This window comes from Bos grunniens, chromosome 2 (assembly GCF_055505025.1).
Source record: "Bos grunniens cultivar Pamir isolate PY7600 chromosome 2, Bosgru_T2T1.0, whole genome shotgun sequence".
NCBI classification, from domain to species: domain Eukaryota; kingdom Metazoa; phylum Chordata; class Mammalia; order Artiodactyla; family Bovidae; genus Bos; species Bos grunniens.
In genome coordinates, this window is record NC_141166.1 from 11368829 (window position 1) to 11437860 (window position 69032).

The following is a 69032-nucleotide window of genomic DNA, read 5'->3' on the forward strand; positions in this document are numbered from 1 at the left end:
ACAAAAATCAAGGTCAGTTGCTCAGTCACATGGAATCTCTTCAGTGAGGTCACATGAAACCAGTATGTCTTGGAATAGTCCATAGTAAGGAAGAAGTGTGAGGAATTTATATGTCAGCAATTTTTCATTGTCTAGTCTCATGCTTGCCAACAGGGTCTTAACAGTCTGCACTTTGGAATTGTGTTAACTCCTTCCACTGGCCCATTGCTGGGAAAACCAGAGCCTTCATAAGTCCAGCTGGGTCAGTCGTGAGTGCCAAAGCTTCTGGTGTTCCTACTGTAGCAGGCTCAACTGAGTTCATGCCAAAGGCTAGCGCTTGCCTCCTGATGATGCTGAGGCAGCCCATCAAGTTTGGAGATGAGGCAAGGATACAGACGGCTGGAACACATCTAAACTGAACCTGTGCCGCTACAGGAAAGACTTTGGTGTTTACTTAGAGATGGGGAGCTATTGGAGGGATTTGAGCAGAGAAGAGACACGTCTGAAAAGTTTTAACAGGATCCCTCTGGCTGCCCAGGAGGGCAGGGACAGACACGAGGGGACCAGTTAGGAGTCAGTTGCAATAATCCAGATGTATCCATCAGAGTTCCATCAGAGAAGCAGAACAATTAGGAATGATAAGAAGAAGGCATTTGTTAGAGGTATTTGACCAATTATGCAATTATGGGTGCTGGTTACACAGTTGACATACAGCTGTTGCTTGCGTATCTGATCGTGGGCTAGGAGTTAGCAGGTAAGTCCTAAATGATGGGTGTTCTGAAAAGTGGACATAAAATGGTGCAGGGCAAGGTCAAACTGGCACCATGAAGATGAATGGAATCTGTAGACCCTCCCCCATTTCTCTCTCCTCACCTCTACATCTCCAATTTTGATGATGACCAGCGAGAGAAGCTAGTGCCCTTCATCAACACATCCTGGAGTTGGAGAAGCTGAAGGCAGAGATGGGGGCAGGAAGAGGGTGCTGGAGGAGCTGTGGCCCGGCTGCAGCCTCACACGGATGGGGAGGTGGGCAGTAGATCAGTGAAAACATGCATGAGTTGCACAGCACTTGACTCTGTACTAGCCGTCCAAACATAAGCATGGCCGCAGCTTCATTTCACCTTCTAGAGCCGCCTAAATCTCCCTCTGGGGCTAATTGTCACCCAACACTATACAAGGAAAGGAACTCTGGGAAACATAGTTGCAGCTTAGCTGAGTTGACATAATACAATACAAACCCACCACACCAGAGGAGAAATTGAAATGAATGGGGCCAGAGTCGGTGGGATAGCATCACTGACTCTATAGACATGAGTTAGAGCAAGCTCTGGGAGTTGGTGATGGACAGGGAAGCCTGGTGTGCTGCAGTCCATGGGGTCATAAAGAGTCAGACAGGACTGAGCAACTGAACTGAGTCTAACTAGGCCAGAGTTTTGATAACAGGGGTGTGAGAAGTGCTTGAATTCTGAAAGTATCCTGACTATCCCTCACTGTCTGAATCTATTTGGTTTTTGAGCTTGGATGGTAAGTTCTGATGTGACAGTAGTCATGTCACCTTGAGTCTGATGAAGGAAAAACAAAAAGGTCCACCACCCACTTGTACAGGGCCTGGGACAATGCTGTAAATGGAAGCTCACCTACCTGATGTCTAAATATTTAAAAACTCTAAATCAAGACAAAAGTCTATTATTTAAGACATCTTCTATCTTCATACTTTAACAAACATAGTTTCATAATGACAAAATGAAAAATATGTATGGAAAACTATGGTTTTTATATGACCGATAGCTTATTAAAATGACTAAATTATCATAGTACATATCTGGGTGTGGAAATACTTAGATGAGAAATAAAAAATATATATATACACAATTAATAAGTTATTATGTATTTATTCCAAATGAGAAAGGCTTCCCTGGTAGATCAGCTGGTAAAGAATCTGCCTGCAATGTGGGAGACCTGGGTTCAATCCCTGGGTTAGGAAGATACCCTGGGGGAGGGCATGACAACCCACTCCAGTATTCTTGCCTGGAGAATCCACATGGACAGAGGAGCCTGGTGGGTTAGAGTCCATTTGGTCGCAAAGAGTCAGACACAACTGAGCGACTAAGTGCATAGCACATATAAGAAAGAAAAAAAAAAAGAGGAGGCTGGATTAGCCCTCACAGCTAGGTCATGGTATTGAACATAAGTGACCACACTGAATACCAGTCTCAGACGAAGTTACTCTGAGACCATGATTAAATGAGACAAAACAAGGCCATTTTATATTTTGTCTAAGCATAGCCAACGAAGTCACTGTGCCATCCATAAAATATCAAAGCCCCCTTAGCTACAATGAGTGACTGCTGCTGCTGCTTGGCTGCTTCAGTCGAGTCTGACTCTGTGAGACCCTGTGGACTGTAGCCCACCATACTCCTCTGTCCATGCAAAGAGTTGACTCATTGGAAAAGACTGATGCTGGGAGGGATTGGGGGCAGGAGGAAAAGGGGATGACAGAGGATGAGATGGCTGGATGGCATCACCGACTCGATGGACGTGAGTCTGAGTGAACTCCGGGAGTTGGTGATGGACAGGGAGGCCTGGCGTGCTGCGATTCATGGGGTCGCAAAGAGTCAGATACGACTGAGCCACTGAACTGAACTGAACTGAATCACAGAATTGCCTTTGCTATCTGACATCTAATCTGGAGCAATCCCTCACTTTCTCAGACCTTCCCCCAAGTAATTCAACCCGGGATCCTATAACAGGACCCTAACACTGTCTGAAACGTTCCGTGATTTCCAGTGGTGTGTGTTCTCCCTCACTGCTGGGAGTTATAAATCCAACTTGTTTAACTACAGGTCTGTTTCTGGGGGACTGAAGGGTACCAGTGCACCTAGAATGTGTTTTTCTTGATTTTGTTTCAGCAAAATTACTAACAATTTTTCACAGTCAAAATTTTCACATAGGGCTTCCCTGGTGGTCTAGCGGTTAAGAATCTACCTGCCAGTGCAGAGGACATGGGTTTGATCCCTGGTCCAGGAAGATCCCAAATGTTGAGGAGCAACTAAGCCCATACAGCACAACTACTGAGCCCACCTGAGGCAGCTACTGAAGCTTGCAAGCCTCAAGGCCGTGGTCCAAAGCAGGAGAGGTCACTGCACCACAGTGACGAGCAACCTCCGCTCGCTGTAACTAGAAAAAGCTGGAGCACAGCGATGAAGACCCAGTTCAGCCAAAAAGAACTAAATAAATCTTTCAAACTCTTTTCCACATAATCTGTGTTTTCCTGACAGCATTTGGAAACTATAACCTGCGGGCCAAATCAAACTTGTTGCCTGTTTTTGTAAATGAAGTTTTATCAGATCACAGCCACATTAATTCATTCACATATTGTCTATGGGGGCTTTTCATGCACAGTGCAGAGTAGTTATGACAAAGACTGTAACGGCCAACGAGGCCTAAGATATGTACTCTCTGTCCCTATATAGGAAAGTTTACCAACTTCTGAGCTAAAGAATTAAAGTTAAAATGTAATTGTTTTCACATAAATGCTGGAGAGGGCATGGAGAAAAGGCAACCCTCTTGCACTGTCGGTGGGAATATAAATTGATATAGCTACTATGGAGAAGAGCCACTATCTTCAAATGTAATCGAAAAAGACACAGGTATACCAGTGTTCATTGCAGCACTATTTACAATAGCTAGGACATAGAAGCAACCTAAATGTCCGTTGACAGATGAATAGGTAAAAAAGTTGTGGCATATATATATAATGGAATATTACTCAGCTATAAAAAGGAATCCACTTAAGTCACTTCCACTGAGGTAGATGAAGCTAGAGCCTATTATACAGAGTGAAGTATATCAGAAAGAGAAAAACAAATACTATATATTAATGCATATATATGGAATCTACAAGGATGGTACCGACGAACCTATGTGCAGGGCGGCAGAGGAGACACAGACATAAAGAACAGGCCTGTGGACACAGCCGGGGAAGGAGATGGTGGGACAAATTGAGAATAGCATTGAAACATACACATTACTACATATAAAATGGCCAGTGGGAATTTGCTGTATGGCCCACAGAGCTCAAATCTGATGCTCTGTAACAATCTGGAAGAGTGGGATGAGGTCGGAGGTTTAAGAAAGAGGGGGCATATATGTACCTATGGCTGATCCATATTGATGTATGGCAGAAACCAATGCAATATTGTAAAGTAACTATCCTCCAATTAAAAATAAATAAATTTAAAAAAGAAAATATAAAACAATTAAATTAAAATGTAATTATTTTCAGAATACACAAACTTTCATACATTTTCATTAAAAATAACTAAAATAAATATGAAAATTTTAAATTAAAATTTTCTTATATATGTAAGTTTTAAAAAATTATTCCAAAAGATTTAAATCATAAATACAAATAAAAAAGCAAGCTATACCTATTAATATAACATTTTAAACCAAAATTGAAAGCTGATACCTTTTGTTTTGGAAGATTTTATCAAATCTTTTTTTTTTTGAAGAAAATTTTCTACCATTTTACTGTGCAGTATCTGAGAAAATGCTAATAGAAAGAACTGGTACTATGCTTCACACATGATCTAGATCTATATATATATGCTGCTACTGCTGCTGCTGCTTAGTCGCTTCAGTCGTGTCCGACTCTGTGCGATCCCATAGACGGCAGCCCACCAGGCTCCCCCATCCCTGGGATTCTCCAGGCAAGAACACTGGAGTGGGTTGCCATTTCTTTCTCCAATGCATGAAAGTGAAAAGTGAAAGTGAAGTCACTCAGTCATGTCCGACTCTTAGTGACCCCACGGACTGCAGCTCACCAGGCTCCTCTGTCCATGGGATTTTCCAGGCAAGGGTACTGGAGTGGGGTGCCATTGCCTTCTCCACTATATATATATGCCGATGAATAATAAAGCGAAAGTCATGTCTGACTCTTTGCCACCCTGTGGACTATACAGACCATGGAATTCTCCAGGCCAGAATACTGGAGTGGGTAGCCTTTCCCTTCTCCAGGGGATCTTCCCAAACCAGAACTGAACCCAGGTCTCCCTCATTGCAGGTGGATTCTTTACCAGCTGAGCTATGAGGGAAGCCCAGATGAGTAATATGACTTGTTTAGTTGGAAAACTTCCCTTGGCTGCCATGCGCAGCTGTTGTGCTTGCCAAGGTTATTTATGAGGACCTCTCGTTTGAAATTGAAACTGGAAGAGAAGCAAGAAAATGGACACTTGGGCACTACTGGTAAATAATGTTTTGTCATGCAAGGATTTATGACTACATTCATGCTATCAGAGAGAAAGGATTTGGCAAGTCAACCTATTTGGTGTTTCTCTTGCATAAGTTCTTCTAACTCTCAATCTTCCCCAGACTCTGAAGCAGTGTCTGTCTCTGATGTTGGCAGTGACACAAGTTGTAAACCTTACAGCAATCAACACAGTCAACTTTTATTTTGGGGACATAGGGCAAGAGATTTTAGAAGCATTCCCTGGGGACTGAATGGTGCTAGTCCTAGAGCAGGTATTTATGATTATAAGTTGTTCTGTGCCAGCGCTGAACTTCAGAACCTGACAATCAGAGGCACTTGTATGTTCTCTATTTGATGTGTGTGTGTGATATATGCATGCATGCATGCTAAGTCGCTTCAGTTGCACCTGACTCTTTGTGACCCTATGGACTGTAGCCCACCAGGCTCCTCTGTCCATGGGATTCTCCAGTCAAGAATACTGGAGTGGGTTGCCATGCCCTCCTCCAAAGTATCGTCCCAACCCAGGGATCGAACCTGTGTATCCTGTAACTCCTGCATTGCAGGTGGACTCTTTACCGCTGAGCCACTGAGGAAACCTGGTATATATGTAGGGCCTCCTAAAATAGACCTACATCTAAGGATGGTGTAGTTGTAAAGGCTCAGATACTGAAGGACACTTCTAAATATTTATCTGTGTCTTTTTGGTTTCTGAGTTTGGAGAATAGGAATTCAACTAGTGAGGGATACCTAGCACTTACTGACAGATCAACTGTGACATATGAGAAAAAGAGGAGTCAAGGATGACATTTTTGACCCAAACAACTGGGAAAATGGAACTCTTGTTAACTGAAAGGGGGAGGACTCTATCCTTTTTCTGCTGGTTGAACCCCACGTGAACCAGCCTTAATCACACAGACAGGGGAAGGAACCTGGGTGCCTGAGTGACAACAGGGAGCACGGCCACCAGATGACCTGGAGTGTGAGTCCGTAGACTACGACTCTCTTAGTTAGTCCAGGCTGCCATAGCAGAAGACCATAACCTGGGTGGCTAGTCAACAAGAGAGATTTATTTCTCCCAGTTCTGTAGGCTGGGGAGTCCAAAACAAGGTGCTGGCAGATTCAGTGCCTGATGAGGACATGTGCTTTCTGGTTCCTCTCTTCTGGGTCCTCACATGGTGAAGGGAGCCAGGGAACTCTCAAGGGCCTCTCTTATAAGGACACTAATCCCTTTGGTGATGGGGTAGCCTCTTGAGCTAACCACCTGTCAAAGCATCCACTTGCAAATAACTATCATATTCCAGATCAGGTTTCAACATATGAATTTTGGGAGGACATATTCAGTCCATTACAATTATATAAGAAAAAAAAGAGCTGCCATCTTGTTCAAGCTGCTGAGTGATTGTTCATTCTCCTTGTAACAGCAGCCCAGGCTTACCCTAGGTCCCCACACCCAACCCAATTCGGGAGCAGTAGAAAAGGAGTAGCTGATGGATGTGACTCCCTGTGCTTGAGGGTGGCACAGGGAACAGTGGCACATTTTCTGTGGTAGCCTTGAGCAGAGTAGGCGTGGCGATGTTGTTGGCAGACATGAAGAGGAGGACATGGCAGCAAGCCACGTGGACGATGACACTGGATGGGAAGGGCCAGGTTAGGAAGCGAAAGTCAAAGTGTTAGTCGCTCAGCTGTGACTGACTCTTTGCAACCCCATGGGCTGTAGCCCACCAGGCTTCTCTGTCCATGGAATTCTCCAGGCAAGAATACTGGAGTGGGTAGCCATTCCCTTCTCCAGGGGATCTTCCCGACCCAAGGATCAAACCTGAGTCTCCCTCATTGCAGGCAGATTCTTTACCATCTGAGCCACCAGGGAAGACTAGATATTCCTTACCTGGCTCCATTTCACCTGTGTTTGTGATTCAAAAGACTTCTAGAACTTTGATGCAGGCCCTGAGGAATGTGTGGAGAGCACTCTAAATTATTTTTCCTGCTACGCCCATGGGCAACTTTCAATTTACACACTGGATCCCATCCCCACTCACCCACAAAGACTTTGTTCCTGCACGTTTCTCTTCCTTCTCTTGTAGCATTAAATTTCCCTTTAATAAACACCATTTGAGAAAAAAGGCACAGCTTCCCTTGACCCCCAGGCTTCCCTTCAATTATTATTCTATTTTTGTTTCCCACTTTCTCTAGATGCTTCTCTATAATTCCCCGACTCTACTGCCTCACCTCCCATTCTCTCTCTCTCTCTCTTCTTTTCTTCCTCTGTTCTGTCTTCAACCCATCCCAAGAACTCTTTTCTTCCTGCCAACCCAGTGAAACCAGTCATGGCAGGGTCACCAAACCCCCTTTACCAGGTGGTCACTTCTTTTTTGAAGCCCTTTCTTCACTTGGCTTCTGAGACACCAAACTCTCCTAGTTTTCTTCCTGCCTCATTGGCTGAACCTTCGCAGTCTCATTTGCTTATTACTCTTCTCTGCCTCCTCCATCCCACCCTCAGTTTCCAACCTCACAATATTTGGAGCTCCAGGCTTGTCTTTGGAATTCTCCCTTAACTCTTCCCAGATGATTTCATGGCTTTTGAAACTATCTACATGTTCATGATTTTCAAATTATACTTGCAGCCCTCGATAATACTCTGCACCCCAGATGTGTATCTCTAACTGCCTATTCATCTTACAATCATCTCAAAATTATCATGGCCAGTAATGGAAGCTTTGCTGTGCCCTTCCAAATTGGCACCTCCACTACTCTTTCCATCTCAGTGAACGCCATCCCTTTGACACAGTTGCTCAAGCCCCACACAGGACACACACCCTTCATTCCTCTCTATTGCTCACACCAGTATCCAATCTCTTGGCTGGCCATTCAAGTTCTAGTCTCGAAACTTATCCCATCTTCATGATCATGAATTTGGTAACAGATAGTTTCCTAAGCATCACAACAAAGGCATGGGCAACAAAAGAAAAAATAAATAAATTGGATCGCGCCAAAATTAAAAGCTTTTATGCATCAAAAGACATTATCCTATTACTCAGTCATCAAAAAGAAAGCATGCCATTTGCAGCAACATGGATGGACCCAGAGATTATCATACTAAGTGGAGGAAGTCAAAGACAGATCATATGATATTACTTATATATGGACTCTTTAGAACTTATATAAGTGAACTGATTTACAAAGCAGAAATAGATTCACAGACATAGAAACAAATTATGGTTTCCAAAGGAGATAGTAAGAGATGGGGAAATAAATTAAAAATTTGGGATTAAAACAGACACACTATTATATATAAAATAGGGACTTCCCTGGTGGTCCAGTGGCTAAGACTGCAAGCTGCCAATGTAGGGGGCTTGCATTTGATCCCTGATTGGAATCTATCCCTGTGGCATAGATTCTCCATGCTACAACTAGGAGTTTGCATGCCACAACTAAAAAGATTCCATATGCCACAACTAAAGAACCCATATTATGCAACAAAGATTGAAGATCCCACATGCTGCAAGGAGGACTCAGAGGAGACAAATAAAAAAATATTAAAACAAAATAAAATAGATAAACAACAATGACCTACCATATACCTGGTGACTATACTCAATATCTTATAATAAATTATAATGGAAAAGAATCTGAAAAAGAATATATATGTATACATATATATTACATACATATAACTAAATAGAGGAACTAAAGAGCCTTTTAGAAAAAGTGAAAGAGGAGAGTGAAAAAAACTGGCTAAAACTCAACATTCAAAAAACGAAGATCATGGCATCTGGTCCCATCACTTCATGGCAAATAGATGGGGAAACAATGGAAACAGTGACAGACTTTATTTTCTTGGGCTCCAAAATCATTGCAGATGGTGACTGCAGCCATGAAATTAAAAGACGCTCACTCCTTGGAAGAAAAGCTATGACCAACCTAGACAACATATTAAAAAACAGAGACATTACTTTGACGACAAAAGCCTATATAGTCAAAGCTATGGTTTTTTCAATAGTCATGTATGGATGCGAGAGCTGGACAATAAAGAAAGCTGAGCGCCAAAGAACTGATGCTTTTGAACTGTGGTGTAGGAGAAGACTCTTGAGAGTTCCTTGGACTGCATAGAGATCAAACCAGTCAATCCTGAAGGAAATTCAGTTCAGCTCAGTCACTCAGTTGTGTCCGACTCTTTGCGACCCCATGAATTGCAGCACGCCAGGCCTCCCTGTCCATCACCAACTCCCGGAGTTCACTCAGACTCACGTCCATCGAGTCAGTGATGCCATCCAGCCATCTCATCCTCTGTCATCCCCTTCTTCTCCTGCCCCCAATCCCTCCCAGCCTCAGAGTCCTTTCCAATGAGTCAACTCTTCACATGAGGTGGCCAAAGTACTGGAGTTTCAGCTTTAGCATCATTCCTTCCAAAGAACACCCAGGGCTGATCTCCTTTAGGATGGACTGGTTGGATCTCCTTGCAGTCCAAGGGACTCTCAAGAGTCTTCTCCAACACCACAGTTCAAAAGCATCAATTCTTCCACGCTCAGCCTTCTTCACAGTCCAACTCTCACATCCATACATGACCACAGGAAAAACCATAGCCTTGACTAGATGGAACTTTGTGGCAAAGTAATGTCTCTGCTTTTGAATATGCTATCCAGGTTGGTCATAACTTTCCTTCCAAGGAGTAAGTGTCTTTTAATTTCATGGCTGAAGTCACCATCTGCAGTGATTTTGTCCTGAATATTCACTGGAAGAACTGATGCTGAAGTTGAAGCTCCTGTACTTTGGCCACATGATGTGAAGAACCTACTCATTAGACAAGACCCTGATGCTGGGAAAGATGGAAGACAGGAGGAGAAAGGGACGACAGAGGATGAGATGGTTGGATGGCATCACCAACTCAATGGATATGAATTTGAAACAAGCTCCAGGAGTTGGTGATGGACAGGGAAGCCTGGCGTGCTACAGTCAATGGGGTCACAAAGAATCAGACATGACTCAGCAACTAAACTGAACTGATACACTAGAAACTAACACAATATTGTAAAACAACTATACTTCAATTTTAAACTTTTTTTTAAAAAAAGACATTATCCAGAGAGTGAAAAGACACCACAGAATGGGAGAAAATATTTGCAAATTATATATCTGATAAGGGATTAATATCCAGAACATACAAAGAACCCCCACAACTCAACAGCAAAAAACAATCCAATTAAACAGTGGGCAAAAGATTTCAACAGACATTTCTCCAAAGAAGATGTACAAATGACCAATAAACACATAAAAATACACCCATCATTAATCATGAGAAAAATACAAATCAAAACCACAATGAGAAGATCTCTTCAGACTTCTTAGAATGACTATTATAAAGAAAAATAATGCAAAATAAGTGTTGGCAAGGATGTGGAGAAGTTTGAACCCTTATTCATTGTTAGTGGTACTGCACATTACAGCCATTGTGAAAAACAGTTTGGAGGTTCCTCAAAAAGTTAAACATGGAATTACCAAATGATCTAGCAATTCCACTCCTAGGTATATAGCCCCAAGTAATTGAAAACGAGGACTCAAACAGATACTTGACCATCAATGTTCATAGCAGCATTATTCAGTAGCCAAAAGGTGGGCAAAACCCAAGTGTCCAACAATAGAGGAAAGGATAAACACAATATGATATATACATACAATGGAATATTATGCGGCCATAAAAAGGAATGAGATTCTACAACACGGATGAACCTTGAAAATAAGCCAGATACAAAGGGACAAATTTGTCTGATTCCATTTATATGCGATATCTTGAATAGGCAAGTTCATGAAGACAAGGAGTAGAATAAAGGTTACTAGAGGCTTGAGGGAGGGAGGAGCTTAATGGGTACACAGTTTCTGTTTGGGATGAAGAAAGTGTTCTGGATATGAATATATAGGTGGGTGGCTACAGATAGTCACGAGGGCTGCAGAACTGTGAATGCATTTAATGCCACTGAGTTCTAGCTCTAACGCTGGTTGAACAGGCAGATTATATGCACTTGACAATGATGTGTTTGTGTCCACGCTCAGCCGGTCCCACTCTTTGTGACCCCACATACTCTAGCCCTCTTGGCACCTCTGTCGCCCTCCAGGCCCCTCTGTTCTGGATTTCCCAGGCAAGAATACTGGAGTAGCTTGCCATCTCCTTCTCCAGGGGATCTTCCCAACTCAGAGATGGAACCCTCATATCTTGCATTTCCTGCACTGGCAGGCAGATTCTTTGTCACTGCGCCACCTGGGAAGCCCCTTTTACCACAATAAAAAAAGAAAACAAAACAAAATGTATTCCAAATCTGACCACCTTTCTCCATCTCTACCTTTTCCTCCTAGTCATCATCACCTTTGGCCATCTAACTGGTCTCCCTGCTGCCATTCTCATCTCAGGTTAGCCAGAGGGATCTTTTAAAATGTACATCGGATCCCACACCCTGCAGCTCAAAACCTTCCAATGACTTCCCACAACCCTTGGACAACATCCGGGCTCCTTACCATGGCTCATAAACCCTAGAGGATTTGGCTGCTGGCTGCCTCCCTAACCTCTTACCAGTCTCCCTTTCACTCCTCTAGGCAAGCCACACTGGTCTTGTTGTTACTCATACCTGCCCAGCGTTCCTAGCCTCAGGACCTTTGCATTTACTGTTCCCTCCATCTGGAATTCTTTCCCCCAGATCTTCAAGTGGTTGATACTTTCACTTCATTTATATGCCTGGTCTTGTGTCACCTCCTCTGGAAAGCCTTCCTGACCATTCTATCTGAAATAGAGCCTCTCCCATCATTCCCTGTCCATTTCCCCTGCTTTATTTATTTATTTAAGTTTTTGACTGCACTGGATCTTTGTTGGGGCTTCCCTGGTGGCTCAGATGGTTAAGAATCTGTCTTCAATGCAGAAGACTCAGGTTCAATTCCTGGGTCGGAAATATCCCCTGGAGAAGGCAATGGGTCTTTGTCGCTGAGAGTGGGTTTTCCCTACTTGTGGTGAGTGGGGGCTACTCTCTTATCGTGGTGTGCAGGCCCTAGAGTGCAGGCCCCGAGGCACATGGAATCTTCCCTGACCAGGGATCCAACTCATGTTCCCTGCATTAGCAAGTGAATTCCTATCCTCTGTACCACCAGGAAAGTCCTCCCTGCTTTATTTTTTATCTGAGCACTTAGCGTCACTTGAAATTACATTATACACTTGCTGACTTATGTATCATGTCTCTCATCTCTGGAATGTAAGCTTCATGAGAGCAGGGACTTGGTCATATTCATTGATGTGCTTCCAAAGCCTAGCACTAGATACTAGATGTACAATGCATGTTTATTTGATAAATATGGAAGGAAAGTTATGACCAAACTAGACAGCATATTAAAAAGCAGAGACATTACTTTGGCAACAAAGGTCCATCTAGTCAAGGCTATGGTTTTTCCAGTGGTCATGTATGGATGTGAGAGTTGGACTATAAAGAAAGCTGAGCGTGGAAGGATTGATGCTTTTGAACTGTGGTGCTGGAGAAGACTCTTGAGAGTCCCTTGGACTTCAAGGAGATCCACCTAGTCCATCCTAAAGGAGATCAGTCCTGGGTGTTCATTGGAAGGACTGATGTTGAAGCTGAAACTCCAATACTTTGGCCACCTGATGGGAAGAGCTGACTCACTGGAAAAACCCTGATGCTGGGAAAGATTGAGGGCAGGAGGAGAAGGGGATGACAGAGGATGAGATGGCTGGATGGCATCACCAACTCAATGGACATGGGTTTGGGAGGACTCCGGGGGTTGGTGATGAACAGGGAGGCCTGGTGTGCTGCGGTTCATGGGGTCACAAAGAGTTGGACACGACTGGGCGACTGAACTGAACTGAATATGGAAATTAAATTCTGTTACATGTCAATTATATCTCAATAAATCTTTAAAATTAGCTTTAAAAAAAGAAATTAAAATTCAGTTTTTAGAAAAGTTTTATTTCTGAGTTTGTGGATCAAGAATTTACACCTGATAATAGAAGCCACTTTCACCTTTTATCAACTCCTCCTCTTTCCCCCTGGACCTACACCACCTCCTTAGCATGAAGATTTTCAGGAGACTGTGACTAGGAGGCAAGCAGTGACATTCTAGGAGAGCTGACGTCATTGAAGCTAAGTGTCCCCTCTCATGTACTTCCATAATACCCTAAGCACAGCACAATTCAGACATCCATTATTCTGTTTATGGTTATTCCCCCCGCCCTTTTCTTCTGTTAGTGTGAACAATCCTGCTAGAAATATTCTCTTTTCTGACTGCTCCCACAGGGACAAATCCAAAGACACAGGGAGGGAGACTCGATAAAGGAAAGAAGGGATAAGGTTTGACCAGCTAGACATTCAGCAAACACAGGTGTGTGTTCAGATTAGTTCAGGAAGCATCAGTCACTGCCCTCATTTCCCTGGTGGCTCAGGTGGTAAAGAATCCACCTGCAACGGGGGACACCTGGGTTCAATCCCTGGGTTGGGAAGATCCCCTGGAGAAGAGCATGGCAACCCACTCCAGTATTCCTGCCTGGAGAATCCCCACGGACCGAAGTGCCTGGAGGGTTACAGTCCACGGGGTTGCAAAGAGTCAGACACAACTGAGTGTCTAAGCACAACAACAGCTCATGACACTGTTGAGTGAGGTCTCCCTGCTTTCCTCTGGGCTTTGGTGAAACCACTCTCCTCTCTGAACTCTCTTGCTCATGGCTCCTTTGCAGACATCTCCTCCTGACCAGAGCTCTGTTGGATGAACTTCCTCCTGACTCAGGAAGGAGCACTGCTATCTTCTCTCTCTAGGCTTCTAATGTAATACCATCCAGTCTCCAGGCATTCAATACCACATATATGTGGATCATTTTCCCCCGAGCTGTGGTCATCCCAGGCCTCTCCTCTAGAGATATACAGACTAGAGCCATTGCCTACACAATGTCTCCCTCTGGATGTCCTATTGACATTTAGAACTTACTATGTCAAAAACATAACATTCAACATTCAGAAAACTAAGATCATGGCATCTGGTCCCATCACTTCATGGGAAATAGATGGGGAAACAGTGTCAGACTATTTTTTTGGGGCTCCAAAATCACTGCAGATGGTGGCTGCAGCCATGAAATTAAAAGATGCTTATTCCTTGGAAGGAAAGTTATGACCAACCTAGATGGCATATTCAAAAGCAGAGAGGTTACTTTGCCAACAAAGGTCCGTCTAGTCAAGGCTATGGTTTTTCCAGTAGTCATGTATGGATGTGAGAGTTGGACTGTGAAGAAGGCTGAGCGCCGAAGAATTGATGCTGTTGAACTGTGGTGTTGGAAAAGACTCTTGAGAGTCCCTTGGACTGAAGGAGATCCAACCAGTCCATTCTGAAGGAGATCAGTCCTGGGTGTTCTTTGGAAGGAATGATGCTAAAGCTGAAATTCTAGGACTTTGGCCACCTCATGAGAAGAGTTGACTCATTGGAAAAGACTCTGATGCTGGGAGGGATTGGGGGCAGGAGGAGAGGGGGACGACAGAGGATGAGATGGCTGGATGGCATCACTCACTCGATGGACGTGAGTTTGAGTGAACTCCGGGAGTTGGTGATGGACAGGGAGGCCTGGCATGCTGCAATTCATGGGGTCGCAAAGAGTCGGACTGAACTGAACTGAACTGAACTGAATGTCAAAAATAAAACTCCTGCGAATTCCCTGGTGGTCCAGTGGTTAGGACTTCTAGCTCCCACAGCCAGGTGCCCAAATTTGATCTGTGGTTGGTGAACTAAGATCCCACAAGAGGCAAATTGTGTTCAAAGAAATATAATAATAGGGGACTCAAACTGGGACTCTGTAACCACCTAGAGGGGTGGGATGGGGAGGGAGGTGGGAGGTAGTTTCAAGAGGGAGGGGACATAGATATACCTATGGCTGATTCATGTTAATGTTTGGCAGAGACAAACACAATACTGTAAAGCAATTATCCTTCAATTAAAAATAAATAAATTTAATTATTTCTATATAAAACCCTTGGCTTTGTCTCTGAAACCTGTTCTTCTGGTCTTTCCTTTTGCTGGAAATGATTCTATCATCCACACACAGCCAGGCACATAGATTATAATCTCTCCCCTTCTCTCACCACCTCCTAAATCCGGTCCATCTCTAAGTCCTGTTGACTCTATCTTCAAAATGTATCTTGACTCTTTTCACTCATCTCCACTTCAAACCTGTCATCATCACCTCTTACCTGGATGACTGCCATAGCCTCCTCAGTGATCTCTGTGCATTTACGCTGGCCCCCACAGTCTAGTCTCTGCATAGAGGCCAGGCAAATCTTCAAAAAAGAGATTTCTGTCACTTTTCTGCTTAAAAACTGCCTATGACTTCTTTCCCATTATACTTCATAGGCTGCACTTTGAGAAAAAAATCATATCCGTATCAAGGTCTACAGGCTTTACACATCTGGCCCCTGCTGACTCCTGCTGACCTCTCTACTTGCCTTCTGTCCTACTAAGCTCCAGCTATACTGGCCTCTCCTCCATTTCTTGGAAATGCCAAGCAATATTCTACCTCAAGATCATAACCTTTCCCTCTGACCAGAACATTCTTGGCCAAGTCATATGTCTAAGTCCTCAAACTTCAGACCTTGGCATCTCTTCAGAAAAAATTTCCCTGACCTCTTCTCTACCCCTGTGACTCCTCCTTCCTTTTCCCCTCAATTTTGTTCTTTATCCCTGTAGTGTTTCTTTCTTTTTTTTTTTTCATTCACAGTCCTTGCCATTTAGCTGTCTTTGCCTCTAGACTGTTGGCTTCACAAGTGCAGGGATCACATTAGTTTTATATGCCAGTGTATCTCCAGTGCCTAAGCCAGAGCCTGGCATATAGTAAATACTTAAATATTTGTTGAGTGAATTGATTATCCTTGCACTGGATGAAAAGGATACAGGACCCAGGTATAGTGTTTCTGTTCCAGATGCGATAGTCTAATGGATGGATAACAAGTAAATAGGTAGTTGCAAAACTTGTAAAGAATACAGTGGAGATCAGAACTGGAGGCGATAGAAACACAGCGAGGCCCATACCCCAGTGTGAAGTATGCATGTGAGCAGTGAAGAATTCAGTGGCAATTAATACATTCACAATGTTGTGCATTGTGATGTACAACATCTCTATCTGAAAATGTTTGGTGAGCTCCATTTGGTGGACATTTGGTGGTGTTTCAGGGGCCCTCTGGAACCATAGTCCTTTAAGTCTTGGTACAGAAAAGAATTCAGCAAGAGCAAAGTGATAGATAAGAAGTGATTTATTAGAATAGGAAACTTGCAAGGCTTACAAGTGGGTAGCCTTACCAATACTGAGCCCTGAGAACTTACTGGGCTACAGTTTTATAATCAAAGGAAAAATGGGGAGGGGAGAGCTTTTTTTTGTTTTTCTTGAGTACACGTCATATTTTCATCATCAGCTCCTCCTCCAGGTTGAATATGGAAGTTTTCTTGTCCCTACATGGTCAAGCTAGGTCCACAAACTTGCTTTGTTTTGTTTTAATGTGTGCAAAGAGCATGTCTTAGAGATCATTAACTTACTGAGCTCCCTGGGAAGTACGTGGGTCTAATGCCGTGATTGTCTTATTGCTTAGGGCAGGTCTTGTGCTTCTGCTGCATGGTTCTCTTGTTAAGCAAATCTGCTCTCTTGAGTAATCATTAACTCACAGGGGTTGCCCATATTTTTTCTACTTAATATCCCCTAGTGGGATTAACTATTTAATCACCTGCTCTGTCCCTGTCCTATCTAGTTCCAAAGCATTTCCCTCATTCCAAAGGAAAACCACTTACCCATGAAGCAGCTTCCCCTCTTCCCCTCCAGCTGCAATTTTTGATCCCCACAATGACCTGATTCTACAACTGAGAAAAGTGAGGCTCTGAGCAATTAAGCCATGGTGAGAAGTTTAGGTTAAGGTTACAGAGCCAGTAGACATGGAGCACTGATTTTGTACCTTAGTTTTCTGACTCCAGAGTTCAAATCGTTGATTAATACACATATTTGGGACTTCCCTCATAGTACAATGCCTAAGAATTCACCTGCCAATGCAGGGGACATGAGTTCGATCCCTGGTCCAAGAAGATTCCATATGCTGAGGAGCAACTAAAAGTCCCTACACCACAACTATTGAGCCATACTCTAGAGTTTACTGGTTGCAACTACTGAACCCATGTGCCGAAACTACTGACGCCCGTGTGCCCTAGAGCCAGTGCCCTGGAACAGGAGAAGCCACCGTAATGAGAACTCGACAGTAGGCTCCATCAGTGCAACTAGACAAAGCCTGGCAGAGGAACCAAGACCCAGCACAACCAAAAATAAATATAGTTTTAAAAAATACACAACTTTCGGCAAAATCACAAGTAGGGGGCTGCATTTGGGTATCAAAGAGAGAAAATTTGGTGGAGGCGGGATTTATAAGCTATAAATGTGCCCTCGGTTGTTTAAAACTAAAAAACAAAACCGCACATTGAGGTAAAACTGCAATTAGTATGGCTCAGGTGGTTGGCAGAGTCAAAAGTAATAGCCCCAGAGCAGCTATGAAGCAGAGACTTGGAAAGGTCAGCACTGCAGGAAGCTTTGCCAAAGTCTCAAGAAAAAAACTTTGTACTTCCTTGGACAGCCCCTAGACGCACCAGGCTGGGAACTGGAAGTGGCGACTGGAAAGAGGCAGAGTAGCCGGGAGGACGTGGCTTGCTTTCCGGTGGCCAGATCTAACTAGGAAATGCCAAGTGGTTGTTCGAGAGATATAAACTGAGGGTGCAACTGGATAAGACACAATAGAGAGCAGGCCTTAGGCCAATTGCATCCCACTTGGAGGGGTCCTCGAGGGTCCAAGAACTCTCAGCAGTGGAGAGCCTCACTTTAGTATCTGTCTTCTCCTTTCTGCGGGGCCAGCACCCCTCTTCCACAAAATAGGGGTGTTTTCTCTGGGGCTTCTCTTTCTCTCTGGAGGTCAGAGACCCTAGACTAGGTCCCTCTTTTTTAGGAGTCTCAGACAGAGGGCATCCGTCTAAGTTGTTTCTCCTGCTTCCGCTACTTTTTCGAGTTAGAGGGCTGTGCAGGGCCCTCTGGCTCTGAGGTTGGAGTTGTTTTCCCACAAGCGCCGCCCCCGCCCGCTCCCCCCACCCCCAATCTTCTTCAGGCTCGCAGTGGCGACCGTGTTCTAGTTCAACAATGCACGGCACTCGGCACAACACGCCACCAAAGGGCAGCTCCATGGAGACTGAAACATCACAACTCTGAGAAGGTATCGCGAGAGGCGCGCGGTTGCGCCTGCGGCTGAGAGAGGAGGAGCGAAGGCGGGAGCCGAGAGAGAAGTGGGAGGAGCCTAGGCGCTTCCTAGGTCCCGGGCGGGAGACCGTCCCTCCCAGCGGCGCCCCCGCGTGACTGCGCTTTACATAATCGAGGCCGCGCGCGTCATAAGTGGCGTACTCCAGTCCAGACCGAATCAGAGTCCCAAGAAGCTCTGTGTTCCGTCCCTTTCCCCTTGATAGACGTCGAAATGAACCAGTGAACGGGCACCTAGCGCTGCCGCGCCCCCCCGGTCCGCTCGCACCCGAGGGCCCGCCTGCCTGCCGCAGCCCGCAGCCTGCCACCGCCAGGTTGTGCCTCAGACTGTCAGATAAAGCGGCGGGCCGGGCCGGCGGGGCGGTGAGCACGGCCCGGGCCGGACATGGCGGCGCTCTACGCCTGCACCAAGTGCCACCAGCGCTTCCCCTTCGAGGCGCTGTCTCAGGGGCAGCAGCTGTGCAAGGTGCGCGGGCTGGGGCGGCGGCCGGGAACTGGGACGCTCGAGGCGCGGCCCGGACCTCCCGGTTCTGCGGGGACGCCCGGCGGGGTCCCCTGGGCAGGGCGTGGCAGGCCCGCCTAGCTGAGGAGCCGCACCCGCCCCGCCGGGAGACGGCGGGGCACGTGGGGGAGACCCAGGCCCCGTCCAGGTCCCTGCGGCCGGCGTGTCCGGGTGCTTAGCAACCGTGAGGGATTGTTCTTGGACCCCGTGAGGTCGGGGGAGGGGACACCTGGTCCCCGGCTCGCTCTGGACCAGCGGCGCCGGAGATTCCTCTTGGGCTGGCTTCTCCCAACCCCCGCCGAGATCTGATGGGCTTCAGACTTAGGGACCTCCTACCCTACCTGGTACTAAACTCCAGAGTCGGGTGTTGCCTGGGAGGATTGCCTCGAACTCGGGCGCCTCACGGGCACTTTTCAGTCAGTTTCAGAGTCAGAGGTATACAGGCTTCATAATAAAGCCCCGCAATCAAGCGCATAAAGCAAAAGGATGATTTTTTCAGCGTCTAGTTAGTGACCTTCGGTCCTCCCCCTAACCAGCTGCTGTTCAGTTTTTACCCTTGAAGGTCCAAGTTCTCTTTTTCGTTTAAGTTGATTCATCTTTCTTTGCCTATTTAAATGAATAGAGGTGCTGTGAGGTGACAGTTAAAAGTCACTAAGCCGACTGTAGAGTGATGTCGAGTTATCTCCAGATTAATCCAGAGTTTGTGTCTCTATTATGGATAACTCATAATTGTGTTGAGGCAATCGTTATGGCCTCAAATGGCCATAAAGTTGACACTTTGTTAACTAGGTATGAGAGATCTCAAAAATCAAATAGTTGAGTGCCTTTTTGGCCTTAAATATATATTTGTGTGTACGTGTGTATTTGATTTTAAGGGAGATTTATGTATGTAAGCAATAATTTTTATCCAGTACTTTGATTTCACAAATGAACCTGCTGAAAAATCACTCAGTGGCAGAGGCAGAACCGGACCAGAATTCAGGGCTTTTTATTCCTTATGTCTGAGGCTTATTCATACCTTTGTTTTACAATTTATGACTAGTTCCATATAAATTCTTACTTAACTCCCACATCAATGCAGGGTGGTGATGCCAGTATTACAGACGAAAAAAATTAGTCCCAGAAAGTTAAAGTGACTCAGTCAAGCACAGTGCTTGTGCTTGGAATAGTATTCCCGTCTCTGCCGCCTACTGAAGACTGTTTCCATTTCTGACTGCCTGTTAAAGTTATATCCTCGTTTCATTTCAGGAATGTCGGATTGCACACCCTGTTGTGAAGTGCACCTACTGTAGGACTGAATACCAGCAAGAGAGGTAATCAGTTGCGTTATACGCAGGCGCTGCCATTTCCGGTCACAACACAATGGATGTAAAATACGCATTGTTCTCTAGTTATTCATTAATTGCTTACAAATTAGTTACTTATTTTTCACGCCTTGATAATTTTATATTGTGGTTTTGATATTTTTGACACTAAGAAAGCAACCCCACAACAGAAAACATGAGTCTTGTGTTCTAGTACGTTTATACATAGAGTTTGAAGAAATTATAAGCTGAAAGAAGATACTTTTGGAAATGTGACAATCCTGATAAAGGCTTTGTTAGCCCTAGTCACATTTGAAAAAACTCACTTGCCTTTACACTTACCTCGTGTGAATCTCATTTTGAGACGTGTGAAAAATACCTGGGTGTGAATGAAGCACACATCTATGGGGGACTTTTTAATGGCAGCAGAGTGGTTTAGTGGTATAGCAAGTTCACCTTTTTTGTGGCGCTGTGGCTGTAGGTAATATTACCTTAAGCAGGATGGGGTCTTATTTGCTAGCTCATACATGGACCTGCTGCTGCTGCTAAGTCGCTTCAGTCGTGTCCGACTCTGTGCGACCCCATAGACGGCAGCCCACCAGGCCCCGCCGTCCCTGGGATTCTCCATTTAAGAGCACTGGAGTGGGTTGCCGTTTCCTTCTCCAATGTATAAAAGTGAAAAGTGAAAGTGAAGTCGCTCAGTCCTGTCTGATTCTTCTCGACCCCATGGACTGCAGCCTACCAGGCTCCTCCATCCATGGGATTTTCCAGGCAAGAGTACTGGAGTGGGGTGCCATCGCCTTCTCCGATACACGGACCTAGAAGCCTGATTTTAGTCAGCATCATTTCAATTTTGGGACTGTTTCCCCTGACATTTTGTTAGGTGTATTTTCAAACAAAAACAAACCAAAAAAAGACTAGACTGTAAACACTCACCTACACACTACTTAAATTCTACAATTTACGTTTCAGTTCAGCTCAGTCGCTCAGTCGTGTCCAACTCTTTGCGACCCCATGAATTGCAGCACGCCAGGCCTCCCTGTCCATCACCAACTCCTGGAGTTCACTCAAACCCACGTCCATTGAGTCGGTGATGCCATCCAGCCATCCCATCCTCTGTTTTCCCCTTTTCCTCCTGCCCCCAATCCCTCTTAGTATCAGAGTCTTTTCCAATGAGTCAACTCTTCGCATGAGGTGGCCAAAATACTGGAGTTTCAGCTTTAGCATCATTCCTTCCAAAGAACACCCAGGGCTGATCTCCTTTAGGATGGACTGGTTGGATCTCCTTGCAGTCCAAGGGACTCTCAAGAGTCTTCTCCAACATCACAGTTCAAAAGCATCAATTCTTCGGTGCTCAGCTTTCTTCATAGTCCAACTCTCACATCCATACATGACTACTGGAAAAACCATAGCCTTGACTAGACGGACTTTTGTTGGCAAAGTAATGTCTCTGCTTTACGTTTAGTTTACTATATTTGCATCTGTCCATCTCTCTGTCCATCAGTATATTGATCCATCTTATTTGTGATGCAGTTTAAAGTTGTGAACATTAGTGTACTTGACCCTAAACACTTCAGCATGCATATCATTAACTAGAGTTCAATATTTGTTTATGGTTTTAAAATGTTTTTAAAGGTAAAATCTGCACACAGTGAAATGCTCACATCTTATTTGCATCATTCGATGAGTTTTAAAAACAGTATACATCTGTTTTACCCCAAACCCCATCAAAATATACAACATTACTGTCACCCCAGAGATTATAACTCCAACCTAGTCAGTCCCCACCCTCCTTGCTTTTTTCCAAACAACTACTGTACTGATTTTCCTTTCTACTGTAGATTAGTTTTACCTGTTCAAGAACTTCATATAAATGGAAACATAGAATATGCTCTAGAAGCTTTATATTTTGGCTCTTACATTAGGCCTGTGATTCCCTTTTGAAATAGTTTTTGTGTGTAAGGTGAGATACGAAGTTTAACCCTTAATTCATACCATACATAAAAATTAACTCAAGATGGATTATAGTAATAGGTTTTTTTTGCATTTTTTTGAGGGGTCAAGAACATTTATATATATTGATATATATGTCCCATTCCTTGAGTAATAAATCTAAGATAAACCCAAATGTTCAACATCACAGCATCACTGATGCTAATCCTCTTTGTAGAGGTCTTTTTCAATATACTTCACTTCCTGAACTGGCTTTTTTTTTTTTTTTTTTTTAAACCCACTGGACCATCAGGGAAGTCCCTGAACTGCCTTTTTTAAATGGCAAAAAATTGCCCTGGGAAATACTTTGTTTGAATATCTCATTTTAATTTAATGTTTTCTACTTTAAGGTATTTCTTCTGGTTTTTAACTTTGTAGTCACTTTGATAGGAATTGTAGGGGGAAAAAAAGGCAAAGTAGTGAATATACTGGATTTTTATGTGATTTTGTTTCTGGCCCTCAAATATTGTTTAAACTGTCCTTAAACATCAGGTATTTGTTTGTGCCTTACTGTGGGAAGGGTTAGACTTTATTTGAAGGTGATTTCTTTTCCCAGGGCAGTTCATCAGTTTAGGCAAGTTGGAAATGCTGTGACCTGGATCTTCACTGAGCTACAAGGGAAGACCCCTCACAAGGGAAAGGGTGTGTTTATTTTTGTCAGTGCTTAGCTCCTAGAGTACTTGAAATATTGAAAAAATGTTTAATGTTTGCATCTATTTCCCCACATCTGGGATTTTCATATACTTTTGCTTACAAAGGAGAATGTAGACAGAGTAAGGTCAACATGAATAGAATTTCTGAGTTTATACTCCAAACACAAATACTTTATTCCTCATCTCAAATTTCTCACCTGGTCATCTGAATTAAGGAGGATTAATTTCTTTTCTGAGTACATTTTTCGTCTTGACATAATATTTCTTTGGATTGTCCTCTCCATATCTGATACATTTACTTGGTCATACTTGGAAATTTCATAATCAGAAACAGCTCACTCTCCACTTAAACCAAAGTTTTGTTTTATTTGAGCTAAAACTATGAAATAATTAAAAGAGTTCATGGCCAGATAACTCAACCTTCAGTTAATCTAATATCCAAACCGTTTTTCACCTTGGCACTTAGTAATGAAAAAAATTCCTTGGAGTTAAGGAAGAATCTCTTTTGAGATGTTCTATGTAAAATGACTTTTTTTCCTTACAAAGCCTTGTGTCTCTTTCTTCCTTAACAGTAAAACTAATACTATATGCAAGAAATGTGCTCAGAATGTGCAGTTGTATGGAACGGTAAGTAGGGTTTCTCCTTACCTAACAGTGAGTAGTCTGGTCTCTTGGGACCTTACCTTCTGCGAACTGTTAATATAATTACAGTTTTTTAAATTAGAAGACCTAGTTATGTAAAAATGTTCTCAGAAAAATGTATCTAGTATTTATCTTTCAAAGTTAGCTAATACTTAGTATTAATAAGTTCTGTGTTTGTAGTCACTATGACAGGTTTGTGATATAATTTTCCTGGAGAAGCTTCAGTAACCAGTATGTAAAGAGAAGGGGAAAGATGTATCCTGTGGTGTGAGCTCTTGGCTTGGTAATAGTTGACTTTTCATTTTGATGAATAATTTTTTTTTTTCAGTGTTAGGGTTCAGCATACTGTGTTCTTGCAGGCATTCTCCCAACATGTTTATACACTGATAATGGCAAAGAGGCCTTTTCAGAAATTTGGAAGCGCTTGCTGGTTTCTCCAAAGAGCTAGTTCTGTTGAATTTGTTAGAGAAGTCCCAGCATATATGCTAATGGGATTTTGTTATTTATTTAAAAATCAATAGGTCCTGTGCATAAAAACACTTTACATGGTATGAGGAATTGGGCTTTCTTTGATCAATGTAAAAGGAAATTTATAAAGTTGGGAATGCATTTTTGCATTGATTAGTTAATGTGTATAATAGAAATCATTGGGTTAAAAAAAGCACTGGTATTTTATAATATACTTACTTGACACCTTTTTTTTTCTGTTAAAGCCCAAACCTTGTCAGTATTGCAACATAATTGCAGCTTTTATTGGCAACAAGTGTCAGCGTTGCACAAATTCAGAGAAGAAGTATGGACCACCGTATTCTTGTGAACAGTGCAAACAGCAGTGTGCATTTGACAGGAAAGATGATAGAAAGAAGGTAAGTCTCTGTGTTTTTCTTTTTTTCTTTCAGAGATATTAAGATGGGCCAACTGTGTTAAAAAGACATGTAACAGAGACTGATTTCTCAGTTCCTCTCCAAATTGTTATTGACCTTGAAGAAGCTTTTCAGCCTTTGTTTTCTTCACTTATAAAATGTGGACCTTTATATTCTAACATTTAGCTAGTGTTTCATGAGAATCTCAATAACAGTGATCAATATCCCTTATAAGTGAAATGGTGATTGGTGAAATTCTACAAAACTCTGTAGAGATTAGGACTTAAGCAAGGTAAGTGTATTACCAACTTTACAATCTGGCTCTTCAAATGTTTCTCTCTGTTGAAGTTAAAGATCACAAGAAGATGATACAGATAAAGGTCTATGTGGAATGGTGGTACCTTGGTGGAATTAAAATGGTATTGATTTAGTTTGTTTAAAACCCTCCAGTGGCTTCCAGTTGCACTTAGGATAAACCCCAAACTCCTTCCATTGCCTGCAAGGCCCATACCTGACTCTGTCCCATCATCCATTACTCTCCCCCCTTTCCCTTTGGACCAGCTGCACTGTCCACCTGAGTCCTTCAGACATCCTAGTCTCATTCGTGCTGGCTGGGTATGCTGGATACACAGCCTTCTCCAGAGTGTCACGACTGGTTCCTCATGTCAGGTCTCAGCTCAGTTGCCGCCTTCTCACAGAGACCTTTACTAACTCTCACTCTACCATATACTCTGTTTGTTGTCTTCAATAGCATATAACATTATGAGAAATTATCTTGTTTATTTGTGTACATGTTTGTCTACCCCCACCAGACTATGAGCTCTCAGTCCATCTTGTTTTCATGTAGTGTTCCCAGCAGTCTGACACATAGTAGTTCAGTTCGGTTCAGTCGCTCAGTCGTGTCCGACTCTTTGCAACCCCATGAATCGAAGCACGCCAGGCCTCCCTGTCAATCACCAACTCCGGGGTTCACTCAAACGCACGTCCATCGAGTTGGTGATGCCATCCAGCCATCTCATCCTCTGTCATCCCCTTCTCCTCCTGCCCCCATTCCCTTCCAGCATCAGAGTCTTTTTCAATGAGGCAACTCTTTGCATGAGGTGGCCAAAGTACTGGAGTTTCAGCTTTAGCATCATTCCTTCCAAAGAACACCCAGGGCTGATCTCCTTTAGAATGGACTGGTTGGATCTCCTTGCAGTCCAAGGGACTCACAAGAGTCTTGTCCAACACCACAGTTCAAAAGCATCAATTCTTCGGCGCTCAGCCTTCTTCACAGTCCAACTCCCAAATCCATACATGACCACAGGAAAAACCATAGCCTTGACTAGACGAAACTTTGTTGGCAAAGTAATGTCTCTGCTTTTGAATATGCTATCTAGGTTGGTCATAACTTTCCTTCCAAGGAGTAAGCGTCTTTTAATTTCATGGCTGTAATCACTATCTGCAGTGATTTTGGATCCCCCAAAAATAAAGTCTGACACTGTTTCCACTGTTTCCCCATCTATTTCCCATGAAGTGATGGGACCGGATGCCATGATCTTAGTTTTCTGAATGTTGAGCCTTAAAGCCAACTTTTTCACACTCCTCTTTCACTTTCATCAAGAGGCTCTTTAGTTCTTCTTCACTTTCTGCCATAAGGGTGGTATCATCTGCATATCTGAGGTTATTGATAGTTCTCCTGGCAATCTTAATTCCAGCTGTGCTTCTTCTAGCCCAGCGTTTCTCATGATGTACTCTGCATATAAGTTAAATAAGCAGGGTGACAATATACAGCCTTGACGTACTCCTTTTCCTACGTGGAACCAGTCTGTTGTTCCATGTCCAGTTCTAACTGTTGCTTCCTGACCTGCATACAGGTTTCTCAAGAGGCAAGTCAGGTGGTCTGGTATTCCCATCTCTTTCAGAATTTTCCACAGTTTATTGTGATGCACACAGTCAAAGGCTGTGGCATAGTCAATAAAGCAGAAATAGATGTTTTTCTGGAACTCTCTTGCTTTTTCCATGATCCAGCGGATGTTGGCAATTTGATCTCTGGTTCCTCAGCCTTTTCTAAAACCAGCTTGAACATCAGGAAGTTCACAGTTCACGTATTGCTGAAGCCTGGCTTGGAGAATTTTAAGCATTACTTTACTAGTATGTGAGATGAGTGCAATTGGGTGGTAGTTTGAGCATTCTTTGGCATTGCCTTTCTTTGGGATTGGAATGAAAACTGACCTTTTCCAGTCCTGTGGCCACTGCTGAGTTTTCCAAATTTGCTGGCATATTGAGTGCAGCACTTTCACAGCATCATCTTTCAGGATTTGAAATAGCTCAACTGGAATTCCATCACCTCCACTAGCTTTGTTCATAGTGATGCTTTCTAAGGCCCACTTGACTTCACATTCCAGGATGTCTGGCTCTAGCTGAATGATCACACCATCGTGATCATCTGGGTCGTGAAGATCTTTTTTGTACAGTTCTTCTGTGTATTCTTGCCACCTCTTCTTAATATCTTCTGCTTCTGTTAGGTCCATACCATTTCTGTCCTTTATCGAGCCCATCTTTGCATGAAATATTCCCTTGGTATCTCTAATTTTCTTAAAGAGATCTCTAGTCTTTCCCATTCTGTTGTTTTCCTCGATTTCTTTGCATTGATGGCTGAGGAAGGCTTTCTTATCTCTTCTTGCTATTCTTTGGAACTCTGCATTCAGATGCTCATATCTTTCCTTTTCTCCTTTGCTTTTCGCTTCTCTTCTTTTCACAGCTATTTGTAAGGCCTCCCCAGACAGCCATTTTGCTTTTTTGCATTTCTTTTCCATGGGGATGGTCTTGATCCCTGTCTCCTGTACAGTGTCACAAACCTCCGTCCATAGTTCATCAGGCACTCTATCTATCAGATCTAGTCCCTTAAATCTATTTCTCACTTCCACTGTATAATCATAAGGAATTTGATTTAGGTCATACCTGAATGGTCTATTGGTTTTCCCTACTTTCTTCAATTTAAGTCTGAATTTGGTAATAAGGAGTTCATGATCTGAGCCACAGTCAGCTCCTGGTCTTGTTTTTGTTGACTGTATAGAGCTTCTCCATCTTTGGCTGCAAAGAATATAATCAATCTGATTTTGGTATTGACCATCTAGTGAAGTCCATGTGTAGAGGGTCCTCTTGTGTTGGAAGAGGGTGTTTGCTATGACCAGTGCGTTCTCTTGGCAAAACTCTATTAGCCTTTGCCCTGCTTCATTCCGTATTCCAAGGCCAAATTTGCCTGTTACTCCAGGTGTTTCTTGACTTCCTACTTTTGCATTCCAGTCCCCTATAATGAAAAGGACATCTTTTTTGGGTGTTAGTTCTAAAAGGTCTTGTAGGTCTTCATAGAACCGTTCAACTTCAGCTTCTTCAGTGTTACTGGTTGGGGCATAGACTTGAATTACCATGATATTGAGTGGTTTGCCTTGGAAACGAACAGAGATCATTCTGTTGTTTTTGAGATTGCATCCAAGTACTGCATTTCGGACTCTTTTGTTGACCATGATGGCTACTCCATTTCTTCTAAGGGATTCCTGCCCACAGTAGTAGATATAATGGTCATCTGAGTTAAATTCACCCATTCCAGTCCATTTTAGTTCACTGATTACTAGAATGTTGACATTCACTCTCGCCATCTCCTGTTTGACCACTTCCAGTTTGCCTTGATTCATGGACCTAACATTCCAGGTTCCTATGCAGAGTTTGCATAATTATAGGTATCTTCAATCACTTATTTACAAATTTAAGGAAGACTAATCTTAGGGATTAAGGGTAGATAATCTAGACTCAGTGGGCTTCCCAAGTGGCTCAGTGGTAGAGGATCCACCTGCCAATTCTGGAGACATGGGTTTGCTCCCTGGGTTGGGAAGATCCCCTGGAGGAGGAAATGACAACCCACTCTAGTATTTTTTGCCTGGAGACTCCCATGGACAGAGGAACCTGTCAGGCTACAGTTCATAGGGTCTCAAAGAGTTGTACACGTCTGAATGACTGACCGTGCACGCATGCATCATCTGGACTCAGAGTGCCTGGGTTGAAATCTTTGTTCTCTCACTTATTTGTTGTGTGACTTTGGTCAAGTTAATCTATCAGTGCCTCAGTTTCCTCATCTGTAAATGAGGCTGATCAGATGTCATCATTGTTATGAAGGTTGAGTTATCGGGTGTAAACCCCTTCAAAAGGAATCAGGCACATGATAAGTACTCAGTGTTATCTCTGATGATTTCTTTATGATAGTTTAATTCTCAGAGGGTAATTTTCTATTTTTAAAGTTTATTTGTGAAGGGAAGATTGAAATAAGATGTCCTGTGGTTCAGTATTTGATTCTCATGTTTAATGCTCTCTTTCAATGCAGTTGCTTTGTTTTCAAACCCTTCTTCAATGAAAGCTCTTTCCTGGGCAAGGTCTCCTAGAGTATTTTAAACTCAGGCCTTTAGGCCACATCCCATAACCTTGAAATGGACCACATTGAAGTTTGGTTTCAAAATTCACTTATGCATTCATTAACAAATAATTACATGCTTGTCATATCCGACACTGTTCTGGGTATTGGAAATACACTAATGAACTAGGCAGAAGACACTTTATTCTCTCAGAGCTTTTATCTACATATGAAAGAGATGGATGAGAACAAACAAGTTGAGTGAACACAGGTTTTAGATGTAAGTGCTATAAGGAAGCAGGGTCTCTGGTAGAGAGTGCCCCAGTTTCAATGGGGCGTTCAGGAGGACCTGCAGGGAGATCACATCTGACCCGAAACTGAACTTGACGAGAAGGAAGCTGCAGTGAGAATCTCTGGAGGGCAAAGATCCTGGGAGGAGAGACCAGCTATGAAAAGACCCTGAGGCAAGAGTGATGAGCCTGGGGGACTTTGCTGATGTTCCAGTGGCTAAGACTCTGAGCTCCCAATGCCGGGGTGGGAGTCAGGGCTCAATCCCTGGTGAGGGAACTAGATCACACGTGCCGCAAAGAAAATCAAAGATCCTGCATGCAGCAGTGAAGGTCAAAGATCCCACATGCCACAACTAAGACCCAATGCAGCCAAATAAATAAAAGAAGGAGGCAGAGTGAGCAAGGGAATGAGATTATAAAGGCAAGTAAGGGCTACATTTAAGTCAACATAGGCCATGGTAAAAATTTTCAATTTTTATATATGATAATCTATGATTTTAAGGTGAGAGTTATATAAGATTTACATTTAAGAAGTCCTCTGGAATCTATGTAGAAATGGTTGATAGGGAGAAGAACAGAGAGATCATTTGGGTGAGTCATTTTAAAAAATACTTATTTATTTGGTTATACCCAGTCTTAGTTACAGCACGTCTTTAATTGAGACGTACAAACTGTTAGTCATGGCATGTGGGATCTAGTTCCCTGACCAGGGATCAAACCTGGGGCCCTTGCATTGGGAGTGTGGAGTCTGTCACTGAACCACCAGCGAAGTCCCTGGGTGAGTCTTGTAGTTGTGAGAGATAAGAATGGCTTTGCTTGGGTGGAAGCAGTGGAGTTGGAAAGAAGTGGATAGGTCAGACCGATGAGTTGCTAATGTAATAGGTTAGGAGAGTGAGGGGCAAAGAGACTTTTGCTAACAAGATTGAAAAATACTTCAGATAAATAATGGTGTGGCTTACCTACCCATGTTCAAAATAGGGCAGAAGGTCCAATTTAGAGGTAAGACAAAACTAAAAACTAAACTGCCAAAACTAAAACTAAAATGCCCCAAACTGAAATTGCGTAAAATATCAGCACGTTCCCTCCCAAGTGTGAGCTAATGGCTCTGCTGCCCTGCCACTTGTACTAGTCCACTTCACAAACTCAGTTTTGCAATCTGAGTGTGGTACAGAGGTGCCCCAGCTTCAGAGGATTGTGGAAGCCCCATTTTGCTTTCCTAGCCCTGTGCTCTGCACCTAGGTGTAGAGATGCTTCTGCCCAAAGTGATCGACTTTTTCTGATCCAAACAAAGTGCCATAGTAGTCACCACCAGGGCCTGGGGCCCTGGAAGCTACTTGCCCATCAGTCTTTTTTTGGAAACCTTTCCATCTGAGAAAAGATACCCAGCATACCACTTTATGAGTCATCTATAAGGTGTGAAAGCTAAAGTGCAAATTTTGTTTTATCTTCTCCCTGCTGTATTTTCCTTGGTGAGAACTATGGAGATATCTGTGTCTTTTGAAATTCTTGTGGGAACTTTGCTCTGGTGTGTGTTAAGTTGAGGAAAAACAAAATAAAAAAATAAATATAATTAGCATGTTAAAAAAAAATTTGGCCATGCCCCATGGCATGCAGGGTCTTTGTTCCCCAACAGTGGATTGAGTTCGTGCCCCCTGCAGTGGAAGCACAGAGTCTTCACCACTGGACCACCAGGGAAGTCCCCAGGTCATATTTTGTTAAGCAGTTTTTATGTACCTTGCACCATGCTTTACCTCCATTATGTCACTGAATCCTTGCACCAGCCCTCTGAGGTACATATTATTGTCCTTCATTTTATAGATGAAGAGATTGATCCCAGTAGTGCCCAGGTGACTTACACGTAAGGTCACACAGCTTGTGAGTGGCAGATCCAGACTTAACCAGAGGTTCTAGCTCCTAATACCCATGTTCTTAGCCTCCGCACTAGCACATTCCTTCTTTATCTTTGTCTCCTCATCTTTCAGGTAGATGGGAAATTGCTATGCTGGCTATGCACACTTTCATACAAACGGGTCCTTCAGAAGACCAAAGAGCAGAGGAAGCACCTGAGCAGCTCTTCCCGTGCCAGCCACCAGGAGAAGGAGCAGTATAGTCGACTGAGTGGCGGCAGCCATTACAACAGGTAACCCCAAGATGCTTGAGATAGAACAAGAGGTTCTGGCAGGTCAGATGTAATACACAAGTAGTCATGGAAGATACTATTTTGTCTAAATTTTTGTATTTTCTCTCTAGTTACTAATCTACAGAGGGAATCTCCTTTGATGTATTTTATAATTCACATATCATCCAAGGGCCAGAGAGACATCCATAAGGCATTAGGGTTTTCTGACTTGGTTTGTGTTGTATCTTAAAAGTTTGTATTCTCCCCACCGTTAAGAGTGGATTATCTCCCTAGAAGACCAGACATTCCACATTCTGAGGAAATGCAACTTTTCTTATGCATATTTGGCTAGGAGATAGATATTCTAGGTTTGTCCTTATAAGATCCAGTCAAAATGATGCCCCTTCATTGTTGTCTTAAGCTTCCTTTCAGAGTATCTGTTGTGTTGTTAAGAGTTCTGGCTTTGGATTGAATCCTGGGTCTGCCAGGTTCTCTGTATGGGATCTTGGGCAAGTTTTTTCATCTGTAAAATGAGGGAAATATTAACTCATGGAGTTGCTGTGAAAATAAATTATATGGTATGTGCATAGTGATTAGTTTTATAACTGGCATATAGGAAGCTTCAGTACATGATGGTTATGCGTTGTTATCATTACCTTTATGATTTTGTTTGTTCATTGTTAGTTACCTTCATGGACCAGATTCTCTGCAAGGAATGCAGAGATGCGTAAAAAGAATCACTCTGTTTTCTAAGAGGTATGCAGCCTGGTAGGGAAGACAGACCTGTAATCAAAGTATTGCAGGGTAATCTGAGGGTGTCACAGTGAAAGCATGTCAAGATACAGGCATAAGAGGCCGTGGTAATTAACTGCCTGGGGAGGTCAAGCAATGAAAGATCAGAGAAGAGCTGACATTGGAGCTAGATCTTAGGATAAATCAGAATCGTCAGATAAGGAATGGGTGGAGGGAATAGCAACTGCAAAGACATGGAGGGCATAAGACCACATGGAACTTAGGAACAGCAGATCCTTTTATTTTGCTGGAGCTTATGATTGGGAGCAGAAAATGGGATGGAAAGGAATCCAGCAGACCTGGTAAGTAACATGATCTTGATGTTAGTAATTTTAATAGGGAGCCACTGAAAGGACCTGTGTTGGGGAGGGACGAAATCTACCTTAAAAAAAAAAAGATTAACCCAGACTATTGTGAAGAATGCACTGGAGGAAAAGAGGCTGGGGGCTAGTTAAGAAGCTTTTTTGGTAAGAGTCCAGAAAGAGATGTTAATAGAGAACCTCAGGTAGTGGCACTAAAGATCGAAGAGGTAGATTCAGGAAGACATTTCAGAAGGAGAATTATGTGTAAATTAGATAATCTGATGAACAGGTAGATGGGCAGGAGCTGGGTGAATAAAGGATAATTCTCAGGTTTCTTACTGGGATGAGTGAGTGAATCCTTATCTGAGAGACTGTCAGAAGGGGAAAAAAGTTCAGTTTTGGAAAGTTGAGTTTGAAGTGTCAAGAACTATTTAGCTCTTTTTTGTGGCACCTTTGAGGCTATCGGCTGCTCCAAGGTGAAGCAGAACATCTCTTTCGCAGCCACTGGCTGCCAGAAACTCACTGCAGTGGACAGTGAACGCAGACTTTGTACCGTCTGTGAGAAGTTCGTGGCTGTGGAAGTTGCTGCTGATGCTCCAGGTAAAGAATGGAGGATTATGTGTTCGAATCAGTGGTGGGAATGACAGGCAAAGGACCATGAAGCAGGCCATGAAGCAGGGTGGTGACCCATGGCAGTGTCCACCTACTACTGAGTTAAAGAGTATTCCTGTTACAGGCCAAGGAAAACTGGAGAAGGAAAGAGCAAATCTGTATAGGTTGCATTGTGAATGCCAATCTGAGTGTCCTCAATTTGGTCATTGTCAAAAAGGGAGAGGAGGATATTTCTAGATTTACTGGTACTACTGGGACTCCACCTGGGGCCCAAGAGCTAGAGTCTGCAAACTTTATAATCTCTGAAGTAAAGATCTTGATTACTGCCTCCTGTACAATGTCACAAACCTCTGTCCATAGTTCTTCAGGCACTCTTATCAGATCTAATCCCTTGAATCTATTTGTCACTTCTACTGTATAATCGTAAGGGATTTGATTTAGGTCATACCTGAATGGTATAGTGTTTTTCCCTAGTTTCTTCAATATAAGTCTGAAGTTTGCAGTAAGGAGTTCATGATCTGAGCCACAGTCAGTTCCTGGTCTTATTTTTGTTGACTGCATAGAGTTTCTCCATCTTCAGCTGCAAAGAATATAATCAATCTGATTTCGGTATTGACCATCTGGTGACATCTATGTGTAGAGTCATCTCTTGTGTTGTTGGAAGAGGGTGTTTGCTATGACCAGTGCATTCACACTAGCAAAGTAATGCTCAAAATTCTCCAAGTGAGGCTTCAACAGTATGTGAACTGAGAATTTCCAGATGTTCAAGCTGGATTTAGAAAAGGCAGAGGAACCAGAGATCAAATTGCCAACATCTGTTGGATTATCTGTTGAAAAAGCAAGAGAGTTCCAGAAAAACATCTACTTCTGCTTCATTAACTATGCCAAAACCTTTGTGTGCATCACAACAAGCTGGAAAATTCTTAGGGAGATGGGAATACCAGACCACCCTACCTGCCTCCTGAAAAATCTGTATGCAGATCAAGAAGCAACAGTTAAAACCGTATGGACATGGAACAACGGACTGGTTCCAAATTGGGAAAGGAGTACATCAAGGCTGTATATTGTCACCCTGCTTATTTATCTTATATGCAGTGTACATCGTGCGAAATGCCGGGCTGGATGAAGCACAAGCTGCAATCTAGACTGCTGGGAGAAATATCAATAACCTCAGATATGCAAATGACACCACCTTATGGCAGAAAGTGAAGAGGAACTGAGGAGCCTCTTGATGAAAGTGAAAGAGGAGAGTGAAAAAGCTGGCTTAAAACTCAACATTCAAAAAACGAAGATCATGGCATCCAGTCCCATCATTTCATGGCAAATAGATGGGGAAACAGTGACAGACTTTATTTTCTTGGGCTCCAAAATCATTGCAGATGGTGACTGAAGCCATGAAATTAAAAGATGCTTCCTCCTTGGAAGAAAAGCTATGACTAACCTAGACAGCATATTAAAAAGCAGAGACATTACTTTGCCAACAAAGGTCCGTCTAGTCAAAGCTATGGTTTTTTTAGTAGTCACGTATAGATGTGAGAGTTGGACCATAAAGAAAGCTGAGTGCCAAAGAATTGATGCTTTTGAACTGTGGTGTTGGAGAAGACTTTTGAGAGTCCCTTGGACTGCAAGGAGATCAAACCAGTCAATCCGAAAGGAAATCAGTCCTGAATATTCATTGGAAGGACTAATGCTGAAGCTGAAACACCAGTACTGTGGCCCCTGATGCAGAGAACTGACTCACTGGAAAAGACCCTGATGCTCAGCAAGATTGAAGACAGAAGAAGGGGATGACAGAGAATGAGATGGTTCGATGGCATCACCAACTCGATGGACATGAGTTTGAGCAGGCTCCGGGAGTTGGTGATGGACAGGGAAGCCTGCAGTCCATGGGATCACAAAGAGTCGGACACGACTGAGCGACTGAACTGACTGAAGCAAAGACAATGTCCACCAGTATGTTGTGAGAAAGCCCTGAAGCAGAGATGATGAGAAAACTAGGACCAAAGCACCCAAAATCCAGCATCTTTTTCTTCCACGTGTTCTGCAGCTCAAATGTCAGCATATTGCTCTGAAGAAACAGTGTACTAAGGAAATAAGGAAGAGGTGCAGAATATGCTAAACTTTTGGCCAAGAGAACGAAGGAGGCCAAAGAAAAATGCAAGGAACAGACTGTCAAGAAACAGAAGCTATCCTCTGAGAGCTTGACCTCTGTGTCTGTGCCCAGTCAAAAATAAGATGTTCTGGAAGTAGCAAGAAACTAAGATCTGATATTAAAAAAGATTATTATTTACTGCTTAGGCTATACAGATATTAAAAAAGATTATTATTTAGTGCTTAGGCTATTATTTAGGAGCTTAGGCTATAATTCAGAAGAGGTTTGAACATGAGCCACTGGTAGCATACAAGAGTCGGTGGTAGCAGAGCTAACTTTAAAATGTGGATTTCTGTGGCCCTACCCCAGAGTTTAATTCGGTAGGATCTAGGATGGAATCCAGGAATCTGCTTTGTTTTATAAACCTCTCAGATGATTCTCATGCAGATGATCAGGGGAACATCATTTCCACCCACTATAATAGTTGTTAAAACCATACTCTTGACTGATACAACTTAGGCTGGAAACTGAAAACAGATTATAGAAGCACTCAAGGATGGAGTGAGTATTTGAAAACCAAATCTCTAATCAGGGTTAATATGCAAAATATATAAAGAACTCAACAGTATGGTGTTTGCTCAAAAAATTAAAAATAAAACTGTCATAGGTCCCAGCAATCACTTTAGTATGTATCTGAAGGAACTGAAATTAGCATTTCTATTCCTTTATTCACAATACCTAATATATGGTAGCAACCTGAATGTCCTTGGAGGGATGAATGGTTGAAGAAAATATGGAATATACATTCAATGGAATATCTAGCCATAAAAAAGAAGGGAATACTGCTATTTGCTACAACACAGATAAGCCTGGAAGGCATGTGCTAAGTGAAATGAGGCAGAGAGAAAGACACACACCATGTGGTATCATTTTTATGTGCAATCTTAAAAACTGATTTCATAGATATAGAGAATAGAATGGTGGTTGCCAGGTGCAAAAGGAGAGGGAAATGGGGAGGGTTAGGTTAGAGGGTGCAAACTTTATTAGAAGTAGTTCTCAGTTCTCATGTACAGCTCAGTGACTGTATGCTTCCAAGTTGCTGAGAGGAGATCCTAAGCATGTTGTTGTTCAGTCACTAAGTCATATCTGACTCTTTGCGATCCCATGAACTGCAGCACGCCAGGCCTTCCTGGCTCTCACTGTCTCCCGGAGTTTGCCCAAGTTTATGTCCGTTGAGTTGGTGATGCTGTCTCAAGCATGCTCACCATTAAAATAAAATGGAATTCCCTTGGCAGTCCAGTGGTCAGGACACTGCGCTTCCACTGCAGGGGGGACAGGTTCAGTCCCTGGTTGGGTAACTAAGATCCCACAAGCCACGTGGCACAGCCAAAAAATAAAATCAGGTATGCAAGATGATGGGTGCATTAATTATCTTCATCTTGGTAGTAATCGTTCTATAATATATATATATAAAATTGTCGCCTCGTACATTTTAATTAATGTACAATTATATTTGTCAGTTATAAAGTTGGATGTGATGGGGAGAAGGCATGATCAGTGGTATCAAATATTGAAAAGAGGCCAATAAGAAAAGGTCTGAAAAATCCTTTGGGCTTGGCAATTTTACATCCATCAAAGTAAAAGGGTTGCAGATTAGTTTCAGAGACTAAAACTGATCTTTAGGGTTGTCATGAGACTCTTAGATACTAGAAGATTTACAGAAACAGAGTGAAGAAGAACTGGACTTAGTGTTCAGATACGTAAAGCTTCACTACTAACTAGCTCTATATCCCTGGGTAGGTAAGTTAGCCTTGATGAGCCTCAGTTTCTGCAAAATAGAAATAATCCCTTGTATATGCCTCACAGTATTATAAGATGCATGGGGAAAAATGAATATGAAAGTACTTTTTAAATTGTAAGATGGATTGTGCTTCTGACTAAGGTTTTATTGACTTGTTCTCATTGTTATTAATAAAGCAGATAGTATTTAATCACAGGTAAAAATTTGGGGAAGGACTATAGAAATGAGCTGTCCATGCATCTATGGAATTAAGACTTGGGTGGATTTTGATGATCAAGAATAATTAGCTCTTGCATAGAATAGGTACAGTATTATGTTGGTCCCATTTGACAGGACTTTCATTGTGATGTTTTATTAATCTTTGATTTCTAAAGTGTGTGTATCTCTCTTTCTCTCTCTCTCTTTTTTTCTTTTTTGCCATTAAAAGTCAGAAAACCCTTTCTACGTCTTCAATTCAAAATGAAATCCCAAAGAAAAAATCCAAGTTTGAGTCGATCACAACCAATGGAGATAGGTAAGCCAGTTCAAGTGTGTGTGCATGTTTCTGTTTGAAATGCATACACAGTTCCTGAAACAGGAATACGTTTTAGGGTGTGTCATGGAGCTAGTTTATGGTTGTCAGCGAACTTCTCAGGGATACTACACTAGACACTTATCTTATAAACAAACAATACTGCTATTAGTTTATAAATATAATCTTGTCTAGAACATATAACTGGATTTAATAGCAGTTGAATTTTCTGTAGTCCACAAATAACTTCTCACAAGAATTCAAAGACATGCTTTTTATTGTGATCTGTGCCTATAGCCTTCTCCAGGCAGGGCAGGAGTTGGTCTGCAGAGGCAAAACAGAGACAAATTGGAAGTTTTTCTTTTTTGGGCACACTGCACTGCTTTCGGAACATTAGTTCCCCGACCAGGGATTGAACCCTGGCTGTGGCAGTGAAAGTGCTCAGTCTTAACCACTGGACCACCAGGGAATTCCTGACAATTTATAATTAAAGCAGTACTGCTCAGTCTGTGAGGGATAATCCATGCTTCCTTAGCATTAAGAGAGATAACCCAAAGCAGATGCTGAATCAGGAGGGAAGGAGATGCATTTGAATATTTTTGTTTCATTTTAAGCCTTTCTGAATGCATTTTTATTCCTCACTTTCCCCTTTCCTTCTTAGTGATGCTTCTGCTTACGAGCTATTTTCTCCTCGTATCCAGGATGCCCTGTCCATGTTGGTGTAGTGGGCTGCTTCTCAACAGAGTCTTGGGGCCTGTTCCTCCAGGCTGGGCATTCTGAAGTGAGACCACGTGGCACACTCATCCCTAAAATCCTTGGAATCATCTCCATTCTGAAAACTCCCATTCTCCATTCTCTCTCCCAGACGGTGGTAGATATGGGAGCAGACCAGCATATAGGCTGACTGGGGTTGAGTTTTGTTTATTTAGGGGTATACATAGCATCTCTGAAGTTGGCTTTTTCATTAACTTGATTTGAGACTGCAGACTCTCTTTGTATTTCTGATATCATTGACTTCAGACTTCTTGAATTGATCCTTCTAGAAATGCTTGGTTTAGATATTCTAATTATATAGGGAAAGGAACCATAAAGACCATCTTTCTGGTTAGCTTTACTGTTACTGTTTGTTCTCTGAGCAGCTAGTTTGACCATTCTGAAGAAAATGGATGTGGCACTGATTGTCTTATCACATCTGCCAGGATGCATGATCCTGTAAAAAGTTCTTCAGGGAATGAACCATTCTGAATGCCCTGCTTTATGAAGGCCTAAGCCAAGACCCACAGCCTTTAGATTCATCATTTCTGTTTTGTGCTGTTTATGATGTGGGCTGTGTTTGAATGACCCGGAAAAAGCTCATTCATAGCCTTTAGTTTAACCAACAGGCCTTAAAGTTTGCCTTCTGTTGGGTCATTTGGTTTTTGAGATACTGCCACTGTTCTTGCTGACTATTGCTATGGCTTCACCAAGCCAAAGACTTTAAACTTTCTGTTCAGTGTTTTATTGCATCTGGTTAGCAGCAGTGAATGTTTTCCTCAATTAGGATGCTGATCCTTAACTTAGACGCATGATCTTTCATAATGTCCTCTGGGAAAGATCTTTAAAAATAAATTTTTCTTTAAATATACATGGTAATTAAAAAAGCAACCTAATAACTTGAAAATTTAGAAAAAATTTTTCTGCAGCCACGTATTATTTTCATACATATGCAAGTTCCATTTGACTGTTCCTGCATTCAATTCAGTTCAGTTGCTCAGTCGTGTCTGACTCTTTGCGACCCCATGAATTGCAGGCCTCCTGTCCATCACCAACTCCCGGAGTTCACCCAAACTCATGTACATCAAGTCGGTGATGCCATCCAGCCATCTCATCCTCTGTCGCCCCCTTCTCCTCCTGCCCCCAATCCCTCCCAGCATCAGGGTCTTTTTCAACGGGTCACCTCTTCACATGAGGTGGCCAAAGTATTGGAGTTTCAGCCTCAGCATCAGTCCTTCCAATGAACACCCAGGACTGATCTCCTTTAGAGTGGACTGGTTGGATCTCCTTGCAGTCCAAGGGACTCTCAAGAGTCTTCTCCAACACCGCAGTTCAAAAGCATCAATTCTTCAGCGCTCAGCTTTCTTCACAGTCCAACTCTCACACCCATACATGACCACTGGAAAAACATAGCCTTGACTAGACGGACCTTTGTAGGCAAAGTAATACCTCTGCTTTTGAATATGCTATCTAGGTTGGTCCTAACTTTCCTTCCAAGGAGTAAGCGTCTTTTAATTTCATGGCTGCAGTCACCATCTGCAGTGATTTTGGAGCCCAAAAAGATGAAGTCTGACACTGTTTCCCCTGTTTCCCCATCTATTTCCCATGAAGTGATGGGACTAGATGCCATGATCTTCGTTTTCTGAATGTTGAGCTTTAAGCCAACTTTTTCACTCTCCTCTTTCACCTTCATCAAGAGGCCTTTTGTTCCTGCATTAGTAATCTTAATCTATCACTTGTTTGCATTTCTTTTAAAAGTTTATATACAAGGTAAATTACGTTTTTTCTTCCCTTTTTACTTTTTTTTCTTGCTTTTCCTTCACTTGGAGAACATTCTGACAAGACTTTAAAAACATTTTTTTAATTATTTTTTTTTCTCTTTTGGCTGACCAGGGATCAAACTCACACTCCTGCAATGGAAGCGTGGAATCTTAACCATAGGACCACTGAGGAGGTCCAAGACGTTTTTTGAACTGTCCTTTATATTTTTTGGTTCTACCAGTTTATTGCTACCAACCCATCTCCCTCCACCCTCATGCACGCATGCTCAGTCATGTAATCCCATGGACTGCAGCCTGCCAAGCTCCTCTGTCCATGGACTTTTCCAGGCAAGAATACTGGAGTAGGTTGCCATTTCCTTCTCCATGAACAGTCCTTTTTTTAATGTCATGGAAACCAAAAAATTTTTTTGCTGAATATCTATTTTGAATTCAGTTCTGGAGTAAATATTACCAGTTTTGTTTCTTTACTATCTATTGTGACTCCCTCTCAGTTTTTAATCACAATCCACTTTCAAATTTATGCTTCTCTTCTTTCATTTTTATCCTCTCATGTCTTCAAAAGATTGTTCTCTAACAGTTTTCATTGACCATATACTATCATATTCCTTTGTTTTTTTTTTTTTTTGGCCACACACATGACATGTGGGATCTTAGTTCCCTATTCAGGGATCAGACCCGAGAGCCCTGCAGTAGAAGTGCAGAATCTTAACCACTGGACTTCCAGGGAAGTCCTCTTATTTATTTTTTAAATATTAAGGCATATTTGATTTATTTTTCTGTTTTTCTTTATTAGCCTTCCATATCATACAGAGAGAACCCATTACTTTATAGAATTAAAAAAACAACAACAACACATTTTTCTCATGGTTTTATACTTAGAAAATGCCTTAGTCTTTTTTAGTGTCCTATAAAATTCACAGCTTCCATCTCAATATTTTATAGTTTGTCAAAATTATAACAAAAATCCTTCAATTTGAAGAAAATACAAGTTCATTCCTAGCTTTCCTTCCCTGAGAAGTGCACTTTTTGATCATATTTGCTTATTGTTTGATGGGCAGTGAACAGTGAGTGACCTCCAGGCACACCTTGTGGTTTATTGTTTCTAAAAGACATTCTTTTCTTTTCCTTATCGTTTTATTGTGTTCTCCCTCTAAAATATACTTGAAAGAGTAGACTTAACTCTCTGTGGCCTTTGAGGACAGATCCAGGACCAATGGATGAGACTGACAGGCAGATTTTGGCTCAACCTGAGAAAAGATGTTTTTGGAAACTATTAAGTTTTTGGAAAAGATGAGCTTCCTGGATAAATAGCAAGTTCCCTGTCTTTGGCGGTGTTTAGAAAGAGATTAGATCTGATTTTCTGCCTTAGTAACCTAGCCATCTTTTTTCATTTTGATTCCCAGCAATTCTTGTTCATCAGGAGTTACAGAGTTAGACAGTACAGTCCCTAACACAGGAAAGACACAATGAGATTTGTCAGCAATTTATTGGTATGGGAAGAATCTTCCCTCAAGAAGCAGGTAGACTCAAAGCAATCTTGAGAATGAACAAAGCTGAAAGTGTCATGCTTTTTGATTGCAAACTGTACTACAAAGCTGCAGTAGTCAACAGTATGGTGTTAGGGACTTCCCTGGTGGAGCAGTATTTAAAAATCTGCCTTCCAATGCAGGGGACATGAATTCAATCCCTGGTTGAGGAATTAAGATCCCACATGCTGCTGGGCTACTGAGCCCACGCACTGCAACTAGAGAACCCTGCGTGCCATAACAAGGAGCCTGCACACCGCAGTGAAAGATTCCATGTGCCGCAGTAAGACCTGACTCAGCCAAAAACAAAACAAGAAGACAGAAACAGACACAGAGACTGATGGAACAGAATAAACAGCCCAGAAGCAAATCCACATTTATATGGGCAATTACTCTACAACAGAGGAGGCAAGAGTATACAGTGGGGAAAAGATAGCCCCTTCACTGATTGGTGTTGGGAAACTAGACAGCTACATGCAAAAGAATCAAACTGGACTACTTTCTCACACTGCTTACAAAAATAACTCCAAGTAGACTAAAGGCGTAAATTTAAGACCTGAAAGCATTAAATTCCTAGAAGAAAACATAGGCTCTTTGACATTGGTCTTAGCAGTTTTTTTTGGATATGTATCCTCAGGCTGTGTAGTCCTATTTACTTTTGCTTTTACAAAGGACTATATCAAACTCAAAAGCCTTTGCACAATGAAGGAAACTATCCATAAGATGAAAAGGCAACCCACTGAATGGGAGAAGATATTTGCAAATAATATATCCAATAACAGGTTAATATCCAAAATATACAAAAAGCTCATATATTTTAACATCAAAAAAAAAGAAACAGTTCTATTTAAAAATGGGCAGAGGATCTGAATAGACTTTTTTTTCAAAGAAAACATATAGATGCTCAATATCACTAATTATCGGGGAAATGCAAATCAAAATGGCAATGAGCTACTGCCTCACACGTATCAGAATGGCTATCGGATAAGTGTTGGCGAGGATGTGGAGACGATAGCACCCTTGTGCTCTCTTGGTAGGATTGTAAGTTGGTGAAGCAACTAGTATGGAGGCACCTTAAAAAATTAAAAATAGAATTGCCATATAATCCAGCAATTTCACTTCTAGTTATTTATCCAAAGAAAATAGAAACACTATTTCAAAAAGATACATACATCCCAGTGTTCACTGTAGCATTAGTTATAAGAGCCAAGATAATGAAAGCAACCTAAGTGACTGTTGATAGACAAATACCTAAAAAAGCTATGGAGTGTGTGGGGGTGTGTGTGTGTGTACACAAACAGTGAAATATTACTCAGTCATAAAAAACAAAATCTTGTTGTTTGCAACAACCTGGATGAACCTAGAGGATATTATGCTAAGTGAAATAAGTTGGAGAAAGACCAATACTGTGTGATCTCACATATATGTGAGTCTAAAATACAAAGCAAAATGCAACATAGGTGCAGAGAACAAACAGGTAGTTGCCAGAAGGTTGAGGGTGGGGGGATAGGCAAAACAGGTGAAGGAGATTAAGAGCTATAGCCCTCCAGTTATATAATCAATAAGTCATGGGGATGTGACATACAACATAAAGAATGTAGTCAATAATAATTTCATATGGGCGGACGTTTACTAGACTTAGAGTGATTACGATATATGCAAATACCAAATTATGTATGAAACTAACATAATATTGTATGTCAATTATATTTCAGTTAAAAAGCAGGTAGAGCACATTAGCCCATTACTCCATTTCATTTGTCACTCTGGTTATGGGTTTAAATAGATTCTGTTGGGTTGAGGGAAGACAGTCCCTCGGCAAGGTTGGAAACTGGTGGAGACTGTGATGGATCCTTTTAATATTTTCTCCTACATGCCTTGTTTTATTATTTTACATGTTGTTTTTGTTACCCAGTAATTCTGCATATTTATCAGTTAGCAAAGCAGTGATCCATTGTTCCTCTGACATCCTTCTCATATGCTTCGTGTAGACTGAGGGCAGAATATTTCTATCAGTGGACTGTCTTCCCATTCTAGCCATAGAAACACTTAACTTGGTAACTATGAGGAGGTTTGTCCAGCAGTTCACCATGTTATTTGGAGTTTCTACCTGTGTAGAAAATTGATGGTTATTAGATGTTGTTCAAGGTGTAGGAAAGATCCAACAGCAAGGGGCATCTGGTAGTTGCTATATTGATATAGGGTGTTGGGAATCAGTATTGCAGTTTTCTAGGAAAAACTGGTTTGTGTTTTACTTTACAGGTTGCCCTGTGAAAAGTAGAGAGTTTCCTTTGGGTAGGTCTCTAGAGAAGGGTAGGATTTAACTCTCTTGGCAGTGATTTCTTAACTTGTATGGGTCTAAGACACTTCTGAACAGACGAAGGAGAGCCTCAGATCCCCATCCTAGAAACCACCCCATTGTATGTATACATAAAATTGCATATACAATCTCAGGGGCTTACAAATTCCCTGAAACTTTCCTGGTTAAGACACTCGACTAAAAGGACAGAGTTCACCTGGCACTTGGACAAAATGTAGTGCTCAGAGACCATCATAGGGAGGACTCTGTTGAAGACCCAGGTTGTGATATTACTTTGCAGTTTGCCACCTTTTTGTTCCTTTCCTAACTAAATATCACAGAATTCTTGATACTGGAAGTGACAGGGCACAGGCCAATTGTAGTAGGGGAAGTTGGCTTCTTTCCTGTTAATTTCATCTTCTTTTTTTTAATCACTTTTTAAAAAGATTGTACCTGAGGTGGAAAGCAGCAGCTTCTCAGCAGATGTACCACAGCATGGGCTTTGGAGCAGAAAACAAAGAGTCAAAATCTCTATGGGGATCTTTAAAGAAAAATGCATGAAATTACAATTTATCCAGATTCTAGGGAAATTATCTAATCACAAAAAATTATGACTCTCACCCACAATAACTAGGGATCCTCAGTGAACCTGAAACAAAATATCTTTGGCTCTTATGAGGTGACATTTATTTTAGTCCCGAATGTGAACAAAGATGGGCTTTCCAGGTGGCGCTAGTGGTAAACAGCCCACCTGCCAGTGCAGGAGACATAGGAGACATGGGTTCGATCCCTGGGTTGGGAAGATCCCCTGGAGGAGGGCATGGCCACACACTCTGATAGTCTTGCCTGGAGAATCCCCATGGATGGGAACTTGACAGTCTACAGTCCATAGGGTTGCAGAGTTGGACACGACTGAAGTGACTTAGCACGCATGCACAGCATGCATGTGAGCAGAGATGCTGCAGGAATGCTGCAGGTTGTGGCTTTGGTTGGTATAGTTATCTGATGGCCACCTTGCTTGTGCAGTTTAGCAAATGCCCTCAAGTTGGACGTGTATTGTGCTTGATGGCTGGGATTCAACTAGTTGCTTCTGTCCTGAAGTTGCAGTCAAGTGGTCTGTAATGTGACCTCAGGTAGAAAAAAGTTTGTGCATCCAACTGATATTTTCCCCCTCCATTTTTCCCCTCAGCTTTTCCCCAGATCTGGCTCTGGACTCACCAGGCACTGACCACTTTGTCATCATTGCCCAATTGAAGGAAGAAGTAGCCACTCTGAAGAAGATGCTGCATCAAAAGGATCAAATGATTTTAGAGAAAGAGAAGAAGGTACTGCTTAGTTAGTGCTTCTCAGGTCAGAATGAGGCAAGCGGGTGAGATATGTGGTATAGGGCACGATGCTAACTGTTTAATGGATGTTTGTTGGATACATACCACTGAGGCTCTGAGAGAGAGAATCCACTGGCAAGGTTGGGATGTCCTAGGGAGCAGCTTGCTGTCTGCCAGGATCGTGGCATGGCATTACTGTTGTCAATCCCCTTCCATCAAGTAGTTTAGAGGGTTGATTTTTCTTTCTTTTGTTTGGAAGACGCTTCCACTTCTAAGGGAGGACTGAAGTTCACTAAGCTTGCAGAGATGATGTGTAAAACCATGGAGTCCACCTCTTATTTCATAGTGGGGCATATAGCAGAGTACTACTCTTCTCAGCATAAGCTGTTCAGGGAGCTTGTAATCAGAGGGTGCTGAGTGAGCATGGAGTTGGGACAAGAGGAAGTAGTTACATAATTGGAATTTTTAATGCTCTCAGGCTAGGGGAACCTGATGCCTCCACCTCTATTATTGGGATGGCTGTGTCCAGGGAACAGTAGTACTCAAAATATGTAGATCAAGTCTGCCTCGTCCCCAGACAATATTCCAGTAGGCCTTCCTGTAGTCACTACATCACTTTGTTTCCATTGGTGACAACTCCCTTACTGAGTGACCTATCCTCTAAGCTCGTTATTATCTTCAGTGAAGTCTTAGTAGAGTCATATTCCCCTCTTTAGGGGAATTTTTTTATGTCCTTTTTCTGATTCATTCTATTATTTCTTACTTTCAGATTCTTAGAGAATGTCTCGTTTCTGCCTTATTATTCTAATAACTAATAATAATAGTTAACTTTTATTGGATGCTTTGGCCTGCTATGCAGGAAACTGGGGTTCGGTTCCTGTGTTGGGAAGATCCCCTGGAGAAGGGAATGGCAACTCACTTCAGTATTCTTGCCTAGAGAATCCCATGGACAGAAGAGTCCATGGGGTCGTAAAGAGTCAGACACGACGGAGCGACTAACACGCCTCTATCTGCCTATCCCTATTCTAAGTGCTTTATATGTATTAACTCATTTATCCCCATATCACTTTGAGGTAGGAATTATTATCATCATTCATAGATAACAGTGCCTTCAGTGTTTTTCCCCATAGGGTTCCTTCCGCTAGCTCTGTTTTCTCCCTGAGGCTGTATGTTGTTTTGCACTATGTTCAGAATCCTATGATGAGTGCTAACAAAGACATTTATGTTAAAACATTTTTTTAACTTTATTTTTGGTTGCACTGGGTCTTTGTTGTGGTGCGTGGGCTTTTTGTCATTCTGGTGGCTTCTCGTTGTAGAGCACGTCTGTAGGTGCTGGGCTTCAGTAGTTGCGGCACACAGGCTCAGAAGTTACGGCTCGTGGGCTCAGAAGCTGTGGTGGAAGGGCTTAGTTGCTCCACGACATGTGTAATCTTCCCAGACCAGGGATTGAATCGGTGTCCCCTCCATTGGCAGACAGATTCCCATCTACTGGGCCACCAAGGAAGTCCTGCAGTGTTAAAATCTTTATGTGCATTCTTTGTATCTGATTCCTACCTCATCTTACAGATGAGGAAATGGACCGAAAGAGAGTAGACGACCCATCCAAATCACACAGCTGGTGAAAGGCAGAACAAAGGAATGAACCCAGATCTTTCTGACCCTCCCATTCTTTCTACTGAGCTGTGTTTCTACTCTTCCAGTAAGGTGGAAGTTCGTGGGAAGAGACCAGTATTCTTTTCACTTTACTACATGACTGTCAGATGAAAGCAGACCCAAGTATATTTTCTTTATGAACTAGATCAGAATGGCACATTAAAGACAGGATTTTTGCAAAATAGAGACAAAATGAATACTCGTCTCTAGTGCTTTGCAGTCGCAAGATCTTAATTCCCTTACCTACAGCAGTGACAGCACCGAGTTCTAACCACTGGATCTCCAGGGAATTCCTGCAAAGTTAGGGTCTGAAAGGAGCAAAAACAAACAGTAGGTTGTTTCCCATAACTTTCAGGATCAAGATCACATTCCTTGGCTGGAACACAGGCTCTTCCGCATCATGCCTTCCTATCTGTGGCCTCATCTCCCGACACACTCATCAGTCATCTGAATAAGTTCTCCATTATCTTGCACTCTGCTTGTGCCCTTACTGTTCCCTTTGCTTGGATGCCCTTTTCCGTACCTCATGTACCAGTTGCTACTTGTATCTCAAAACTTAGCTCACACCTCATTTCTCTGATTTAGTACCTCTTCTCTGTGCTCCTTGAATAGCATAGTCAATAGAAGAAGGCCTGGAGTTTGAATTCTGACTCTGCTACTTGCTAACCACTTTACTTAATCCTTCCTAAGCCTTGATGTTCCCATCTATAAAATGGGAAGAATAATGCTACTATCCCACAGGGTTATCATAGGATTGGATAAAATAATATAATCAAACAGTTTGCCTGGAACAGGGCAAAAATTCAGTAAATGACAGCAGCTGTTATTTTCATGGCTTCTCTCAAACTGTCAGTCATATTTGTTATAATCATTGATTTACTTGGAGTTGAGAATTCGAAAGATTATTGCCTATATTGAGTACATGAAATATCTAAAACCTTCTAGCAAGTGGTCAGTAGCGGACATGCTAATGCAGAATTTTGTGTAATTTTCAGGAAATCACTAGAAAAAAATAGGATACACAGTTCCTTGGCTTTGATTTAGGTATGGCTCTTTAGGAGAGCCCTGGGTTTCATTAATTTAGGGGACTATTTAGCTCTCTGGTACCAAAACATTTTTCATTGCACAGAAATTTCTTCTGGTCACTCTGCCTTTTTTTCCCCCCTCAGATCACAGAGTTGAAGGCTGATTTTCAATACCAAGAATCTCAGATGAGAGCCAAAATGAACCAGATGGAGAAAACCCACAAAGAAGTCACAGAACAATTGCAGGTAATTCTGCTTATTTAATATGGTAACTCTGGTGTATTTCAGTTCAGTTCAGTTGCTCAGTCATGTCAGACTTTTTGCGACCCCATGAATTGCAGCACGCCAGGCCTCCCTGTCCATCACCAACTCCCGGAGTTCACTCAAACTTACGTCCATCAAGTCGGTGATGCCATCCAGCCATCTCATCCTCTGTCATCCCCTTCTCCTGCCCCCAATCCCTCCCAGCATCAGGATCTTTTCCAGTGAGTCAACTCTTCGCATGAGGTGGCCAAAGTCCTAGAGTTTCAGCTTTAGCATCATTCCTTTCAAAGAACACCCAGGACTGATCTCCTTTAGTATGACTGGTTGGATCTCCTTGCAGTCCAAGGGACTCTCAAGAGTCTTCTCCAACACCACAGTTCAAAAGCATCAATTCTTCGGCGCTCAGCTTTCTTCACAGTCCAACTCTCACATCCATACATGACTACTGGAAAAACCATAGCTTTGACTAGACGGACCTTTGTTGGCAAAGTAATGTTTCTGCTTTTGAATATGCTATCTAGGTTGGTCATAACTTTCCTTCCAAGGAGTAAGCGTCTTTTAATTTCATGGCTGCAGTCACCATCTGCAGTGATTTTAGAGCCCAAAAAAATAAAGTCAGACACTATTTCCACTGTTTCCCCATCTTGGTATTTTAAGTGATCTCTTAGATTTCTTTTTTCCTCAGAGATTTGACATGTCGATTGACATATTAAATCACCTTATAGATGACTTTTATTATTTTCTCTTGGATATGTTCTAATCTTTTTACCTCAAAAAACAGTGGAATTAATAAATGTGTTCTTTGATTTTTGGATAAACCAGATGTGATTCCAGATGTCTAAATTGTAAATTCTGTTTATCCAGCACACTAAGGTACTCCATGGTTGGTTTGTGTTGCATAGAGCATCCGTTTGTAATAGTGGATCCCAGGAGATGCAAGTGCACTGATTAACTTCCAGCAAATACTTTTCTTCCCTCCCAACCAAACCCTAGAGCTTTTCTGTTGTTTTCTGCCTCTAGACTTTGTTCACCTCTTCCTGACCTCTACATTGTCTCCCTTAGCATCTGCATGAAAAACATCCTGTCCTGCGAAAACTTCCTTCGCTCACTGATTTTTTTTTTTTTTAAGGCCAAAAACCGAGAGCTCCTGAAGCAGGCAGCTGCCTTATCCAAGAGCAAGAAGTCAGAGAAGTCAGGAGCTATAACCTCTCCATGAAAGACCACAAGAACGCTCCCGGCAACAGCAAATGGATTCCTCGGTTAGGGTGGCAACCTGGCTGTTCTCTGGGAATTGCAATCTTCCTTAAGAAATCTCTATATTATTACAGTTATCCTTCTTTGTGTGACTGCGTTGGGCTGAATGGAAACACCTGGTTTGTGCTGTGTTATGACTGCATGCTTGAATGTTTGGGGTTTCAAGCTCCCATCTCCTCTTATTCTCTCACTCCCCTCTCTACCCCGCAGCCCTTCTCTCAGTATTATTGTCTCTCTTTTGCTACTTTTTTTTCCCCCTTTTTGTGGTGGTCACTGCTCAGTGTTATGTGCAGAATGATTTTTTTTTTTGTCCATCATTGCATCCTGCCATACCCATGAGCAAGCAATTTGGCATTAATTACATATCACTGCCACCCTCTGAACTTTGAAAACTGCCACCTTAAGACTTGGTACAATGGAAGAGACTTTTTCTCTCCAATAAACCTTTTGCTTCAGGGTATACCCTTGGGTTTTTTTCCAGGTATATTATGTATGAACTTTGTACTATGTATAGCCAGAGTTTTATTTATTTTTTAAAAAAAGAAACTTTTTCTTGATAAAGGAATAATGGTAGCCTAGCTTGTTCTTCTTGTAAAAGTGATGCTTCTTTTTTAAAAAAAAGTACTACTCTCTAGCTTTTAGTGAAAGAATCAGATCTTTTCTTTCTTGTTACCTTGGAGTCTTAAAACTGATTGCTAAGGTGAAACAATTCAATATATAAGTATGGAGTTAAGTGCCTTTTGGAGGGTTTCTTGGAAGAGCATGTAAGAAGATACTTAAGGGAGGTAGCAAAGATTTGGAGAGTCTGTCTTTCTAAGTAAGGACAGAAAGAAAGGTTGTCCAGGTTGTACTGGACACTTCCCTCTCCCTCCCCTTTCTTGATTGTTTTATGTGACTGATTTTAAATTCTCACACTGCCACCTCTTTTTAAAAAAAAAACAAACGCTCTTATATCAGTTGTCATACTGGGCCATTGTCAGATAGCTTTTTTTAAAATGATTCAAAATGGGATAAGATTTGGACTACAAAGCATTTTGGAAGTTAGTATGAGCTGCTCAAGAATGGACTCTGAGTGTGACTGGAAGAATGATATCCCTGTATGTACTGTCTCCCCACTCTTCCTCACCCACTGCCGCCTATACACTCCCTGCTTTTAATGGAAATGTGTTGAAAACAGGTGCTTCTCAAAAGCAGCTTGGCCCCAACCTGAATTGTGTCCTGTTTTCCCTTCTTGACCCAGTAGGCACGTGGATTTACTTTTCATGTCAGAGGATAGATTTGCATTTTTAGCCATACTCTCAGGTCCTCTGTGATGTTTGTGAAAGAAATTAGAGATGTGTGGTGTGCCATGAAACAGTAAAACCAGCTACTTTGGAATCCTTTAACGCAGGGGGGGATACTGGAGTTAGAGGTAATCATAAGGGCAGATGACATTTGTACCTCAGACTACCAGAAGTGCAGCAGTAAGTTTAACTTACTAGGCATTTTCCAGGAGCAAAGGCTTCTAATTGGTGAACATTCTCATGAGTGGAGCCATGCACTTAATTGGACAGAGACATGGAAATGAGTGGCTTCCTTCAGATACGAGGAACAATGGACCATGTTGCTTATCACTCTGGTAGGGGATGTAATTTTCTCTTCTAAGCAAGGGAAATGGCAGTGCTAAATAGTTTTGTAACTTTTTGAATGAGAAAATTTTAGGTAAAGACAACCTGTCAGATAATATTTTTCAGATGCATTTACATTGACTATGGGGAAAAGATTGTGAAAAAAGTTGCAGTCATGGGTTTTTTGTTTTTTTTTTTTTAAATTTTAAAGACTTGAGAAATTCTGTTACCTGAAGTGACAATGTAAAAACATATTTAGTTTTATACTAAATCTTTTTTTAAGGTCTTGGCATTTAATATAAAGCAAATCCATACATTTTCTAACTTTCCACGAGTTCCAAAAAGAGAAGGAAGAAACCTCTGTCTTGAAATTTTGGTTTTTAAAAATCATGATACTGTTTTACCATAAAATTGAGTAGCTAACTTTTGGTAACACCTTTTGTTTATTTGTATGTTTGTAATAATGGACATTTTAAAACACAGGAATGTTTTGGTTTGTACAGACTTTGAAAAATGTGTGTTAATAAAAATTCATATGGACTCAAGTATAATTATTGCTTTGTTTGTTTTTTTTCATTTATTTCTTGCTGGTTCACCAATAGACATATCCCATAATCCCCTTCAACCTAGAAAAGAGTCAGTTTGTCTTGCTTGTAGACTTTAAACAATTAAAAGCCTAATGGCGCTAATAGGGAGTTTTATGTCCATCAGAGAATAAACGAATTTCTTTCTTCTGTGATTGTATTTATTCAGTTCAGTTGCTTGCTTATAAGTACTGGTGGGCACTGAGTATACAGCAGGGAAGACAATTGACGAACTTACTCTCCTCATGAGGCTCCTGTTTAATAGAGTATTGAATGAATATAGAATATATGAATATAGAAATTAATAGAACAATAGAATGCCATTGTTCCTTGATTTTATATTTACCATTATTATTCACAATACAGGATGAATCTTCATACGGTATGAATGAAAGGTTTTTGATATGCCATCTCAAGGACAGGAATGTGTTGGTTTGAAACCCTGGCGCTAGTAGGTTTCTAAATCAGTAAGTGCCTTTCAAACATCATTGTCACATCCTGATCATTCTCTTCTGTAGGCTCAATGACAGCATATTTTCTCTAAATAGAGATAGCTTTATAGGTGCTATGGTCTGAATGTTTATTCCTGCTCTCCCTCCTTGCCAGGGGCTTCCTCGGTGGCTCAGCTGGTAAAGAATCTGCTTGCAGTGCAGGAGCCCCGTGTTTGATCCCTGGGTGGGTAAGATCATCTGGGGAAGGGAATGGCTACCCACTCCAGTATTCTTGCCTGGAGAATTCCATGGACAGAGGAGCCTGGCAGGCTACAGTCCATGGTGTCGCAAAGACTCAGGACTGAGTGACTAACACATGCACCCTGCCAAATTCATGTGTTGAGATCTTAATGCCTAGAGATGGTAGAAGGTGGGACCTTTGAGAGATACTTTGGTTCTGCCCTCATGAATGGGCTTAGTGTCCTTATAATGGAGGTGTCAAAGATATCCCTTACCCCTTCTACCATTTGAGGACAGAGCCAGAAGGTGCCCACTATGCATCTGGAAGAGGGCCCTCAGTAGAGTGCAGCCAAGCTGGCCTCTTGATCTGGGACTTCCTAGCCACTAGAAATGTGAAAAATAAATTTCTGTTGTTTAATAAGCTACCCAGTCTGTGATATTATTATAGAAGTCCAAACAGGCTAAGACAGTAGACTGACCATCTTTATTGTGTGAATTCTCTTAATTTACCCATTTGTTGTTTAGATGCTAAGTTGCGTCTGACTCTTTGTGACCCCACGGAATGCAGCACACTAGGCTTCCCTGTCCTTCACTATCTCCTGGAGTTGGCTCAAACTCTTGTTTACTGAATTGGTGATGCCAACCAACCATCTCATCCTCTGTCACCCCCTTCTCTTGGCCCTCAGTCTTTACCAGCATCAGGGTCTTTTCCAATGAGTCGGCTCTTCATGTCAGTGGCCAAAGTATTGGAGCCTCAGCTTCATCATCAGTCCTTCCAATGAATATTCAGGGTTGATTTCCTTTAGGATGGGCTGGGTTGATCTCCTTGCTGTCCAAGGGACTCTCAAGAATCTTCTCCAGCACCATGGTTCGAAAGCATCAATTCTTTGGTGCTCAGCCTTCTTCATGGTCCAACTCTCACATCCATACCTGACTACTGGAAAAACCATAGCTTTGACTATACGTGCCTTTGTTGGCAAAGTGGTGTCTCTGCTTTTTAATTTACTCATTTACTCAGCCTTAAAAACCACTAGAGGCGAAGAATATAGAGAGAGAAAGACATCATCTAGTTTTTCAGGAAAGTGAAAGTGAAGCTCTTCAACAAAAGACCTTAAAGTAACTTAGCAGAATTTTGGTCCCATCCTTTGCAGTTTAAGACCATATGTTACTGGCAGTATAACTATCCTCAGCTAACAGTCATCCAGATTCTTGGAGGAGGGGGCATTTTTGGGAAAGCCCAAACTGTCAGGAGCTGTAGAGTGTTGCGGTTATTATTCCTACACAACAAATTACCCCAAAATTTAGTGGGTCTTTTTTTTTCTGACCAGGGATTGAACCTGGGCCATGGCAATGAGAGCAGTGAGTCCTAACCACTGGACCACCAGAGAACTTCCCAAAATTTAGTTTTTTAAAACACCCATTTTAATATGCCCACAGACCCAGTTGATCAAGAATTTGGACAGGGCACTGTGGGGATGACTTGTCTTTGTTGCTTAAGTTCTGGGTCCTCAGCTGGGCAGATTGAAGAGACGAAGGACACTTATTGGAGCTGGAATCATCTCTCTGAAGGCTCTGTTTATGTATCCAGTGCTGGGACTGAGATGATAAAGTCTAGTAATGCTGACTGAAGCTCCGATGTAATGGGTCCCTCCATATATAGTTGGCCTTCCCCAGCCTTTAGGTAATCAGACTTCTTCCATGGTGGCTCAAGACTCCATCGCACAAGCGATCCCATGAACAAATCTGAAGCTGTGTTTCATCTTCTGACTGTCCTCTGAGGTCACAGTACCTCACTTCTGCAGCTTTTATTAGTCAAAGCAGAAGTCCACCCAGACTCAAGGGGAAGGGACATAGATCCCTTCTCTTGATGAGAGGGTGACAAAGTAGAAGAGCATGTGGGATGGAAACCACTGTGGTAGCAATTTTTAAAAATATAAACTCCCACATAGGGAATGGATTTTAGAACCAAACCAAATTCAAGAGAGCAAGGCAGAAGCTGCAATGGCTCTCATAGCCTATCTCTGAGTGTCACACCTCAATGTTTCCACAATACCCTATTGGTTACAGAGGACAAATCACTGACATTATTCAGTGTGGAATGAGACTACCCAGGTGCGTTCACATCAGCAGGCAGACCACTGGGTTCCACCTGGGAGGCTGGCTACTACATTGACCTTTGATCTATGAGACGGAGTAACAGCTATGTGAATCTCTGGGTTTTGAAGGCAGGAATAAAAGTTGCCTTTTGGGGGGAAAGGGTTCATATTTCTTACTTATGACTGAAACCAATAACTACTTAGCCTGGTAGTGCTTGTCAGACTGGAATTGAAGAAGATTATTGACTCTACTTGAAAAGTGAGATTGTGTCAGGCTGTGGTTAGCTCTGAAGTTGGACTGCCTGTGTTTGAGTTCTATGTCTACTTACCTTAGGGTTGCTGTGAGGATTAAACAATGTATACGGAAGTCTCCTTCTACACAATGTATGTATGATCCTACATACATTAAATAGTGTATGTAGAACCATAAAGAAAGCCAAGTGCTGAAGAATTGATACTTTTGAACTGTGGTGTTGGAGAAGACTCTTCAGAGTCCCTTACATTGCAAGGAAATCCAACCAGTCAATCCCAAAAGAAATCAGTCCTGAATATTCATTGGAAGGACTGATGCTGAAGCTGAAACTCCAATATTTTGGCCACCTGATGCGAAGAACTGACTCATTGGAAAAAACCCGATGCTGGGGAAGATTAAAGGCAGGAGGAAAAGGAGACACCAGAGGATGAGATGGTTGGATGGCACCATCAACTCATGAACATGAGTTTGAGCAGGCTCTGGGAGTTGGAGATGGACAGGGAAGCCTGGTGGGTTGCAGTCCATGGGGTCGCAAAGAGTTGGACACAACTGAGCAACTGAACTGAACTGAGAAGTCTCTAGAACAGTGCTTGACACATAGTATGCACTAGATTTGGTAAGTTATTATTATGCAAGACTCCCACAGAATCTATATTTTCTGTTTCTTGAGAGGGAAAACAACAGTGACAAAATAGAATGAACATGTATGCTCACTTGTTTTTTGTTTCCAAAGTTACTTGGTTCCAAGATCACTTTTAGGTCACCAGAACGTTCACCAAAACCACAATTAATATGTCTTTTTTTTTTTAACTCCATATTACTCACCTCATGTGTGCAACTTCATTTCACTGATCTTTAGAGTGCTATTTTTAACTTTAATAAGATATAATTTATATGTAGTAAAATTTATCCTTCTTAGTATATATATCAAAGGATTTTATGGATGTACGAAGCTGTGAGGGCTTCCCAGGTGACTTAGTGGGTAAAGAATCCACCTGCAATGCAGGAGATCCAGGTTCAATCTCTGGGTCGGGAAGGTCCCCTGGAGGAGGACATGGCAACCCATTCCAGTATTCTTGCCTGGAGAATCCCAAGCACAGAGGAGCCTGGTGGGTTATAGTCCATAGGGTCACGAAGAGTTGAACATGACTGAAACAGCTTAGCGTATACACACCTGAAGTTGTGTGATCAAATTGCCAACATTTGTTGGATCATGTAGAAAGCAACGGAGTTTCAGAAAAACATCTGGTTTATTTACCGTGTTAAAGCCTTTGACTGTGTGGATCACAACAAATGGTGGAAAATTATTAGAGATAGGAGTAACAGATCACCTTCCCTGACTCTTGAGAAACCTGTAGGCAGATCAAGAAGCAACTGTTAGAACAGGACATGGAACAACTGACTGGTTCAAATTGGGAAAGGAGTACGATAAGGCTGTATATTGTCATCCCGCTTATTTAACTTATATGCAGAGTACATCATGCAAAATGCTGCACTGGAAGAATCACAAACTGGAATCAAGATTGCTGGGAGAAATATCAACAACCTCAGAAATGCAGATGATACCACTTTAATGGCAGAAAGTAAAGAGGAACTAAAGATCCTCTTGATGAGGGTGAAAGAGGAGAGTGAGAAAGCTGGCTTTAAACGCAACAAAAAACTAAGATCGTGGCATCTGGTCCCAGAACTTCAAGGCAAATAGAAAGGGAAACAATGGAAGCAATGACAGATGTTATTTTCTTGGGCTCCAAAATCACTGCAGATGGTGACTGCAGCCACAAAATTAAGACACTTGGTCCTTGGGAGGAAAGCTATGACAAACCTAAATAGCATATTAGAAAGCAGAGACATTACTTTGCTGACAAATGTTCATATAGTCAAAGTTATGGTTTTTCTAGTAGTCATGTATGGATGTGAGAGTTGGGCCATAAAGAAGGCTGTTGTTGTTCAGTCGCTAAGTTGTATGCGACTATTTGTGACCCCATGAGTTGGAGCACACCAGGTTTCCCTGTCCTTCACTATTTCTTATGGTCCAGTAAAAGAAGGCTAAGAACAGGTGCTTTTGAACTGTGGTGCTGGAGAAGACTCTTGACAGTCCCTTGGATTTCAAGGACATCAAATCAGTCAATCCTTAAGGAAATCAACCCTGAATATTCACTGGAAGGACTGATGCTGAAGCTGAAGCTCCAATACTTTGGCCATCTAATGCGGAGAGGCAATTAATTGGAAAAGACCTTGATGCTGGGAAAGATTGAAGGCAAAACAAGTAGGGGACAGCAGAGGATGATAATACAGAATGTACTCACTTTTGTCTGCTTCTTTTGCCAGACATTATGTTTGGACAAAATCACCCATGTTGTTCACATAGTAATAGGCCATTAATTTTCATGCTCTGTGATACTACAATTTATCCATCCGACTGCTGATGGACATTTAGGTTGTCTCCAGTTCGGAACCTGTAGAAATAAATGCTGCTCTGCAACAGAAAACAATAGAATTCTACATCATTAACACTACCATTTAATAGAAAAACCTGTAATTACTTTTTAAAATCCAGATGCATGTCAGAATTATCTTGCAATTATTTGAAAAATACAAATGCCCAGGTATTGCTTTTTTTCTCCAAAGCTCCAGAAGTGTTTCTAATGAGCAACCACGTTTAAAAACAACTGGACTATATAATGATCTTTTGCTTTTATCTGGTTGCTTCACTTTTCCTATTTCATATTCAGTGCTCCCATTTCATTTAGTTTATGTTTTCCAATTTCTCCACCTCTTTTTTGGTTTAGTTCAGTTCAGTTCAGTCGTTCAGTTGTGTCTGACTCTTTGCGACCCCATGAATTGCAGCACGCCAGGCCTCCCTGTCCATCACCAACTCCTGGAGTTTACTCAAACTTATGTCCATCGAGTCGGTGATGCCATCCAGCCATTTCTGTCGTCCCCTTCTCCTCCTGCCCCCAATCCCTCCCAGCATTAGGGTCTTTTCCAAGGGGTCAACTCTTCGCATGAGGTGGGCCAAAGTACTGAAGTTTCAGCTTTAGTATCAGTCCATCCAGTGAACACCCAGGACTGATCTCCTTTAGAATGGACTGGTTGGATCTCCTTGCAGTCCAAGGGACTCTCAAGAGTCTTCTCCAACATCACAGTTCAAAAGCATCAATTCTTTGGCGCTCAGCTTTCTTCATAGTCCGACTCTCACATCCATACATGACTACTGGAAAAACCATAGCCTTGACTAGACGGACCTTTGTAGGCAAAGTAATGTTTCTGCTTTTGAATATGCTATCTAGGTTGGTCATAACTTTCCTTCCAAGGAGTAAGTGTCTTTTAATTTCATGGCTGCAATCACCATCTGCAGTGATTATGGAGCCCCCCAAAATAAAGTCTGACACTGTTTCCACTGTTTCCCCATCTATTTCCCATGAAGTGATAGGGCCAGATGCCATGATCTTATTACTTTTCTGAATGTTGAGCTTTAAGCCAACTTTTTCACTCTCTTCTTTCACTTTCATCAAGAGGCTTTTTAGTTCCTCTTTACTTTCTGCCATAAGGGTGGTGTCATCTGCATGTCTGAAGTTATTGATATTTCTCCTGGCAATCTTGATTCCAGCTTGTGCTTCTTCCAGCCCAGCATTTCTCATGATGTACTCTGCATATAAGTTAAATAAGCAGGGTGACAATGTACAGCCTTGACATACTCCTTTTCCTATTTGGAACCAGTCTGTTGTTCCAGGTCCAGTTCTAACTGTTGCTTCCTGACCCTCTTTTTTGGTTACTATTGTTCTTTCTCAAGATTTTATTAAGCATAGTAGAAAAACTTCTGTATGCATATGTATAATATACACATAACTAGTATGTATAATATGTACACATATATAAATAGTCATGTGTAATATATATATTTTAGAAAACTTATGAATTTTTGCCATTTGATTCCACTTGTTTGACTTACTATGAATAGAAATACTACATTTCTGATTTATATTCACTCAAAACTTTGATATAGTTTCATGTATTTTGGTATCTAGTATTACTGCTAAAAGTCTAGAAAATTTATTATCTTAGTGATTTATAAAAAATTTTTTTGAATGAGGCTTGAAACTTGAAACTTCTAATCCAGTTCTCAGAATATAAAGAAATACTATGTTGTTTAAAAAAATAGGAAATTAACATATAATACAGTATTATTTGCAGGTCAGGAAGCAACAGTTAGAACTGGACATTGAACAACAGACTTGTTCCAGGCTCTTGATGAAAGTGAAAGAGGAGAGTGAAAAAGTTGGCTGAAAACTCAACATTCAGAAAACGAAGATCATGGCATCTGGTCCCACCACTTCATGGCAAATAGATGGGGAAACAGTGGCTGACTATTTTTTGGGGGCTCCAAAATCACTGCAGATGGTGATTGCAGCCATGAAATTAAAAACACTTACTCCTTGGAAGGAAAGTTATGACCAACCTAGATAGCATATTCAAAAGCAGAGGCATTACTTTGCCAACAAAGGTCCATCTAGTCAAGGCTATGGTTTTTCCAGTGGTCATGTGTGGATATGAGAGTTGGACTATAAAGAAAGCTGAGCACTGAAGAATTAATGCTTTTGAACTGTGATGTTGGAGAAGACTCTTGAGAGTCCTTTGGACTGCAAGGAGATCCAACCAGTCCATCCTGAAGGAAATCAGTCTTGAATATTCATTGGAAGGACTGATGTTGAAGCTGAAACTCCAATACTTTGGCCACCTAATGCGAAGAGCTGACTCATTTGAAAAGACCCTGATGCTGGGAAAGATTGAAGGCAGGAGGAGAAGGGGATGACAGAGGATGAGATGGTTGGATGGCATCACCGACACAATGGACATGGGTTTGGGTGGACTTCGGGAGTTGGTGATGGAGAGGGAGGCCTGGCATGTTGCGGTTCATGGGGTTGCAAAGAGTCAGACATGACTGAGCAACTGAACTGAACAGTATTATTAACTAAAGTATTGATTTTGTTCAAATTTCATAAAATTTTATGCTAGTGTCCATTATTTGTTTTCATATCTTATTCAAGAGTCCACATTGTATTTAATTGTATTGAGCAGCTTCAGCTCCATACAACAAACTGATAAATTCTCCCTTCATTTTAATCCTTTGCACATATTTTCTAATTTTCCTTGTTATGACTTAGATACACCCATCATTTAAAAATGGACATTTAATTTCCAAAAACGTGAGATTTTAAAAGTATCTTTGATATTAATATCTCCTTTAAATGCTCTCTTCTCTGCAATCACCCTCTACATTTTTTAAGTCTTCTAACTTTAGTGAGGCTTTCAAAGGCTAAGTCAAAGATCTCTCTTGGTAAATGTCACATTGCACTTGAAAATTATTTTCAAATGTCTTTTGATATTGATTTCTAACATAATTCCACAGTGATAAGAGAACAGAATCTATATGATTTCAATACCTTTTGACCATGAAATTTTTGTACCTTGTTTTATGTCCCTAGATATGTTTCAGGGTCTCCTAGTTTATAGAACTTGAATAAAATTTGTATCCTATCATTGCATGAAAATTGTATAAATCTTAATTATGTTGAATTGGTTCATAGTACTTTTCAGGTCTACTATATCCTTCAACTTCTCTGTATATTCATTCTATTAATTTTTGAGAGTTTGATATTGAAGCTCCAACCAAAAATCTTATCTACTTAAAAAATAACTAATATATAATAGAACTATATGTAACCTTGTTACGTATTTTCCAAGTCTCCTGTAAATGTGTTATCATATTTTCATAATTTAAAAAATAAAAAAGAAATAGATCTAAAAAAATAGAAGCTTCTCTGGCCTTCTTCATAATAGCTTTGAACTGGAAACAACTCCAATGCCCATCAATAAGGGAATGGTTAATCAAATTGTGGTAAAATTATGTGATAAAATACTACTCAGCAGTAAGAAGACTAACCCACTGACACATGCAACATCATGGAAATATCTCAAAAGCATATTAATTGAAATAAGCCAACACTAAAAAATATGTTTAGGAGAAAGTGGGGGCTTTGGATGTCAGAATCCCGCAGCTAGGTGGATGGAGGGGTCAGCAGCTGGGCTGTGACAACTGGCGAGGGGCTCAGGGTGTGCATTTGTGACGGGAGAGAGGGAGAGAGAAGGGTGCCTCAGAGGTGACATTCTCTCAGCCTGCAAGTCTTCTTCCAGGGGCGCTACAAATGCCCCCAGTTTCCCAGCTGCTAAAGGAAAAGGAGGAAGGCCTACGAGTTTGAAATTTCTTTGACCACATCCCTGAAACTGCCTGATAAATCAGCCTCTTTTGGAGATACCCCTCGTCCAAGGTAAGGAGCAGCAGCTGCGCTTCGCTGGAGCAGCCGTGAAGTGATACCCCACGTCCAAGATAAGAGAAACCCAGTAAGATGGTAGGTGTTGCCAGAGGGCATCAGAGGGCAGACACTGAAACCATACTCACAGAAAACTAGTCAATTTAATCACACTAGGACCACAGATCAGTCGCTCAGTCGTGTCCGACTCTTTGTGACCCCATGAATCACAGCAAGCCAGGCCTCCCTGTCCATCACCAACTCCCGGAGTTCACCCAGACACACGTCCATCGAGTCAGTGATGCCATCCAGCCGTCTCATCCTCTGTCGTCCCCTTCTCCTCCTGCCCCCAATCCCTCCCAGCATTAGAGTCTTTTCCAATGAGTCAACTCTTTACATGAGGTGGCCAAAGTATTGGAGTTTCAGCTCTAGCATCATTCCTTCCAAAGAACACCCAGGGCTGATCTCCTTCAGAATGGACTGGTTGCGTCTCCTTGCAGTCCAAGGGACGCTCAAGAGTCTTCTCCAACACCACAGTTCAAAAGCATCAATTCTTCCGCGCTCAGCCTTCTTCACAGTCCAACTCTCACATCCATACATGACCACAGGAAAAACCATAGCCTTGACTAGACGGACCTTTGTTGGCAAAGTAATGTCTCTGCTTTTGAATATGCTATCTAGGTTGGTCATAACTTTCCTTCCAAGGAGTAAGCGTCTTTTAATTTCATGGCTGCAGTCACTATCTGCAGTGATTTTGGAGCCCCCAAAAATAAAGTCTGACACTGTTTCCACTGTTTCCCCATCTATTTCCCAGGAAGTGATGGGACCGGATGCCATGATCTTCGTTTTCTGAATGTTGAGCTTTAAGCCAACTTTTTCACTCTCCACTTTCACTTTCATCAAGAGGCTTTTGAGTTCCTCTTCACTTTCAGCCATAAGGGTGGTGTCATCTGCATATCTGGGGTTATTGATATTTCTCCTGGCAATCTTGATTCCAGCTTGTGTTTCTTCCAGTCCAGCATTTCTCATGATGTACTCTGCATATAAGTTAAATAAGCAGGGTGACAATATACAGCCTTGATGTACTCCTTTTCCTATTTGGAACCAGTCTGTTGTTCCATGTCCAGTTCTGTTGCTTCCTGACCTGCATACAGATTTCTCAAGAGGCAGGTCAGGTGGTCTGGTATTCCCATCTCTTTCAGAGTTTTCCACAGTTTATTGTGATCCACACAATCAAAGGCTTTGGCATAGTCAATAAAGCAGAAATAGATGTTTTTCTGGAACTCTCTTGCTTTTTCCATGATCCAGCGGATGTTGGCAATTTGATCTCTGGTTCCTCTGCCCTTTCTAAAACCAGCTTGAACATCAGGAAGTTCACGGTTCACATATTGCTGAAGCCTGGCTTGGAGAATTTTGAGCATTACTTTACTAGCGTGTGAGATGAGTGCAATTGTGTGGTAGTTTGAGCATTCTTTGGCATTGCCTTTCTTTGGGATTGGAATGAAAACTGACCTTTTCCAGTCCTGTGGCCACTGCTGAAGCATAGCCTTGTCTAACTCAATGAAACTAAGCCATGCCTCTGGGGCAAACCAAGACGGGCGGGTTTTGGTGGAGAGGTCTGACAGAATGTGGTCCACTGGAGAAGGGAATGGCAAACCACTTCAGTATTCTTGCCTTGAGAACCCCATGAACAGTATGAAAAGGCAAAATGATAGGATACTGAAAGAGGAACTCCCCAGGTCAGTAGGAGCCCAATATGCTACTAGAGATCAGTGGAGAAATAACTCCAGAAAGAATGAAGGGATGGAGCCAAAGCAAAAACAATACCCAGCTGTGGATGTGACTGGTGATAGAAGCAAGGTCCGATGCTGTAAAGAGCAATATTGCATAGGAACCTGGAATGTCAGGTCCATGAATCAAGGCAAATTGGAACTGGTCAAACAAGAGATGGCAAGAGTGAATGTAGACATTCTAGGAATCAGCGAACTAAAATGGACTGGAATGGGTGAATTTAACTCAGATGACCATTACATCTACCACTGTGGGCAGGAATTCCTCAGAAGAAATGGACTAGCCATCATGGTCAACAAAAGAGTCCGAAACGCAGTACTTGGATGCAATCTCAAAAACGACAGAATGATCTCTGTTCATTTCCAAGGTAAACCATTCAATATCACAGTAATCCACATCTATGCCCCAACCAGTAACGCTGAAGAAGCTGAAGTTGAATGGTTCTATGAAGACCTACAAGACCTTTTAGAATTACACCGCAAAAAGATGTCCTTTTCATTATAGGGACTGGAATGCAAAAGTAGGAAGTCAAGAAACACCTGGAGTCACAGGCAAATTTGGCCTTGGAATACAGAATGAAGCAGGGCAAAGACTAATAGAGTTTTGCCAAGAAAATGCACTGGTCATAGCAAACACCCTTTTCCAACATACAAGAGAAGACTCTACACATGGACATCACCAGATGGTCAACACCGAAATCAGATTGATTATATTCTTTGCAGCCAAAGATGGAGAAGCTCTATACAGTCAACAAAAACAAGACCAGGAGCTGACTGTGGCTCAGATCATGAACTCCTTATTGCCAAATTCAGACTTAAATTGAAGAAAGTAGGGAAAACCACTAGACCATTCAGGTATGACCTAAATCAAATTCCTTATGATTATACAGTGGAAGTGAGAAATAGATTTAAGGGCCTAGATCTGATAGATAGAGTGCCTGATGAACTATGGACTGAGGTTTGTGACACTGTACAGGAGATAGGGATCAAGACCATCCCCATGGAAAAGAAATGCAAAAAAGCAAAATGGCTGTCTGGGGAGGCCTTACAAATAGCTGTGAAAAGAAGAGAAGCGAAAAGCAAAGGAGAAAAGGAAAGATATAAGCATCTGAATGCCGGGTTCCAAAGAATAGCAAGAAGAGATAAGAAAGCCTTCCTCAGCCATCAATGCAAAGAAATCGAGGAAAACAACAGAATGGGAAAGACTAGAGATCTCTTTAAGAAAATTAGAGATACCAAGGGAACATTTCATGCAAAGATGGGCTCGATAAAGGATAGAAATGGTATGGACCTAACAGAAGCAGAAGATATTAAGAAGAGGTGGCAAGAATACACAGAAGAACTGTACAAAAAAGATCTTCACGACCAAGATAATCACGATGGTGTGATCACTCACCTAGAGCCAGAAATCCTGGAATGTGAAGTCAAGTGGGCCTTAGAAAGCATCACTATGAACAAAGCTAGTGGAGGTGATGGAATTCCAGTTGAGCTATTCCAAATCCTGAAAGATGATGCTGTGAAAGTGCTGCACTCAATATGCCAGCAAATTTGGAAAACTCAGCAGTGGCCACAGGACTGGAAAAGGTCAGTTTTCATTCCAATCCCAAAGAAAGGCAATGCCAAAGAATGCTCAAACTACCGCACAATTGCACTCATCTCACACGCTAGTAAAGTAATGCTCAAAATTCTCCAAGCCAGGCTTCAGCAATATGTGAACCGTGAACTTCCTGATGTTCAAGCTGGTTTTAGAAAGGGCAGAGGAACCAGAGATCAAATTGCCAACATCCGCTGGATCATGGAAAAAGCAAGAGAGTTCCAGAAAAACATCTACTTCTGCTTTATTGACTATGCCAAAGCCTTTGACTGTGTGGATCACAATAAACTGTGGAAAACTCTGAAAGAGATGGGAATACCAGACCACCTGACCTGCCTCTTGAGAAATCTGTATGCAGGTCAGGAAGCAATAGTTAGAACTGGACATGGAACAACAGACTGGTTCCAAATAGGAAAAGGAGTACATCAAGGCTGTATATTGTCACCCTACTTATTTAACTTATATGCAGAGTACATCATGAGAAATGCTGGACTGGAAGAAACACAAGCTGGAATCAAGATTGCCAGGAGAAATATCAATAACCCCAGATATGCAGATGACACCACCCTTATGGCTGAAAGTGAAGAGGAACTCAAAAGCCTCTTGATGAAAGTGAAAGTGGAGAGTGAAAAAGTTGGCTTAAAGCTCAACATTCAGAAAACGAAGATCATGGCATCCGGTCCCATCACTTCCTGGGAAATAGATGGGGAAACAGTGTCAGACTTTATTTTTCTGGGCTCCAAAATCACTGCAGATAGTGACTGCAGCCATGAAATTAAAAGACGCTTACCCCTTGGAAGGAAAGTTATGACCAACTTAGATAGCATATTCAAAAGCAGAGACATTACTTTGCCAACAAAGGTCCGTCTAGTCAAGGCTATGGTTTTTCCTGTGGTCATGTATGGATGTGAGAGTTGGACTGTGAAGAAGGCTGAGCGCGGAAGAATTGATGCTTTTGAACTGTGGTGTTGGAGAAGACTCTTGAGCGTCCCTTGGACTGCAAGGAGATGCAACCAGTCCATTCTGAAGGAGATCAGCCCTGGGATTTCTTTGGCGGGAATGATGCTGAAGCTGAAACTCCACTACTTTGGCCACCTCATGCGAAGAGTTGACTCATTGGAAAAGACTCTAATGCTGGGAGGGATTGGGGGCAGGAGGAGAAGGGGACAACAGAGGATGAGATGGCTGGATGGCATCACTGACTCGATGGACATGAGTCTGAGTGAACTTCGGGAGCTGGTGATGGACAGGGAGGCCTGGAGTGCTGCGATTCATGGGGTCCCGAAGAGTCGGACATGACTGAGTGACTGAACTGAACTGATAGAATATTTAAAGTATGATCAGAAGACAAAAGGATAAAGTACGATCCCTTCTTGATGAAGTCTGAGAATAGACAAAACCAACCTGTAATGATGAAAATCAGAAAATGATTTTTGGGGATGAGGGGAATTGACTAGAATGGAGCACAGCTGGGATTTCCCTGGTGGTCCAGTGTTTAAGAATCCACCTGGCAATAAAGGGGACACAGGTTCAGTCCCTTGTCTCCTGGTCCGGAAACAAATCCCACATGCTCGGGGGCAAACCCGTGTACCAAAACTACTGAGTCCCCAACCCTAACTAATGACCGAAGTCCATGAGCCCTAGAGCCCATGTTGTGCAACAAGAGAAACCACCACATTGAGAAGCCCAAGCATCTCAACTAGAGACAGCTCCTGCTCACAACTAGAGAAAGCCCAAGTGCAGCAACGAAGACCCAGTGTAGCCCCTCCCACAAAAAAAGGACCACAGTTTGAAGAAACTTTCTTTGATGACAATGAAAATGTTGTGTTTCTCAGTTTGGGTGGTGGTTATGTGGGTGTGTGGGCTTCCCTGGTGGCTGGTGGCTCAGATGAAAAAGAATCTGCCTGCAATGCAGGAGACACTGGTTCGATCCCTGGGTTGGGAAGATTCCCTGGAGAAGGAAATGGCAACCCACTCATTATTCTTGCCTGGAGAATTCCATGAACAGAGGAGCCTGGTGTGTTACAGTCCACTGGGTCACAAAGAGTTGGACATGACTGAGCAACTAACACAGTATGTGGGTATATACAAATGTCAAAATTCATTGAAATGAACATGTAATATCTGTATATTGTATGTTAATCATAACACAATAAAAATTAATACAGATGAAATCTGCTTAGTCATAAAAAATGCTGGTATGAACTTCCTAATACTTGGTTTTTGGAACACATATTGATGCACACCTGTTGAGTATATAGTTAGTAGAATTACTGGGTCATAGAATATGCATGAATCATAGCTCTGCAATTTAATAGCTGCATGATGGTGGGCAAGCATCCAGACCTCTAGAGAACACCAGTTTCTTCATCTGTTACCAAGGAGTTAATCTCACCTTGATGGGTTCAAACCATGAAAAACTGTTTTTGACAATTAGCAAAAAAGACATAATGCTGAGAAATCTCATTTTCTAAAAGCAGTGCTTTTCAGAAAATCTGCTATTTGAAATATCAGTGAGACCAGAACATTCCACACTTGCCTGGAGCATCTGAGTGACTTTGACACAGAGAAGCAGCCTCAATTTCCAACCCAGGTGCAGAGCTTCAGATAAGGGGTTTCTAGATACAGCATTCCACATTTATCTTCACGTTGTTAGTTTCCAAGGAAACAGGATTCTGAGTCCTCTTGTTAGCTCAGGCCCGATGATAATCCCTTTACACATAGCCTGGTATGCTTTGAGGCTATCAAAAACACTGCTTCTTTTAAATTTTACCTACAGTCCATCCTTAAAAATTCTAGAATAATTCTCTCTCTCCCTGTGCTTGGTAAGACGCCCCATAACTGTCCCTTTTGCAGCATTAAGTTAATAAATCTGTCAGACCATAGGTGGTCTCTATCAGATGGGTTTCATCTTAGGAATTACCAGTAACTTTGTAAAATGTGTTCACATTGCCTGGATGGGCATTTAAGAAATGATACTTATTATTTATTATTCATGTATAAATTCAATATATACTCATTTGACATTTAGTATTTGCAAGGCACAAATGTATTGCTACAAGTGACAGCACAAGATAGCCATGGCACAGATGGAAAACGACTTTTTATTTTAGTTGGAGAAAAACCAACAATAACAACCACCACTTCAAACCAGGATGAAAACCTTTACTGAACTTCACTTCATTGAACAGAGTCAAATGTAAATGAAAACATTCCCAAGGCTATTTTCTAAGTAAAAAGTACAATGTACATTATTTACTATGGTGGTGGTGGTGGTGCTGCTGCTAAGTTGCTTCAGTCGTGTCCGACTCTGTGTGACCCCAGAGACGGCAGCCCACCAGGCTCCTCTGTCTCTGGGATTCTCCAGGCAAGAACACTGGAGTGGGTTGCCATTTCCTTCTCCAATGCATGAAAGTGAAAAGTGAAAGTGAAGTTGCTCAGTTGTGTCCAACTCTCGTGACCCCATGGACTGTAGCATACCAGGCTCCTCCGTCCATGCAATTTCCAAGGCAAGAGTACTGGAGTGGATTGCCATTTCCTTCTCCAACTATGGTGGTGCTTTAGTTGCTAAGTCGTGTACAACTCTTGTCATGGACTGTAGCCAGCCAGGCTCCTCTGTCTATGGAATTTCCCAGACAAGAATACTGATTTACTCTACTATGTATGCTGTGTGCTAAGTCGCTTCAGTCATGTCCAACTTCTTGTGACCCTATGGACTGTAGCTTGCCAGGCTCCTCTGTCCATGGGATTCTCCAGGCAAGAATACTGGAGTGGGTTGCCATGCCGTCCTCCAGAGGATCTTCCCCGCCCAGGGGATCGAACCGGCATCTCTTAGGTCTCCTGCATTGGCAGGGGGATTCTTTACCACAAGTGCCACCTGGGAAGTCCATACAATACTACCATTGTTGTTTAGGTGCTAAGTTGTGTCCAACTCTGTGATCCCATGGACCGCAGCACACTAGGCTTCCTTGTCCTTCACTATCTCCTGGGGTTTGCTCAAACTCATGTTCATTGAGTAGGTGATGCCATCCAACCATCTCATCCTCTGTCACCCCCTTCTCCTCCTGTCCTCAATCTTTCCCAGCATCAGGGTCTTTTCCAATGAGTTGGCTCTCATGTCAGGTGGCCAAAGTATTGGAGCTTCAGCTTCAGCATCAGTCCTTCCAATGAATATTCAGGGTTGATTTCCTTTAGGAGTTACTGGTTTGATCTCCTTGCCGTCCAAGGGACTCTGAAGAGTCTTCTCCAGCACCACAACTCAAAACCATCAATTCTTCAGCTCAGCCTTCTTTATGGTCCAACTTTCACATCCATACCTGACTACTGGAAAAACCATAGCTTTGACTATATGGACCTTTGCTGGCAAGATATATAAAACTATGGACTTCCCAGTTGGCGCTAGTGGTAAAGAACCCATTTGCCAATGCAGGAGACAGAAGAGACGTGGGGTTGCAAAGAGTCAGACACAACTGAAGCGACTTAGCCGGCAAACATATAAAACTATGGATTCTAAAAAAATATATATATGGTTTTAAAAACCAGAATGAGAGCCCCCAAATGTCATCTGTCCTTTTCTAAAGAGAGAGAGAGAGAAAAAAGCTCTTATAAATGCTCCAACAACAACAAAAAAATAGAGATGGATTTGCTTATAAAAGCTCTAAGGCTGCACGTAGGCTCATTCACCCATTAAGGGCCCCCTCCCACACAGACAAGCAGCTTCCTCTCTTGGTCATTCCCCAGAGATTGCAAAGCAGACTGGGGTGAAGTGGGGTGGAGAAAACGGAAAACAAACACTGCCAGTTTCCCCTCACTTCTGTCTATCTTAATCTCCCCCCAAAGCAAAATCTACCCTTGTCT

At 42.1% G+C, this 69032-nt stretch overlaps 1 protein-coding gene across 3 annotated transcripts; it reads left to right on the forward strand.

Annotated features, from left to right (window-relative positions):
* Positions 1–18851: 18851 nt before the first annotated feature.
* On the forward strand, positions 18852–51427 carry FAM76A (family with sequence similarity 76 member A). 3 transcript variants are annotated; one of them, XR_015138674.1, is made up of 9 exons: positions 18852–18993; positions 20278–20342; positions 23551–23605; positions 24334–24486; positions 31143–32973; positions 37306–37392; positions 44938–45073; positions 47896–47997; positions 49145–51427. XR_015138674.1 is itself a non-coding variant. In XM_086330951.1 (9 exons), the coding sequence occupies exons 1-9, from the start codon at positions 18913–18915 to the stop codon at positions 49229–49231; spliced, it is 924 nt and encodes a 307-aa protein (XP_086187077.1). In that variant the 5' UTR covers positions 18852–18912; the 3' UTR covers positions 49232–51427. The 3 variants fall into 3 exon arrangements, 2 of the variants coding, with proteins under 2 accessions (XP_086187077.1, XP_086187083.1); XM_086330951.1 differs by having other exon boundaries at positions 31143–31300; XM_086330957.1 differs by lacking the exon at positions 37306–37392 and having other exon boundaries at positions 31143–31300.
* The last annotated feature ends 17605 nt before the right edge of the window (positions 51428–69032 follow it).

Coding starts and splice junctions, on each gene's coding strand:
- FAM76A (XM_086330951.1), top strand. CDS start 18,913: ATGGCGGCGCTCTACGCCTGCACCAAGTGCCACCAGCGCTTCCCCTTC. Junction 24,487..31,142: donor GGAAAGATGATAGAAAGAAG/GTAAGTCTCTGT, acceptor CTCATCTTTCAG/GTAGATGGGAAATTGCTATG. Junction 31,301..37,305: donor GGCGGCAGCCATTACAACAG/GTAACCCCAAGA, acceptor TGCCATTAAAAG/TCAGAAAACCCTTTCTACGT.